The sequence below is a fragment of the Salvelinus fontinalis genome, chromosome 24, assembly GCF_029448725.1.
Source record: "Salvelinus fontinalis isolate EN_2023a chromosome 24, ASM2944872v1, whole genome shotgun sequence".
Classification (NCBI taxonomy): Eukaryota; Metazoa; Chordata; class Actinopteri; order Salmoniformes; family Salmonidae; genus Salvelinus; species Salvelinus fontinalis.
In genome coordinates, this window is record NC_074688.1 from 41,380,699 (window position 1) to 41,452,582 (window position 71,884).

Here is a 71,884-nt window from a genome sequence, read left to right on the forward strand (position 1 = left end):
TACTTTTTTATTTGGGGCTATAGCAGGCAATTGAAAAACAGTCTAAAAGTATTTCTGATTGTCTTCACAACTCACCATCACATCATTTTAATGTGGGGCTATGACAGTCAATTGAAAATGAGTCTGACATAATGTATCTTATCTCACCACCGTTTATGAGATGGGTGTGGCTTGACGCATGTCGCGTCCAAGCTCCTCAAAGTCAGGGGGCATGGTCAACAGTGCGCATCTCATCTCTGCTGTCACATCCAACCTGGATCAATTTTTGTTTTTAATGCAGACGAGTGCACTGAGTCTGGCTTCACACAGGCAACTGGTAGCCTACCATGAGTTTTATGGTGCTTTCAAGACAACTGGGAACTCTGAAAAATACGAGGTCAAATCATGACGTCAGTGATCTTTAGGTCGGAAATCGGAGCTCAAGAAAGAGGCCAGAGTTCCCGAGTTGGAATTTGGAGTTGGATGACTATTCAAAACTATTTCTCCCAGTCGGAGCTCGTTTCTTTACAAGTTCCCAGTTTTCTTGAACACATTGAAGACGGAAGTCGGAGTTGTCAAGAGTTCCCAGTTCCCCGCAGGGTATATTCCCTTTTGAGTCAGGAACCAAAACTCTGACCCAAAGTGCTCTTTCAAGCGTTGGAGGTGAGCAGTCATCACTATTTTTGGACTCTTACAGATGCTGTTCTCTGTTTATTTCTTTTCCTTACACAGAAAGTCAACCAAGTCTGTTTTTTATTTTACATCCATTGTGAATTACAAAATTTGAGAACAGGCCTGAGCGCTGTAGATGTGGTTTGATGTAGTTTACAATTGAAGGTACCTACTGCAGTATATCTCAGAGTTCTGTGCTCAGCTCTTTTGCTGCCAGTTGCTCTCTTCTATATGGCAGAGGGAGATGCATTCATAACAAGAGTGCAGAGGCCTGCCCGCTGTCCCACCATAGATGGAGCCCTATCTGTGCAAAAGCCCATCATTCGATGCCATATGGAATCTGTTGTTCGTCAAAATAGTCCCGCAGCACACTGAACATCCCCTGCGCCGTTTCAAACTCGGGAATCGTGAGACAGAACAATATGTCCTCGTGACTAGAATCACCCCGACAAAAGTTAATGCATGGTCATCTCGGTCCTAACAGCTATCGTCCATTTGGAGAGCATAAGATGGGGAGTTTTTGAGTCGTTCAGTCAGAGCATACATTCTTCGTTTAACAGTGTTATCTGACAAAAGGTATTGTTGTGAGTTTCTGTCCCCCTGCCTCCCCACACATTGTTTTCACCATATCAATTGCGGACAGTAATATCAAAGTCTCTTCAATAGTGTGTGGTTTCATAGCGTAGTGGGCTTAGCCATTCACTGTGGGAATGATTCAAGTGCAACGGTCAAGTGTGGCCTTTTCCCATGATCTAAGGGTGCTCTCTGGTTGAATTTAATCTTTTAGATTTTAATAATTTTCATATAAGTTTTTAAGGTTAACCACATTACAATCATTTTGAGATACAAAGACGATATTATAATACTTTTTTTTTTGGTATATATTTTATTAGGTATTTTGGAAATTCTCCCACAACCCCATTTTCACATAAGGCGACCCCACATGGGCCGCGACCCCTAGATTGGGAACCGCTGCTCTAGCCTATGTGACACTTTTCTACTTCATGTGAGGGAGAAGAACAGCATCAACATTGCCTTGATATGTTAACTTGACCAACTTTTGCACATTTTCAGTAAATTCAAGGCTTTTAATTAAGTCCAGGTTTCCATGTAACTTGACCTCCTCACAAACATGGGTTAGGCCATGAATGTTGTAAACCACATACTGGGGACCATACAACTGACTAAAGTGCTGCACAAATGAGATAATGACATCTCCTTGGATGCATTTATCCCAACCTGAATACCCAGTGCGGGACTTAAGCGTCTTGATGTTCACTCTAGCTGGAGTATCACAGGTAACAGAGGTGACAATTAGAGAGAACTTTTTACCTTTGATGACAAACCCCTTTGCAACTCATTAACTAGATCTCTCTAAGGACCGGCGCTGGGAGAGGAGAAGCAAGTACAGGGAGTGAACATTTAATGGATAATAGACAAGAAACAAGGACAGCGTCTGGACAGGGGAAAACGTAATGACATCAATGCTGACAAGGGGAACAAACTGAGGAACAGACAGATATAGAAGGGGCAATCAACAAAGTGAAGGAGTCCAGGTGAGTCCAATGAGCGCTGAAGCGCATAATGATCGGGACAGGTGTGCGTAATGAAGGGCCGCCTGGCGCCCTCAAGCGCCAGAGAGGGGGAGTAGGTGTGACACTCTCAAATAGTCACCGAGGGAAAGTGGCTTTGAGTTACCACAGAATAGTGCAATGATGACCGGCACCTTTACGTAGCCCTGAAGTATCCCTAGGATTGGGCAGAATTGTACAGAATAACTTTTAAACAAAGGCAAGCCATCGTAGTTCGGATGCAGTCGAAACACGTATCTATCTGGGACTTTAGAACAGGTTTTTAACACATCCTCCCCATCTCTCCCTCCACCAGCTGGCACTGAAACATGAGTGAGTGAGGTATTGCTTCCCACCAGGAGGAGAAGAGTTTCAGATGAATCCTTGGTTGTGGTGGTGTCTGCTGGGGCCAGGGTCTTGCATGGTCTTCAGGAATCTGATGGACAATGGGCCTCCCGAGTGGCGCAGTGGTCTAAGGCTCTGCATCGCAGTGCTAGCTGTGACACTAGAGATTTTTGTTTCGAGTCCAGGCTCTGTCGCAGCCATGCTTTCGACCGGGAGACCCATGGGGCGGCGCACAATTGGCTCATCGTCGTCCGGGTTAGCGACTCCTGTGGCAGGTCGAGCGCAGTGTATGCTGACATGGTCACCAGGTGTACAGTGTTTCCTCTGACACATTGGTGCGGCTGGCTTCCGGGTTAAGTGGGCATTGTGTCAAGAAGCAGTGCGGCTTGGTTGGGTTGTGTTATGGAGGACGCACGGCTCTCGACCTTCGCCTCTCCCGAGTCGGTACGGAGTTGCAGCGATGAGACAAAACTGTACTACCAATTGGATACCATGAAATTGGGGAGAAAAATGTTTTTTTAAAGGAATCTGGTGGACTAGAGGTGGACAAGAGCAAAGCAACTATTGAGGTTGGACTGTCTAAACAATGAACAGGAGCGAGGAAAGGAAAGAATTAATGGCATGCATATAGCCTATTGACTATAATGACATGCATATAGCCTATTGACTATAATGACATGCATATAGCCTATAGCCTCCTAGAGACGTTCATCATCCATATTGTAAATTTAGAGCCAAAAGGTCATGAAGGTCAAAGGTTGTCCCAGCAGTGAGGGTTAAGTATAGGTGAACAGAGGCTGCGGTACAGTTTTGGAGTTTATAAAGAGCGTGGAGTTCCAGGTCCCCATGGAAATGATTTACATAGGAGGACCAAACAAAACATAAAAATTACAAACTTGAAAAAACACGAGGCTTAAACTAGGTTTTTAGGCTAAGCCCACTTGGGCCCTAAAAAGGTATGCTTCCAACATCGAAGGTTTTCCATGTTCTGGTCTGGTCTGCCGTCACAGCCGTTATGTAGCCTGGCCATAGCTCCTCCTACTAGACAAACCAACAAAAGATGTAAAATGACAAATAACGTTCTCCAAACTATAATAGGTTGTAGGCTACTCTAAATGTATCCAAGTTAATGATAATGAAAAGACTTCAACTCAATTAGTGATGGGCTGGACGTTGGCTCTCTGTAGGGTGCTTATCACACCACTGTATAACACCCAGCAGATGGTGCTAAGTCCTTATTCTTGTGGTTCTCAGTTCTGTGTTTTTTGCCAGAAAATGCGGAAGTGAAATAATGGAATTTGATGCCATTCCGGAGGACAGGAATAGGCAACATGCATGATATATTACAATACAATAAAATTAATAGGAAATTAAATAGACAAGCGGAATATATCGCTCAATCAAATCATCACGACAGCCGTGTTGAGATGGAGAGCCGTCGCACAGTAACACGAAGGTCGAGAAAGCAACACACCAGGTGAGAGATGAGCTGCATTTGCTTCGTTGACAACGTTGGTTGGTCTGTGACTGTCGCTGTTATGGATTTGTCATCCATCCCCATTGTCTGTCTTATTATGAGGCCGACAGACCAACAGACCGACATTAATTTGATGAGAAGCGATTGATTGATTGCCTTCTGGTCTATCAAATTGCAACATTGTAGGCATACGCAACCGCAACAAAAAGTTATGACCAATATGCAAAAATTGTCTTATATATAAAAAGTATCAACATTGTATCAGAGTTGCATTTTGTTGCTGAAACCAAAAGCGCAGTAACAATGCATTTAATTTCTTACTCCACCCGACACCACTCCTCCTAATCTCCACTGCCAATTCGTAATTCTATCCATAGTCATGTATATTGCCTTGCAGATTGATCAAACTATATCTACTTCGGAAAGCGCCACACGCCTGTAGCCTAGGTGTGGTGCATCCGATGGTGGGCTCGAGGGCGTTTTGTGTCAACAAACGAAAACTTCCACATCATCGCGCTCGGATTCTTCCACGGAGGCAGAGGGACTGAAAGTGGGACGACCCCATGGCCCACGCCCGCTTCCCGGGGAGGACTGCAAACGTGGCCGCTAACCTGACTTCCCCGGTGCTGGGTCGGCCACTGTGCTCTAACGGGACACCCTGGATCCTCTATCTGTTCGAGCAATGCGTGGATAATGTGTGGGAATACTGGAGTGTAGTCATCGGGCTGATCTCAATGCTCTGTTTCTTGCTGTCTACTCTACCGTAAGTTTCAATGCTCTGTTTCTTGCTGTCTACTCTACCGTAAGTTTCAATGCTCTGTTTCTTGCTGTCTACTCTACCGTAAATTTCAATTATCTGTTTCTTGCTGTCTACTCTACCGTAAATTGTCCACTACTGCAGTAGGAAGGCGTTATATAAGGAAAAAGTAGATTGTCTTTTTAATACTAATTCAAATAATTTATCACAGATGTTGTGATCAACGTTTCTCTGACATTCGTTGTTATGATAATACTCATGACAGATGAATTAGCCCATTATCGATGTATTACCATTGCAATGAGAGAGAGTCTGTGTGGCTCTACAAAACCAGTTTGAGACCTCTAATCCAAGTATCTGTTTACATGCCACATCATTCTCTCCTTTTCGTTCCCCTTCTCTGCCTCCATTTAATCTCTTGTTGTCTCTCCCCCCCCCAGACAAGTCTATGAGGCTTATCGCAATGGTAAAGTGGAGGAGGCCATGTCTTTTGGCTTTTTGCTCTTCCTCTTCAGTGGGGACCTCAGCAGTCTAATAGGCTGCGTCCTGACCAGTCAGCTGCCCATCCAGGTATCTAACAAAAGGCACAATTTGGGCAGAGGCATAAGGGAGTTATTGTTTTGATTGCCATATCACTGTCTGCCCAGACATGCCCTGCTGCATTGTATAGCTGCTGCATTGAAGTTGGTGTCTCTGCATTTACATTCTATCACAAGGGCACGTTTTCCTTTTAACTTTTCCCTGACCATTGCCTATGCTTACCAGCAGAGGGTGCCACTGTCAATCATATTTGATTGTTCGCTCTCTTTCTCTCTTTCTCTCAGATTGTGACAGTAGTGTTCTACATCTTCACTGATCTCCTGCTCATCTCCCAGTTCCTCTACTACAAGATAAAGAACAACTCATGTAAAAGTAAGGCCAGTGGGATCCTGATATGACACTGTCCGCCCAGTATGGAAACACAATACCATGGTTGTGTGAGAATCAGCATTGTAGATAATGTGCTATAGGTTCATACTTCCATTGTAAGTGTAATTCTGAGGGTGCAGTCTGTGTACTCACATTATGTGTTACATGCATACCTTATTGACAATGCTAACAGCTATGCCAAGTTATCCATGCCTTTGTGTGTGTGTGTGTGTGTGTGTGTGTGTGTGTGTGTGTGTGTGTGTGTGTGTGTGTGTGTGTGTGTGTGTGTGTGTGTGTGTGTGTGTGTTTTCAAGTAAAAGAGTTCCCACTAAAAGTTGATGACTGACAAATTCTCACCTTGTAAAGCTCCCTTTGTTAGTCCAGTTTGCAGCCGAGGGCTGGAACACAAAAGGAAGACATATTGGATTACTTACAATCCAGTGTATAGTGTGTGAATACTGTGTATGTTATGTGTGTTTGTACCTGCGTGTGTGACTCTTCACAGTCCTCACTTTTCCATAAGGTGTATTTTTATCGTTTAAAAAAAATATTTTACTGCTTTTTAAAAATGTTTTATTAAACCTTTTTTTACCAGGTAAGTTGACTGAGTACACATTCTCATTTACAGCAATGACCTGGGTAATAGTTACAGGGGAGAGGAGTGTGTGCTGCGTGAGTTACTTGATGTGGAATAGAGTTCCATGTAGTCATGGCTCTATGTAGTACTGTCCGCCTCCCATAGTCCGTTCTGGACTTGGAGACTGTGATGAGACCTCTGGTGGCATGTCTTGTGGGGTATGCATGGGTGTCCGAGTGTGCTAGTAGTTTAAACAGACAGCTCGCTCTATTGAACATGTCAATAAGTAGTGATGAAGTCAATCTCTCCTCCACTTTGAGCCATGAGAGATTGACATGCATGTTATTAATGTTAGCTCTGTGTACATTTAAGGGCCAGCCATGCTGCCTTGTTCTGGGCCAGTTGTAATTTTACCAAGTCCCTCTTTATTGCAACAAAACTATGGCCTGTAGGACCTGACTTGTTGATATTGTTGTTAAGAAGGCAGAGCAGTGCTTTATTATGGACAGATCTCTCCCCATACTTACTTAGCTAATGTTGCATCAATATGTTTTAACCATAACAATTTACAATCCAGGGTTACTCCAAGCAGTTTAGTTACCTCAACTTTCACCATTTCCACATTATTCATTACAAGATTCATTTGAGGCTTAGGGTTTAGTGAGTGATTTGTCCCAAATACAATTATTTTAGTTTTTGAAATATTTAGGACTAACTTATTTCTTGGCACCCATTCTGAACCTGATTGCAACTCTTTGTTAAGTGGTGCAGTGATTTCACTCACTGTAGTATCTGACGTGTATAGTGTTGACTCATCCGCATACATAGATACACAGGCTTTACTCAGAGCCATGTCATTAGTAAAGATTGAAAAAAGTAAGGGGCCTAAACAGCTGCCCTGGGGAATGCCTGATTCTACCTGGATTATGTTGGAAAGGCTACCATTAAAGAAAACCCTCTGTGTTCTGTTAGACAGGTAACTCTCAATTCACAATATAGTAGGGGTTGTAAAGCCATTACATCCTACATTTTTCCAGCAGCATACTATGATTGAAAATGTCAAAAGCTGCACTGAAGACTAACAAAACAGCTCCCAAAATATTTGTAATATCAATCTCAGCCAATCATCCGTCATATGTTTAAGTACCGGGCATGTTGAATACCCTTCATTATAAGCATGCCGAAAGTCTGTTGTTAATTTATTTACTGTAAAATAACATTGTATTCAGTCAAACACCATTTTTTCCAAAAGTTTACTATGGGTTGGTAACGGGCTGATTGGTCGGCTATTTAAGCCAGTAAAGGGTGCTTTACTATTCTTGGGTAGCAGAGTGACTTTTGCTTCCCTCCAGGCCTGAGGGCACACACTTTACTGTAAGCTTAGATTGAAGAGCTGGCAAATAGGAGTAGAGGCAATTTTGAGGCAATTTTGTCCTCTATCATCCTCAGTCATTTTCCATCCAAGTTGTCCGACGCGGGTGGCTTGTCATTGTTGATATACAACAATTTTTTTCACCTTTTCCACATTCACTTTACATAAATCAAAATTACAATGCTTGTCTTTCATAACTTGGTCAGTTATACTTGGATGTGTAGATTCAGCATTCGTTGCTGGCATGTCATGCCTTCATTTGCTAATCTTGCCAATTAAAAAAAAATATTAAAGTAGTTGGCAATATTAGTGGGTTTTACGGTGAATGAGACATCTGAATCAATGAATGATGGAGCTTTTCACCTTTTGCACAACATTTTTATTTATGGTGCTCCAAAGTTTTTTACTATACTTCTTTATATCATTTATTTTTGTTTAATGGTATAGCTTTTTCTTATTTTTGTTCTGTTTAGTCACATGATTTCTACATTTGCAGTAGTTTTGTCAATCGGTTATGCAGTCAGACTTATTTGTCATTCCTTTTTCCTCATCCCCCTCAACCATAACATTTTTCAATTCCTCATCAATCCTTTGGGATTTAACCGTTTTTATAGTGCATGCTTATTTGTAACTGGTGTAAGCAATTTCTTAAATGAATCAAGTGCAGCGTCTGGTTGCTCCTCATTACACACCACAGACCAGCAAATATTATTTACATCATCAACATAGGAATTACTGCAAAACCTCTTGTAGGACCTCTTATATGCAATATTTGGTCCAGCCCTTGGATCTTTGGTTTTCCTAGCTATGGCTACCATATTGTGATCACTACATCAGATGGATTTGGAAACTGCTTTACAGCAGTTTTCTGCAGCATTGGTAAAGATGTAATCAATACATGTGGATTTCATTGCTGTGCTGTTCGTAAACACGCTGGTAGGTTGACTTATAACGAATACTGACTGTTAACACTTGGTGGTCTATAGCAGCTTCCTACAATAATGGGGTTTAGGTGAGGCAGATGAACCTGTAGCCATATTACTTCAACATTACTTGATATGAGATCCTCTCTAAGCTTTACTAGAATGTGGCTCTGAATATAGACTGCAACACCACCCCCGTTGGCATTTCTGTATTTTCTGTAGATGTTATAACCATTTATTGCTACCACTGTATCATCAAAGGTATTATCTAAGTGAGTTTCAGAGATGGTCAGTATATATGAGTGTCAACAGTTACCTGCAAGTTATCGATTTCATGAAACTTGTTCCTTATTGTTACTCCTTAATTATTTGTTATATTTTATTTTTATCTTGAAAAAATTTCTTAAAATTAGATTGTTGGTTAAGAGCTTGTATGTAAGCATTTCACTGTAAGGTCTACACCTGTTGTATTCGGCGCATGTGACAAATTAAATTTGATTTGATTTGTTTCCTGGGCTATATATACTACATGACCAAAGTATGTGGACACCTGTTCATCAAACATCTCATTTGAAAATTATGGGTTTTAATATGGAGTTGGTTCCCCCTTTGCTGCTATAACAGCCTCCACTCCTCTGGGATGGCTTTCCACTAGATGTTGGAACATTGCTGCAGGAACTTGCTTCCATTCAGCCACGCGTATTAGTGAGGTCAGGTACTGATGTTGGGCGATTAGGCCTGGCTCACATTCGGCGTTCCAATTCATCCCAAAGGTGTTTGATGCGGTTGAGGTCAGGGCTTTGTGCAGGCCAGTCAAGCGCTGTTGCCACAAAGTTGGAAGCACAGAATCGTCTAGAATGTCAAACTGAATGTATGCTGTAGCCTTAAGATTTCCCTTCACTGGAGCTAAGGGGCCCGAACCATAAAAAACAACTCCAGACCATTATTCCTCCTCCACCAAACTTTACAGTTGGCACTATACATTCAGGCAGGTAGCGTTGTCCTGGCATCCGCCAAACCCAGATTCGTCCGTCAGTCATCACTCCAGAGAACGCGTTTCCACTGCTCCAGAGTCCAATGGGGGCGGGCTTAACACCACTCTAGACGATGCTTGGCATTGCGCATGGTGATCTAAGGCTTGTGTGTGGCTGCTCGGCCATGGAAACCCATTTCATGAAGCTCCCGATGAACAGTTCTTGTACTTATGTTGCTTCCAGAGGCAGTTTGGAACTCAGTAGTGAGCGTTGCAACCGAAGACAGACAATTTTATGCGCTATGCACATTCTGTGAGCTTGTGTGGCCTACCACTTCACGGCTGAGCCGTTGTTGCTCCTGGATGTTTCCACTTCACAACAACAGAACTTACAGTTGACTGGGGCAGCTCTAGCAGGGCAGACATTTGACAAACTGACTTGTTGGACTAGTGGCATCCTATGACTGTGCCACGTTGAAAGTCACTGAGCTCTTCAGTATGGGCCATTCTACTGCCAATTGCATGGCGGTGTGCTCGATGTTATACACCTGTCAGCAACGGGTGTGGCTGAAATAGCCAAATCCACTCATTTGAAGGGGTGTCCAAATACTTATACGTTAATGTGAGCTATTTTCTAGCACCTTTCTGAGATGATTGATTGTTTTACTGAGCGGCTTATCAGAAGTTGACATGCCAGTGATATTTACAGTATGTTGGAGCTGATAGTACAGGATGAGCTGCACACAGTGGACTTCCTACTAGGACACACCGCCTCAGTGCTAACAGTATAACTCTAGTTCAGAGACATATGATTACTGCATACAATAGCTATAGGATTGACAGAGGCATTCAGTGGACTTGGAGGGAAATAAATTAGGTTACATACACTATGATTTCCAACGCTCCTGGGACATTGTACATTTTGTTCTACAGCACTACGACAACTCAGTGACACAATGATAGTGATTATCTGAGCAGGGCTTGGGTCATTGATAAGTCATTTTCTCAACGCAGCCTTGAAATGCGTGGACAGAGTCCAGGAGCCAAGATTATTTGGATGGACTCTGTTATTCTTGTAGAGCATCTTATCTATCTATATAAGTTATGCCAACAGAGCTACACTAGTCTTTTAGCCAGATGTGTAATGCCAGTAGCCTGCTGAATCTCTCACAGCTGTGACCCAACGATGGTACCGGGCCTGAAATAATTGGCCGCTTTTTGAAAACTTTCAGAGCTAGAATCAGTTATTTTAAAATACATTTTCAGCATTCCCGGTTAGCCCTCCTAATGTCATTTGACCCCACATGGACTACCACAGTGTCAGGCCCCGGCATTTGTTATAGAATGGTGGGCAGCAGTGTTCTAATGTCCTGTGCTCGTGCTCTAGGGTAGCACAAGGATTTTGCCCTGATAACCGAGATGTTTCTTACCATAGAGCTGCTGATGACGACAGCTGGTGCATAGGCTGAGGAGGTGTGGCCGTTCTTTCGCCTCGAGCGGCCTCGCAGACCCCCCGAGGATTGATGGGCGGTTGGTGAGGCCATGATGGACCTACCCAGCTGTAGAATCAATCATGGCTGATGGAGGGCTGGAGTCTCAGACACCCTCACGGTCTGATGAGAGAGAGCTCTGAAGATCTGAAACCGAGTTAGAAACCACAGGAGAGGGAGACGGAACAGAGGGCAAAGGCGCAGGTACCTTCTGATCCGATCTTGAAGCAGAAGCCCCCAGGGATGAAGGCGCCGGAACTTCTGGATCCAGGGCGAAGAAACTATTTGAAGTCTGTGTCCAGTCCGGGCTTCTCATCACCAAGGAGGCCCCCATTGCCAGATGCCGCTGCTTTTGACTTCCACAGCGAGTGACGTATCGCCATGGCTGGTTGATAAGATCAAGAACAGGAACATCCACCAAGTCATCCAGAAGCAGCTTACTGACTCCATTTTCCAGGGAAGAGGCAGACCCCTTCGGTGAGGGATCCCTGCTGAGAAAAGGCCAGTTGGCTGTGGAGAGACATCAGGGCGGAGACACTTCCACCAGGCCAGAGTGGCGTCCGGCTACTGGAGTAGAAGAGAAAGGAAAAAGTAGGCGGCTGTAGGACTCTCCAGTAGCAGGTGTAGGACTCTCCAGTAGCAGGTGTAGGATTCCCCAGTAGCTGGTGTAGGACTCCCCAGTAGTAGGTGTAGGACTCCCCAGTAGCAGGTGTAGGACTCTCCAGTAGCTGGTGTAGGATTCCCCAGTAGCAGGTGTAGGACTCTACAGTAGCAGGTGTAGGATTCCCCAGTAGCAGGTGTGGGACTCCCCAGTAGCAGGTGTAGGACTCCCCAGTAGCAGGTGTAGGACTCCCCAGTAGCAGGTGTAGGATTCCCCAGTAGCTGGTGTAGGACTCCCCAGTAGCTGGTGTAGGACTCCCCAGTAGCTGGTGTAGGACTCCCCAGTAGCAGGTGTAGGACTCCCCAGTAGCAGGTGTAGGACTCCCCAGTAGCAGGTGTAGGACTCCCCAGTAGCAGGTGTAGGATTCCCCAGTAGCAGGTGTAGGACTCCCCAGTAGCAGGTGTAGGACTCCCCAGTAGCAGGTGTAGGACTCCCCAGTAGCAGGTGTAGGACTCCCCAGTAGCTTGTGTAGGACTCCCCAGTAGCAGGTGTAGGATTCCCCAGTAGCAGGTGTAGGACTCCCCAGTAGCTTGTGTAGGACTCCCCAGTAGCTTGTGTAGGACTCCCCAGTGGCGTGTGTAAATTCACTACTTGTTTGCTAAGAATAGCCACTTCGCCCCTGTAGTCCTCTGCAAACAAACAGTTAAAAGTCCGGGCAGTCCACATTGTCCTTGAATAGAGCTAAATACACACAGCTCCAGCAGGGTTGAAAACGTTCAATAGCGCCTTCCATTTGAGACTGTCAGACAGCTGACAGCTGCTGGGCTTCTATGTCTCTGTCATTACAAGGATTTTTCAACTAAGTGAACAAGAGCACACTCCTCCTTTTAAATCCTCTCACAGCGGTGAGCACGCAAGCAGTTTCTCTGCATGTACTGTTGGTAGCAGCATCGGCTAACAACACAGTTCCGGTACAGGTTGCAGGCTAACGTTGGTAGTTATATAACACAGTTCCAGTACAGGTTGCAGGCTAACGTTGGTAGTTATATACCACAGTTCCAGTACAGGTTCCAGGCTAACGTTGGTAGTTATATACCACAGTTCCAGTACAGGTTCCAGGCTAACGTTGGTAGTTATATAACACTGTTCCAGTACAGGTTGCAGGCTAACGTTGGTAGTTATATACCACAGTTCCAGTACAGGTTGCAGGCTAACGTTGGTAGTTATATAACACAGTTCCAGTACAGGTTGCAGGCTAACGTTGGTAGTTATATACCACAGTTCCAGTACAGGTTCCAGGCTAACGTTGGTAGTTATATAACACTGTTCCAGTACAGGTTGCAGGCTAACGTTGGTAGTTATATACCACAGTTCCAGTACAGGTTGCAGGCTAACGTTGGTAGTTATATAACACAGTTCCAGTACAGGTTGCAGGCTAACGTTGGTAGTTATATAACACAGTTCCAGTACAGGTTGCAGGCTAACGTTGGTAGTTATATAACACAGTTCCAGTACAGGTTGCAGGCTAACGTTGGTAGTTATATACCACAGTTCCAGTACAGGTTCCAGGCTAACGTTGGTAGTTATATACCACAGTTCCAGTACAGGTTGCAGGCTAACGTTGGTAGTTATATACCACAGTTCCAGTACAGGTTGCAGGCTAACGTTGGTAGTTATATAACACAGTTCCAGTACAGGTTCCAGGCTAACGTTGGTAGTTATATAACACAGTTCCAGTACAGGTTGCAGGCTAACGTTGGTAGTTATATACCACAGTTCCAGTACAGGTTGCAGGCTAACGTTGGTAGTTATATACCACAGTTCCAGTACAGGTTGCAGGCTAACGTTGGTAGTTATATAACACAGTTCCAGTACAGGTTGCAGGCTAACGTTGGTAGTTATATAACACAGTTCCAGTACAGGTTGCAGGCTAACGTTGGTAGTTATATACCACAGTTCCAGTACAGGTTGCAGGCTAACGTTGGTAGTTATATAACACAGTTCCAGTACAGGTTGCAGGCTAACGTTGGTAGTTATATAACACAGTTCCAGTACAGGTTGCAGGCTAACGTTGGTAGTTATATAACACAGTTCCAGTACAGGTTGCAGGCTAACGTTGGTAGTTATATAACACTGTTCCAGTACAGGTTGCAGGAAAAAAGGTGTGTCTGAAATCGGTCACCTCTACAAAACCAGCAACACTGTGGGTGCGTCTGTGTGTGTCTCTCTCCCAGAGCGCCCCATGTTGAAGTGGTTGTGTTTCCTGTGGTGTGGGGCTTCCACTGTGGCCCTCCTGGTTCTCCTCAAGTTCATCACTGACAACAACACCTCTGCCAACACCGAGGTGACGTGTGTGCGTGTGCGTCTGCGTGCGTGCGTGTGTGTGTGTGTGTGTGTGAGTGAGAAGGCGATATCACCCAATGTGAGTTTTATCTCATCCTCTATATCTCTCTCTCTCTGCCTCTCTCTTCAGAGTGCCTCTAACAGCGTGGAGATCTCTGGTTATGCCTGTGGATACGCGGCCTCCATATTCTACCTCTCCTCTCGTTTTCCACAGCTCTACAAAAATGTAAGTGACAGTCTATGGGTGTGATTATGGAGGTAAGAAGTGACAGGATGGCAGGGTTAGGGGACATGAGGAGTGACGAGAGGGGAAGGAAGGGGTGATAAACGAAGGCTCAATGTATTTGGGGCCAGAAGAGAAAAAGGAATGCTGCTGTTTGATTTTTTGAAATGAGAAACAGGCGTGAGAGACTGGTGTTTTGTACTGAGTGATGTCACAGCATCTGGACTGGTGGCTCCTGCAGAGAACTCACTGTCACTCCCAATGTGATAATAGTTCCTAGGGATGGCCTAAGGGGGAGAGCACAGTACACACACACACATTTTTATGTATTGAGTGTCTTTGTGAGCATGCATGACTTACTTACAAATTATACTAACACATTGTCAAACATTGTGAAAGTATGTTCGGAATTAATATTATTTTGGAACTGAAGAAATAATAGAATGGGGTTAAATTATTAACTACATAACATGTTTTGAAGACTCTAAGCCTAAACTCTTCACTTTTCTCTGTTGGTTTTGAGGTCTAGACGGTAACATCTCCTTGTCTGTCTCCAGTTTAAGCGTCAGTCTACAGAGGGCACGTCGTACATGCTGTTTGCCCTGGCCATGATGGGCAACGGGACCTACGGGCTCAGTGTCATTGTGGTTCTACCGGCTCTGGCCGGCTCCAAACAGACCTTCATTCTCAAACATCTGGCCTGGCTCATCGGCAGCCTGGGAGTCCTCCTCCTAGACTTCTTTGTATCTTTTTTCTTTTTCTCCAAGATCATCATTTCACTAAAAGGATAAAGAAGTAAAAGTGTTATTTTTGTCTCTGGAATATTGTTCACTTGTTGTGGTGTGTTTGTGAATGAGCCTTAACTCTCCCAGGTCACCGCCCAGTTCATCATCTATAGGAAGAACCGCTCCGATAAAACCAGCAAGAAGATGAACGTTCCTGAAGTAGAACCTCTGCTCTGTGAAGAGGAGGAGCTGTCCACGTTCTAGAAAACACATGAATAAAGGTGTATCGTTAGAACACATGCTTAAAGTTCTAGAGTGAGAATACATGATTGAAGTTCTAGAGTGAGAATACATGATTGAAGTTCTAGAGTGAGAATACATGATTGAAGTTCTAGAGTGAGAATACATGATGGAAGTTCTAGAGTGAGAATACATGATGGAAGTTCTAGAGTGAGAACATTACTGAAGTTCTAGAGTGAGAACATTACTGAAGTTCTAGAGTGAGAACATTACTGAAGTTCTAGAGTGAGAATACATGATTGAAGTTCTAGAGTGAGAATACATGATTGAAGTTCTAGAGTGAGAATACATGATTGAAGTTCTAGAGTGAGAATACATGATTGAAGTTCTAGAGTGAGAATACGTGATTGAAGTTTCCCTCAGTGAGAATACATTATTAAAGTTCTAGAGTGAGAATACATGATTGAAGTTCTAGAGTGAGATTACATGATTGAAGTTCTAGAGTGAGAATACATGATTGAAGTTCTAGAGTGAGAATACATGATTGAAGTTCTAGAGTGAGATTACATGATTGAAGTTCTAGAGTGAGAATACATGATTGAAGTTCTAGAGTGAGAATACGTGATTAAAGTTTCCCTTAGTGAGATTACATGATTGAAGTTCTAGAGTGAGATTACATTACTGAAGTTCTAGAGTGAGAATACATTGATTGAAGTTCTAGAGTGAGAATACATTGATTGAAGTTCTAGAGTGAGAATACGTGATTGAAGTTTCCCTTAGTGAGAATACATGATTGAAGTTCTAGAGTGAGAACACATGATTGAAGTTCTAGAGTGAGAACAGTAAGAGATTTCCAGAAATCGTCTCCATAATGCTGAGTGGAGACCTAGAATAATCCAACAAATGTGATAGTACACCAATGTTCCCTCCATTTAAGTCCAGGTGAATTAAAGGGGGCGTTTTGTTTGAGGAATGTAATCTCAGTAGAACCATTCTCTATTTCTTTGTAAGGGCGCTCATATGATCTATTCCCTTTTTCTTATTACACTAAAGGCCTATAGGGTGTGTCTCAGTGTCACATTCCTCTAGTCTATGTTTGTCAATGGTTAGAGCTCTTGTGTTTTCCAGGATAAGATATGCAATACACTCTGAACTATTCACACAACATTGTCATCTAGGTAAACAGTACAGGAAGGAATCATAACAGTGATTGTTCCTGTATGTAGGTTTAAAAAGATCATACATTGCACCAATGGTAATGTATCACATTGACTGTGCCACAAAGTAGTGGGCTGCACCAACAGTCATCTATTTTACACTTGTGGTGAATTTGTTATAGTTTACCTTGGTTTGTTGTAGGAGCAGATTCCATTGTAATTGAATCACTATTTAAGCTCTAGTTGTTAAATTGCTTGGAGTGTTACACAGTGTTTAGATTGTGAATGTGCAGTGGGTTAAGCCTGATATCCTGTGTCTTGTATCTACATCTATTTATGTGTTGCTGCAGTGGAGGTCTGAGGGCTGTTTGACGTCTTCACACGGCTGCTTTTAAAACAGACAGTTCTTTGGCTGAAATCTAACCTTTAGATAAACATCCTCCTTTCCTTACGTTATGGCCCAGGTATGTTACCTTTCAGTGGCCACAAAGAATGGAAGGAGGAGGGAGGCTTTTTGGCAGTATTCAGTCACAGCCTTGAGCATTGAGTTCTCACCCCTTATTGTGGAGTTGTGTCCAGGGGGGTATTCACTAGGAACCAAAACGGGGACGGACCTAACTGAATTTGTCCAATAGAAACTTGTTTTCATTGCTAAATGTTTTCAACTGTATGCAACTAATGAATACACCCTAGTCTTCTATGTCTGCAGTCACATGTTCAGAAAGCAGAGGATCAAGGTTGTGTGGGAACTGTTTTATAAGTTGATGTGCCATAACTTGGTAACATGGAGTCATGATGAGTGAATAGAGCTTTCTAATTACCGATGGTCACAGCACTTTATTAGTCTGTCATGGATGTGATTGGTTGATTGACACCACAGATTTCTCTACCTCGTCTTTCAGTGATGGGGTTTGTTTATCTGACCCGGGTTACCCCGTCTGGTTTGAACCGGGCTGCCTCCCGGGCGTGAGCCAGGTGCCCCGCTCTGGCCGATGGCGAAGTCGTCTCAAAACAAAAGTGACGTAATTAAGCATGTGTGATGAGTAGGATTATGTGTTTTCAAATGCTAAAGTGATTACTTTTGATAAAAATCCTTTATCTGCCTTCCCAATAAAAACTAGTTTGAAAATTCAAACATTTTATTTGATAGAAAATAGATGTATGTTTCTGGACAATGTACCTAGCTGCCTTGTTGACAACATGATTGAGCGTTGCAGATTACTGTTTAATTTGAGAAGTGCGCTCCTCCCTCCCCACTTTCGCCCGATGACGTGACAGGCCATTGCCCGGTTCAACCCAGGCCAGTGTAATAGAACTCCCTCAGTGACATAGGAGTCATGCCTGGTGAAAATGTAAATCAAAGCAAATCAAAAAAATTGTCACATAATCCGAATACAACAGGTTCACCTTACCGTGAAATGCTTACTTACGAGCCTTTAACCAAGAAAATATTTGCTTAATAAACTAAAGTTTAAAAAAGTAACACAATAAAATAACAATAACGAGGCTATATATGGGGGTACCGGCACCAAGTCAGTGTGCAGGGGTACGGGTTAGTCGAGATAAGACCAGTACCCCGGAGTCGCCTCTTCACTGTTGACGTTGAGACTGGTGTTTTAATGAAGCTGCCAGTTGATGACTTGTGAGGCGTCTGTTTCTCAAACTAGACACTCAAATGTACTTGTCTTCTTGCTCAGTTGTGCACTGGGGCCTCCCACTCCTCTTTCTATTCTGGTTAGAGCCAGTTTCTGCTGTTCTGTGAAGGGAGTAGTACACACATCATCAGTTTCTTGGCAATTTCTTGCATTGAATAGCCTTCATTTCTCAGAACAAGAATAGACTGACGAGTTTCAGAAGAAAGTTATTTGTTTCTAGCCATTTTGAGCCTGTAATCGAACCCACAAATGCAGATGCTCCAGATACTCAACTATTTTTTTTACCTTTATTTAACTAGGCAAGTCAGTTTAGAACAAATTCTTATTTTCAATGACGGCCTAGGAACAGTGGGTTAACTGCCTTGTTGAGGGGCAGAACGACAGATTTGTCTAATCTAAAGAAGTATAAAGAAGCAATAAAACTGTCCTTCTTTAATCAGAACAACAGTTTACAGCTGTGCTAACATAATTGCAAAAGGGTTTTCTAATGATCAAATTGCCTTTTAAAATGATAAACATGGATTAGCTAACACAACGTGCCATTTGGAACACAGGAGTGATGGTTGCTGATAATGGGCCTCCTATACGCATATGTAGATAGTCCATAAAACATCTCCCGTTTCCAGCTACAATAGTAATTTACAACACTAACAATGTCTACACTGTATTTCTGATCTATTTGATGTTATTTTAATGGACAAAAAATTAGCTTTTCAAAAACAAGGACATTTCTAAGTGACCCCAAACTTTTGAACAGTAGTGTACATGTAGGTAGGGGTAAAGTAATTATGCATAGATATTTCACCTTTATTTAACCAGGTAGGGGGTCTAAGGGGGTCAATGCAAATAGTTTGGGTAGGCATTTGATTAACTGTTCAGCAGTCTTATGGCTTGGGGGTAGGAGCTGTTAAGAAGCCTTTTGGACCTAGACTTGGCGCTCCGGTACCGCTTGCCGTGCAGTAACAGAGAGAACAGTCTATGACTAGGGTGGCTGGAGTCTGACAATTTTTAGGGCCTTCCTCTGACACCGCCTGGTATGGGGGTTCTGGATGGCAGGAAGCTTGGCCCAAGTGATGGACTGGGCCGTACGCAATACCCTCTGTAGCGCCTAGCGGTCGGATGCCAAGCAGTTGCTATACCAGGCGGTGATGCAACCAGTCACGATGCTCTCAATGGTGCAGCTGTATAACTTTTTGAGGATCTGAGTACCCATGCCAAATCTTTTCAGTCTTCTGAGGGGGAATAAGAGTTGTCGTGCCCTCTTCACAACTGTCTTGGTGTGTTTGGACCATGATAGTTTGTTGCTGATGTGGACACCAAGGAACTTGAAGCTCTCAACCCGCTCCACTACAGCCCTGTCGATGTGAATGACGGCGTGCTCGGCCCTCCTTTTCCTGTAGTCCAAACTAGTTAAGCGTTGGAAGGAAATATAAAGGAGTGCTTGTGTTTTAGGAGTGAAATGTGATTAAACATGATGTGACAAAGTACAGTATTTATTGGTAGAGATAGTATAGCTGGGCTTTAAAACTTTCCATGTAAACTTTCAGCCAACCACAATTTGAAGCAATAAATGGGTGTAAAATAAGGATTATTACTACTTTTATGTGAAGTATTGAAAAAGCTAAACGTTTAGGCTTTGGAAAAATTGGCTTTTGCAATATGGCTGACCAGCAAATGATTGTGGCCATGAAACGGCAGGAAATCCATGAACGAAGAGAAATTATGATGACACCTATTTTCTCTGTGATAAACCTGTAGATAGTTGCAGATTTCGTTTCTTATTTTTATATTATTTTAAAGGTAATTATTGGTTGTATCAGACGTAACTTTTTTTGCCTTTCTCTTGATAAATTAAGTTTGAATTCTGGTTTGCTCAAAGCCTTTCTTCAAAGTGTTTCCTATAGATATCTTCCAAATCAGAAAATGGAATAGTGAGATATTTATTTATTTACAGTCTCAAGAACAAGGAACATTTCTGAAAATGTTTTTACCTGAATAATGACACTGTATTGCTCTTTTAAGATAACATGGTATTTTCTTTTCTTTATGCTTTAGCCTATGTTACTTGCAATATTTGTCTAATTGAAGATATGTCCCAGTATCTCAGCTTTGTAGCTCATTGTACACAAGTTAAGCATTCCAATATGATGTTTATGTAACAAACAAACATCTCAATAAAGTGTAATATATCAAATGTGTGTCGTTTTTTTCTTTAGAGGCAAGATAGCACACACAATTTAGTATTTTGTGTAATATTTGGCAGGCACACAGTTTCAGCAAATATGTATTACAGTATATTTAAATTACTATATCTACAAACTATAAATATATGGTTAAGTCATCCTATACCTTCTATCTTCTATAGTAGCCTTTGATAAATTGGTGGTTAAGTTAAATGGGATGCATAGTCTCTGCAACATATCATGTGCATTTTGTAATTAAAATATTCAACATCATACAGTATGTCCCAATGCTATGAGGTGTTGATGGGTTGAGAGTGGCGTTGTTTGGGTCGAGAAGATGAGGGCAACCACACCTTTGGACCAAGGGAGCGAATTGATTTAATCGGGAGCAGTGTTTTCGCTGGAAGAATGTGTAGCGGTGGGTGCAAAAAGGTTGGGGGGGGGGAGGGGTGAAGGACAGAGAAGCTCAGTTCTGGTGACTTTTCTGACTGACATTCTACTCCAAAATGAATTAAAAATAAAATGATGCTAAAATATAAATTCCACCTCCAGAAAAGAGCCCAATAACATATTGGTAAAATTATTTGTTAAAACTATTTTAACATTGGACCATGCATATATAATGTAGGCCAACTTGTTAGGGTAACTTGAGGTAATCCGCAACCCGTGGGGTAATCCATCTGTACGTCTCACAGAAACCAATTTGTCACAATTCCTCCCTCCCAATACTTTCCCTGGTTGCCACTACTCTTTCTGAACTAAAAAACTCATCTGTCTCATCACAATCTTTTAAGTCACTCCCCAAAAATAATTTTGAGGTAGGGTGGCATTTTACCCCAAATTGACCCAGATTTATCCCCACTCTCCCATGTGAATTTATGATGAATTGCAGAGAAGTAACTAGCTTAACCAAGCCACTGCTACACATCCAGGTTTACAATGGTGCAGTTCGCGTATATTTAGGCGTTGAGAAATAAATAAATTAGGAATGGAAAGCTGGGAGCCCCCTCTTCAATAAAGGCCCTTAATAAAACGGCTGTTTTCAGGATTGCAAGAATTGTTGTGCATTGGCTGGCTTGTCAGAATGCATATTTCGGATTGAAATGGCATTGAAATATGCCTCGAAAATGATTTATATCGCATAGAACACACAACAAGCCGACAAGATAAATATATCAACTATTCTACTATGGGGGTTGTCTGATTTTTCTATTCATTACTCGTTTTGTTTTCAAAGGAAAACTAAATGTGGGCTGTTCTAGCATCAAAGTGCCACTAGGCAGAAATATTTTTCTCATGTTCCTTAATTTCTGTGAATGCCTACTCATTGCCTTACCTCCTCACGCTATTTGCACACACTATAGACTTTCTCTTTTTTTCTATTGTGTTAATGACTGTACGCTTGTTTATTCCATGTGTAACTCTGTGTTGTTGTTTGTGTCGCACTGCTTTGCTTTATCTTGGCCAGGTAGTAGTTGTAAATGAGAACTTGTTCTCAACTAGCTTACCTGGTTAAATAAATGTGAAATAAAAATAAAATTAAAAATGATTGTGCCGTAGCGGGTCTAACGGTCGTCTCGCGCCGAACTGCGCATGTGCAGCCCGTCAACTCAAAGGCAACTCCTATATAAACTCATATTAAAACGTTTCAGTTTGTCACTTTCACGAGGTTGGAGTACCAAAATGTTCAAATACGTAAGAGGTTGGCTCGAATCTAAGTTGTGGCTTTAGATTTCGAGAAAATAAATAGTTAAGTAAGATTTTTTTCACTTATCTTATTGATTTATCAATCCCCAAATCCCGGCCTGGTCTGTTTTGCATGAGTTCCCGGAAGTTTATGGATGTTGCGCCTCTGGGTTTAGAAACTCTGTGCGCAAATCCTCCAACATCCCCCCACACACATTCCAAAAAGTGTTTGACCGAACCCTGACGTGACCAATGAGAAAAGTAAATTCCGTGGAGGGCGGGTAGTTGGGTTTCATTGGGGAATGACTTCCAAAGTAGTTGCTGTTGGGTGGTGTCTTCGCTGCTTAGGTGACACGTAACTAAAGTTAAAGGTGTAAGGCCTCGGAAATATCGGGATTTTGACTTCTGCTACAGGGCTTGGCAAAGTCTGAACGCATTGCACTGTTACATCCTATCTGGGTTTGTTTCGGAATAGAGCATTGTTTCTACATTACCCACATTGACAAAGTCTGCTTCTCATGAAATATCGGAGAGAGTTTGCTTTGTGTAGTGTAGTCAAGCAGAAATCCAAGGAGAAGTAACAACAAACTGGGATTCCTTCGTGGATGTGGCTACACCGTGTTGTGGGCTAAAATGAGTCCAACATCTTCACTAAACTTCCCCCAACTCCAAAGTGTTTCTGCTCCCTCTGTCTAATAATGTTTGGGGACGACTGAGGTGATAAGGGGCTTGAGAGGTAGTAGTAAAAAGTTTAGCTGAACTTTCCACAGAAGTGACCGGGAGATTGCTTGTGCAGTCAGCGAGGAGAGGAGCTATTCAACCATGGGGAACGGAGTGTGTTCTCGGAGGCAGCGGAGAATCTTCCAGTCTCTCCTTCTAATCACCGTAGTTTTCGGGATTATTTACGGGGGGATGATATCGTATGAGATGCATAAACAGCTGAAGAGGACTGAAGCGATGGCTGCCAAGTACCAGCAACATCAAGAGTCGCTCTCGGCGCAGCTTCAAGGTAAACGTTTTCCCCAGCCGACGTTTTAAAAGATAAGGAGAGAACAGTGGCGATTTTAGAATGTTTTATCTTGGTGAAGCAAACAAAACAAAAACTGTGCATGCCAGCAAAACCACTAACAAACAACACTGATGAATAGATTATTTGCACTATAACGGTGACACACGGTGCTCACCAAATGTTAGGGCCTACATAAAGCTGTCCCAACATCTTACCATTGCTATACCATTGCTACACCTGGCTATCAGCGGAGCCTTGTCTGGCAGCGAAATAGTTCTTTCAGCCTCATTTACTGCCTTTAAAAAAAATATGGCTGACTTGCTTAAACAAATGTGGTTTCTAATGACAATTGAGTTGTACAAACTATGGCATATGAGGGGACAAGCAGATAAGGGACAATCTGTAATTTCGATTAAGACATTAATTAGCTGGCTAGGATGGATGTACTCAATGAATCAAATTTCAATCAAGTCAATAACTTTGTTTAGCACTTTTGAAATGTACAGTGACAGAATTCAGAACATGGGACGTTCTTAGTGTTTTCCCTGTACTCCAAGTCAGAACCATAGGATAAATAAAGGGGGCATATAAGCAGACAATGAAAGCTCTTACAATATTCAATGATTACATTTCTCTAAAACCGGTTATAGGCTACATGTGCACCACCAAGTCAGAACAGTAGGTGAAATTAAGAGGGGAAAATAGACAAAATGATTAGGGTGATGCACATGGGCTACTAACAGCTTACTATACAACATACACTTATTCGTTTCTTAGCTACAGTATACATATCTCCCTGGAATATTTTTGTAAACATTTTTAGATTTAACCTTTATTTAACTAGGCAACTCAGTTAAGAACAAATTCTTATTTACAATGACGGCCTACCCTGGCCAAACCGGGACGACGCTGGGCCAATTGTGCACCGCCCTATGGGACTCCCAATCACAGCCAGATGTGATACAGCCTGGATTCGAACCAGGGACGGTAGTGATGCATATTGCACTGAGATGCAGTGCCTTAGACTGCTGTGAGACTCGGGAGCGAAATTACATAATTTATGCAGCAGCATACAAGACATTTTTGGACTCGCCTTGTTATGCTGTGCTCACTTGAACAGGAAGGTGGCGCAGCAGTCCTTCGTGGGCAAATTCTGCAAAGTCTGGCATTCTCTGGATTTATGGTGCTTTCAAGACAACTGAGAACTTGGGGGAAAAAACAAGGTTGAATCATGATGACGTCAGGGATCTTCAGGTCGTAGCTCTAGAAAGACGCCCTACTTCTGGATTTACAATTTTGAGCTGGATGACCGTTCAAAATGTATTTTCCCGGTCGGAGCTAGTTTCCCCCCCCCCCCCCCTGATTTCCCAGTTAACTTGACTTCAGTGAGTTCAAGACTTCGCAGAGTTAAGTTGTTTTGAGCGCGGCACAAATCATGCTTCATTGACAAACGTGGCCAATGTTGATTGTTTATCATTTTTAAACTTGCAAAAGAGACCCTTAATCCCAGATTTTGGACCACACAACCACTCCACTGAATAGCAGGCTAGTGATTGCTTTGCAATGCTTGCAGTTAGCCACTGATTCCTTCCAAACCACTCATTGTTGAATTTACAACTTGCTGCGTGATGTTTATGTGCAATGGCCGATGAGCACCGATACGTTTTATCTATAATTTCTCGTCATTATTTCTCTTCATTGACAAGGATTAAAAAGGATTTGCCAGTATATTGTCGACATGATTCATGATGATGACTGCAAGTGGTCTGTGGTCACCACCTGCAGAACCACTCCTTTATTGGGGGTGTCTTGCTAATTGCCTATAATTTACACCTTTTGTCTATTCCATTTGCACAACAGCATGTGAAATGTATTGTCAATCAGTGTTGCTTCCTAAGTGGACAGTTTGATTTCACAGAAGTGTGATTGACTTGGAGTTACATTGTGTTGTTTAAGTGTTCCCTTTATTTTTTTGAGCAGTGTATGTAACGGATGTGAAATGGCTAGCTAGTTAGCGGGTACGCGCTAGTAGCGTTTCAATCAGTTACGTCACTTGCTCTGAAACCTAGATGTAGTGTTGCCCCTTGCTCTGCAAGGCCTGTGGCCTTTGGAGCGATGTGTAACGATGCTTCGTGGGCGACCATTGTTGTGTGCCGAAGTTCCCTGGTTCGCGCCTGTATCGGGGCGAGGGGACGGTTTAAAGTTATACTGTTACATTGATGCTGTTGACCCGGATCACTGGTTGCTGCGGAAAAGGAGGAGGTCGAAAGGGGGGTGAGTGTAACGGATGTGAAATGGCTAGCTAGTTAGCGGGTGCGCGCTAGTAGCGTTTCAATCAGTTACGTCACTTGCTCTGAAACCTAGATGTAGTGTTGCCCCTTGCTCTGCAAGGCTTTTGTGGAGCGATGGGTAACGACGCTTCGTGGGTGACTGTTGTTGATGTGTGCAGAAGGTCCCTGGTTCGCGCCCGTGTCGGGGCGAGGGGACGGTTTAAAGTTATACTGTTACACACATATATATATATATATATATATATATATATATATATATATATATATATATATATATATATATATATATATATATATATATATATATATGCTCTACTGAGCAGTGTGTATATATATATATATATATATATATATATATATATATATACTTAAACAACACAATGTAACATCAAGTCAATCACACTTCTGTGAAATCAAACTGTCCACTTAGGAAGCAACACTGATTGACAATAAATAGCAATTTTAAAAAATTATATATATATATATCGGCTTTTTTTGGACCTCCAATAATCGGTATTGGTGTTGATAAATCATCAGTCGACCTCTAATTGAGAGGGTGGGTGGACTTGTCTGTTTGGATGCAAGACTCATCAGCAGAGTTTAGCACACATCATTCCCCACGCTAGGCTGTAGCCTAGCATAAATATGTACCGGGGCCTAAGGTGGTTATTTTGAGTTTGGCCGAGAGGAGTTTCTTGATAAAGGATTTATGGCTGTATAGTAGGACACACACTTGGTAGCCTCAGTGTCCCGAGGCATGCTCTGCACCTCTGGAAACCTCACTGTCCACCTCAAAGTCAGACGGGTCACTAGGCAAGCGTTCTAAACACGTAGGTCACTCCCTCTATAGACAGTTTCTCTAAGTAGGTCCTGGCCTTTAGATGACGAAACCACCAATCTGATGTTTGGTTGTACAGTTGTACTTTCTACGATAGTTCAATGTTCAATTTCCACATACTTTGTTATATCATTTAGGTTCGGCTACACACACAGTTCTTGTTCCATGTTTTAAATGTACTGTATTCCTGGTTGGACAGTGAAATAATAATATGTGGACCATTTCAAATGGATTGGATAGCGCTTCACTCACATTGTCAAGGGTAACTCCCTTCCAGCTCACTTTGGTGTGGAGTGGGGATTCTGTTCACTTCACTGTCATTCAATATGTACTCTGCTGTCGATAGCATTAATGTACCATTAATAGCATTAACCTACAGTATATTTACAGACCATTCCACAGCCTGTGGGCGGAAAATGTATTCACAGTTTCCCTGTTTTAACAACAGAGCAGCTATTAACCGCTACTAGGGTTTTTGCTGGCCTCAACTCTGCCAACGGCTCTGGTAGCCCAGTTGTACTCAGTAGACTGCTCTCTATTTAAAGGTTCTCCACTCGGCATTTAGCAGACACACTCATGTGGAACATTTTACAAGAACTGCATTGAAGTGAGAAGCTAAGTTACGATCAAAGGGATTTTTTTTTATCAGTCAGAAATACATTGTTATATTATACATTATTATACTAATCTGAAATTGGATTTTTCTTATGAAACAGCAGAAGGGTGAATGTTGTAGAGACACTAGACAGTGAAACATAAGGACGAGTGTTTTATTTTGATTTCCCACTGAAAGAGAAAGAGGCCACTGAGGATGTCCCTGGAACTGTCCTAAAATTTCAACCCTCACTCGTATCACATACTCACTCCTGTGTGTGTGTGTGTGTGTGTGTGTGGGAGAGAGAAGGATATTATGTCCATGAGGAGAGAGACCTTGCATGCTCAGTCATCTCTTTGCCTTCGCCAGTTGTGTTGGAGGTAGGTAGGTATGTATACCCAGGTGTAGAGTTGTCTCCCGGAGGAGAGAGGGAGGGAGGGCTCAGTTAGGGACACCTGAAGGAGAGAGTAAAAAGACCCCCTGGAGGGCTATAGTACATAGAGATGATGTCATTGTTATTATACATTATGTAGGCATCATGGTAAACTTACCCTGTGAGATGAGAGGAGCCCTGACAAGACCCCTGGGTCCAGATGTCCTAAAGGCCCTTCCTCTCAGACCAACACCTACCTGGTTTCTCCCCTAGCCAGGTGAGTAGTTAGAGTACGGGGAATTGAAGGTAGCCTACCTATAGCCGACTACACAGGTCCCATCTGCACTTGTAGAATGCCGCCCTGTCTGTTTGAGGATTGAGACAGATCTCACCTGTATAGGGTTGCCCAGTTGAGAGAGTATTGGAGAGATGGACCTGAGCCCAGCTCTACCAACCAGAGGTCCAGTCCCTACTGGTCTGTCTCACCTGTATAGGGTTGCTCAGGTGAGTAGAATCACAATGGAGGTGGAACCCAGCCCACCACACACCTCCCCTCGAGGCCCAAGTGTTCTGGGAGAGATCTATGAGAGTGTGTGATCTGACTCTGGGCCCAGTTCACTCCAAAGGTCAACGTCATAGTGTGCCTTCTGTTCTCTCTCTCTCCATACACTTTATCTGCCATAAGGGACTGTATTAACCATTGGGGGACTCACTCTTATGGGACCTCTGTTGCCATGCTCACTGAGCTGTTAGAGTAGCACCGTTAGCAGGTAGGAAAGTAATAGTGTTATTTTGGTTGGTTAAGGTATAGTGTAAATGAAGGGAAATTCCACCTAATGGAATTACTCTGACTCTTTTTTTTTTCACTTTAAAATCTATGCCAAACAAAAAACATTGATTTCAAAGTTTAACAAACCATACAACTCTATGCACAAGGACTACTTTTAACAATTTCCACCAAAAAATGTCCAAAATGAATTTAAAGCTGCACTATGCAGAAATCGCTCCGCCATTTCCTGTTTGCAAAAATTCCAATACTTTGCCTAATTTCAGTTTGTGACAAAACAAGCACTCAGTGTAGAGAACCATTGTACCATCTGAACTACTGTGATGTCTTTTCCAGATCCACAAATATTTTCAGCTGTTTGAAGCCGGTGTACAAAACCCTTAAAAAGATTGGACCCTTTAAAAAAAAAAAAACATTCCGCTAAAATGACATCCCCAAATCTAACTGCCTGTAGCTCAGAACTTGAAGCAAGGATAAGCATATTCTTGGTACCATTTGAAAGGAAACACTTTGAAGTGTGTGGTAATGTGAAATTATTGTAGGAGAATATAACACAGATCTGGTAAAAGATAATACAAAGAAAAAAACATGTGTTTTTATTTATTTTCCCATCGTGAAAGGCAAGAGAAAGGCCATTATCTGACTTTGGACTCTAGGCGCACTTTAGATTTTGGCCACTAGAAGGCAGCAGTGTATGTGCAAAGTTTTAGACTGATCCAATCAACCATTGCATTTCTCTTCAAAATGTTGTATCGAGTCTGTGCCGATCCCGAACTTTGGTGACGGATTCCGGTAAAATCTCTCAGGTTTTTATGCAACCACGTATTTCAAAAACTCTTTATATATCTGCTCCGATTTAATATTAAAATATGTCTGCAGAAAGAATGGAGTGTCAGCTATGATATGACACATTGACTTTTGGAAAAAATCTATTTTTCTTATCAAACTACAGTGAAGTGAATTTACACCCGGTAACGGAACTACACCATGGGTCTCTGATCTGTACTACACAGAAATGAATAATTACAGATGTTTCACACGTTTGGACATCACAGTGCGGCACAGTAGAGTGCAGTACAATACAGCAGAGCATAGGGTAGAGTACAATGTACTGCACTCTACTTTTCTTTACTGTATTGGACTGTACTCTATGCTCTGCTCACTGTACTGAAGGGAGGACAGTAGCAGGTGACCCAACCGGTTTGTGACTTATGATTTCCCATTGTAGCCAATTCAGTTGCAGTAATTCACTTACCAATTTTGTAACTCAATTACAAGTTTTAATCACTTAATTAATAAACACAATTGATATCAGTAAAATCACTAAGACTAATCGGTAGGTCGACCATTACTTGTTACGTCTGTGAAGTGAGGGAGAAAAATGTTAATATCTTCCAGATATGTGGGTTTTTTGGTAATGGGATTTCAAGGCAATATTTCTTAGACTTACAGACGGTAAACAATTTATCCAAAACAAATTAAACAAATTATGTGTTTATTAGTTGGCAGGGGTCTTTAATTCAACATTACTGTGTTTTAATGTATTTCTGAAACCTTTAAGACTTTATCTGGTAGATGTTGTCGAAGACCCCTTTCCCATCTGTTTATCCAGAAATCAAAGCCTTTATTTATGCCTCATTTTTAAGATGGAACGTTTTAGAAACATTTATCTTTGCCTTTAATTTCCCCAAAATATAGACTCTTTGCTTTCATTTGACACCCAATTTGATATCCTCCTATGAACTTCCCATGTTGGTGCTCATGGGTCCTTTTACATGGACATGTCCTGAAGCTGCTGAGATTGAGATCTAGGAAACGGTTGTTTTTTCCTGGAACAACAAGGCTTTCTCTTGGTCTGTTCCTTGTACAACAGGGCTTTCTCTGGGTTTGTTCCTTGTACAACAAGGCTTTCTCTTGGTCTGTTCCTTGTACAACAGGGCTTTCTCTTGGTCTGTTCCTTGTACAACAGGGCTTTCTCTGGGTTTGTTCCTTGTACAACAGGGCTTTCTCTTGGTCTGTTCCTTGTACGACAGGGCTTTCTCTTGGTCTGTTCCTTGTACAACAGGGCTTTCTCTTGATCTGTTCCTTGTACAACAGGGCTTTCTCTTGATCAGTTCCTTGTACAACAGGGCTTTCTCTTGGTCTGTTCCTTGTACAACAGGGCTTTCTCTGTTTGTTCCTTGTACAACAGGGCTTTCTCTGTTTGTTCCTTGTACAACAGGGCTTTCTATGTTTGTTCCTTGTACAACAGGGCTTTCTCTTTATCTGTTCCTTGTACAACAGGGCTTTCTCTTGATCTGTTCCTTGTACAACAGGGCTTTCTCTGGGTTTGAACACTTGACTCACTGTTCTAGACTTGATTCAGTGCCTCTCCACCCTTTCTTGCCCCCTTCCCCTTTGTCAGCCTCTCTTCCCCTTTGTCAGCCTCTCTTCCCCTTTGTCAGCCTCTCTTCCCCTTTGTCAGCCTCTCTTCCCCTTTGTCAGCCTCTCTTCCCCTTTGTCAGCCTCTCTTCCCCTTTGTCAGCCTCTCTTCCCCTTTGTCAGCCTCTCTTCCCCTTTGTCAGCCTCTCTTCCCCTACGTCAGCCTCTCTTCCCCTACGTCAGCCTCTCTTCCCCTACGTCAGCCTCTCTTCCCCTACGTCAGCCTCTCTTCCCCTACGTCAGCCTCTCTTCCCCTACGTCAGCCTCTCTTCCCCTACGTCAGCCTCTCTTCCCCTACGTCAGCCTCTCTTTCTTAATTTCCTCTCCCTTCTCTACCTCTACTCTCCCTACCTCCTTCACCTATCTCTCTCTTCTGTCTCCCAGTAGTGTGAGTTTTTGCTTCACAGTTTGACTCTGTCCTGGCTTCCCCTCACTTAATCTATCGAGCACCGAGTGGCTTGTCAGACAGAGATGCATGGCCTAACCTAAGAGAGATCACTGGGACTGAGAAATGAACACAGTGGAGCTATAAATCTCAGACTGCTCTCTCATGTCTCTGTTTTGGTCCCTGGTAAAGGTATGGTCCCAGTCTATGGGTGTCTCTCAATAGTCTAACCTTTCTTCCTCTCTTCATTTCCTTCACCCACAACTAATCTGAGAAGTGGACAGGTGAAAGTACAGGTAGGGCTTCCTTCTGCCATATTGTGCTTCCGCTCCCCTCGTGTCCAGATCAGTGCCCGTATTGAGATGTAGCCTACCCAGAATGCATGTTGTGGAATTTAACCCTAGCATTAAAGGGAGTTAGAAGCACTGTTGCTCTGTTTAATAAGTACACACTTTAAACCTGGGATGTTGAATGCATGTACACTAGGTCTTTGTTAAGCTGCCTATTGTAATAAAGTGACTGTAAAGGCACTCTGATAACAGTAAAGGCACTCTAAGGAAAGGGGAAGGGGATACCTAGTCAGTTGTACAACTTCATGCATTCAACTGAAATGTGTCGGTATCTGTAAGGAAAAGTTGAATCAGCTGCTCAGATTTTCCAGGTGGTATTACAGGTAGGGTGGGGTATTCCAGGTGGTATTCCAGGTAGGGTGGGGTATTCCAGGTGGTATTACAGGTAGGGTGGGGTATTCCAGGTGGTATTACAGGTAGGGTGGGGTATTACAGGTGGTATTACAGGTAGGGTGGGGTAGTCCAGGTGGTATTACAGGTAGGGTGGGGTATTCCAGGTTGTATTCCAGGTAGGGTGTGGTATTACAGGTAAGGTGGGGTATTCCAGGTGGTATTACAGGTAGGGTGGGGTATTACAGGTAGGGTGGGGTATTCCAGGTGGTATTACAGGTAGGGTGGGGTATTACAGGTGGTATTACAGGTAGGGTGGGGTATTCCAGGTGGTATTCCAGGTAGGGTGGGGTATTCCAGGTAGGGTGGGGTATTCCAGGTGGTATTCCAGGTAGGGTGGGGTATTCCAGGTAGGGTGGGGTATTCCAGGTAGGGTGGGGTATTCCAGGTGGTATTACAGGTAGGGTGGGGTATTCCAGGTGGTATTACAGGTAGGGTGGGGTATTCCAGGTGGTATTACAGGTAGGGTGGGGTATTCCAGGTGGTATTACAGGTAGGGTGGGGTATTCCAGGTGGTATTACAGGTAGGGTGGGGTATTCCAGGTGGTATTCCAGGTAGGGTGGGGTATTCCAGGTGGTATTACAGGTAGGGTGGGGTATTCCAGGTGGTATTCCAGGTAGGGTGGGGTATTCCAGGCAGTATTCCAGGTAGGGTGGGGTATTCCAGGCGGTATTACAGGTAGGGTGGCGTATTCCAGGCGGTATTACAGGTAGGGTGGGGTATTACAGGTAGGGTGGGGTATTCCAGGTGGTATTACAGGTAGGGTGGGGTATTCCAGGTGGTATTACAGGTAGGGTGGGGTGTTCCAGGTGGTATTACAGGTAGGGTGGGGTATTCCAGGTGGTATTACAGGTAGGGTGGGGTATTCCAGGTAGGGTGGGGTATTCCAGGTGGTATTACAGGTAGGGTGGGGTATTCCAGGTGGTATTACAGGTAGGGTGGGGTATTCCAGGTAGGGTGGGGTATTCCAGGTGGTATTACAGGTAGGGTGGGGTATTCCAGGTGGTATTACAGGTAGGGTGGGGTATTACAGGTGGTATTACAGGTAGGGTGGGGTATTCCAGGCGGTATTACAGGTAGGGTGGGGTATTCCAGGTGGTATTCCAGGTAGGGTGGGGTATTCCAGGTGGTATTACAGGTAGGGTGGGGTATTCCAGGCGGTATTCCAGGTAGGGTGGGGTATTCCAGGCGGTATTACAGGTAGGGTGGGGTATTCCAGGCGGTATTACAGGTAGGGTGGGGTATTACAGGTAGGGTGGGGTATTCCAGGTGGTATTACAGGTAGGGTGGGGTATTCCAGGTGGTATTACAGGTAGGGTGGGGTATTCCAGGTAGGGTGGGGTATTCCAGGTGGTATTACAGGTATGGTGGGGTAGTCCAGGTGGTATTACAGGTAGGGTGGGGTATTCCAGGTGGTATTACAGGTAGGGTGGGGTATTACAGGTGGTATTACAGGTAGGGTGGGGTATTCCAGGTGGTATTACAGGTAAGGTGGGGTATTCCAGGTGGTATTACAGGTAGGGTGGGGTATTCCAGGTGGTATTACAGGTAGGGTGGGGTATTCCAGGTGGTATTACAGGTAGGGTGGGGTATTCCAGGTAGGGTGGGGTATTCCAGGTGGTATTACAGGTATGGTGGGGTAGTCCAGGTGGTATTACAGGTAGGGTGGGGTATTCCAGGTGGTATTACAGGTAGGGTGGGGTATTACAGGTGGTATTACAGGTGGGGTGGGGTATTCCAGGTGGTATTACAGGTAAGGTGGGGTATTCCAGGTGGTATTCCAGGTAGGGTGGGGTATTCCAGGTGGTATTACAGGTAGGGTGGGGTATTCCAGGTGGTATTACAGGTAGGGTGGGGTATTCCAGGTAGGGTGGGGTATTCCAGGTGGTATTACAGGTAGGGTGGGGTATTCCAGGTGGTATTACAGGTAGGGTGGGGTATTCCAGGTGGTATTACAGGTAGGGTGGGGTATTCCAGGTGGTATTCCAGGTAGGGTGGGGTATTCCAGGTGGTATTACAGGTAGGGTGGGGTATTCCAGGTGGTATTCCAGGTAGGGTGGGGTATTCCAGGTGGTATTACAGGTAGGGTGGGGTGTTCCAGGTGGTATTACAGGTAGGGTGGGGTATTCCAGGTGGTATTACAGGTAGGGTGGGGTATTCCAGGTGGTATTACAGGTAGGGTGGGGTATTCCAGGTAGGGTGGGGTATTCCAGGTGGTATTACAGGTAGGGTGGGGTATTCCAGTTAGGGTGGGGTATTCCAGGTGGTATTACAGGTAGGGTGGGGTATTCCAGGTGGTATTACAGGTAGGGTGGGGTGTTCCAGGTGGTATTACAGGTAGGGTGTGGTATTACAGGTAGGGTGGGGTATTCCAGGTGGTATTACAGGTAGGGTGGGGTATTCCAGGTAGGGTGGGGTATTCCAGGTGGTATTACAGGTAGGGTAGGGTATTCCAGGTGGTATTACAGGTAGGGTAGGGTATTCCAGGTGGTATTACAGGTAGGGTGGGGTATTCCAGGTGGTATTACAGGTAGGGTGGGGTATTCCAGGTGGTATTACAGGTAGGGTGGGGTATTCCAGGTGGTATTACAGGTAGGGTGGGGTATTCCAGGTGGTATTACAGGTAGGGTGGGGTATTACAGGTAGGGTGGGGTGTTCCAGGTGGTATTACAGGTAGGGTGGGGTGTTCCAGGTGGTATTACAGGTAGGGTGGGGTGTTCCAGGTGGTATTACAGGTAGGGTGGGGTATTCCAGGTGGTATTACAGGTACGGTGGGGTATTCCAGGTAGGGTGGGGTATTCCAGGTGGTATTACAGGTAGGGTGGGGTATTACAGGTAGGGTGGGGTGTTCCAGGTGGTATTACAGGTAGGGTGGGGTATTCCAGGTGGTATTACAGGTAGGGTGGGGTGTTCCAGGTGGTATTACAGGTAGGGTGGGGTGTTCCAGGTGGTATTACAGGTAGGGTGGGGTATTCCAGGTGGTATTACAGGTAGGGTGGGGTGTTCCAGGTGGTATTACAGGTAGGGTGGGGTGTTCCAGGTGGTATTACAGGTAGGGTGGGGTATTCCAGGTGGTATTACAGGTAGGGTGGGGTATTACAGGTAGGGTGGGGTATTTTCCTTGGGTTTTCATGGTGTCACTCTAACCGTTTAAAGTCTGGGGAAACACAAAGGCCTGGTGTTCTGCCACACAGTGTTTACGGCCAAATAGCATTCCAGTTTGCTCAGATTTTTGGTTAATTCTCTCTCTTTATTGCTATATATATATGTATATATATACTCTCTCTCACACACACCACACACACACCACACACACACACACACACACACACACACACACACACACACACACACACACACACACACACACTACCGTTCAAAAGTTTGGGGTCACTTACAAATTTCCTTGTTTTTGAAAGAAAAGCTTTTTTTTGGTCCATTTAAAATAACATCAAATTGATCAGAAATACAGTGTAAACATTGTTAATGTTGTCAATGACTATTGTAGCTGGAAATGGCAGATAAAAAAATGGAATATCTACATAGGCGTACAGAGGCCCATTATCAGCAACCATCACTCCTGTGTTCCAATGGCACGTTGTGCTAGCCTTTTAAAATTATAAACTTGGAATAGTTATTTGATGCCTGGTCCCGTGTGGCTCAGTTGGTAGAGCATGGCGCTTGCAACGCCAGAGTTGTGGGTTCAATTCCCACGGGGGGACCAGGGTTCAATTCCCACGGGGGGACCACGATGAATATGTATGAACTTTCCAATGTGTAAGTCGCTCTGGATAAGAGCGTCTGCTAAATGACTTAACTGTAACTTAACTGATCATTAGAAAACCCCTTTTGCAATTGTGTTAGCACAGCTGAAAACTGTTGTCCTGATTTAAAGAAGCAATTTAACTGGCCTCCTTTAGACTAGTTGAGTATCTGGAGCATCAGCATTTGTGGGTCCGATTACAGCCTCAAAATGACCAGAAACAAAGACTTTCTTCTGAAACTTGTCAGTCTATTCTTGTTCTGATAAATGAAGGCTAATCCATGTGAGAAATTTGCCAAGAATCTGAAGATGTGTGTACTACTCCCTTCACAGAACAGTGCAAACTGGCCCTAACCATAATAGAAAGAGTGGGAGGCCCCGGTGCACAACTGAGCAAGAGGACAAGTGCGTTAGTGTCTAGTTTGAGAAACAGATGCCTCACAAGTCCTCAACTGGCAGCTTCATTAAATAGTACCCGCAAAACACCAATCTCAACGTCAACATTGAAGAGGCAACTCCGGGATGCTGGCCTTCTAGACAGAGTTGGGGGGGAAAAATTAAGATGGGGAAATGAACAGACACTGGACAGAGGAACTCTGCCTTTCCAGCTACAATAGTCATTTACAACAATAACAATGTTTACACTTTATTTTTGATCGATTTGAAGTTATTTTAATGGACAAAAAAATTGCTTTTCTTTAAATAACAAGGACATTTCTAAGTGACCCAAACTTTTGAACGGTAGTTTGTGTGTTTGTTTATATGAACTCATTAAAAAAAAGAAACGTCCTTTCACTGTCAACTGCGTTAATTTTCAGCAAACTTAACATGTGTAAATATTTGTATGAACATAAGATTCAACAACTGAGAAATAAACTGAACAAGTTCCACAGACATGTGACTAACATAAATGGAATAATGTGTCCCTGAACAAAGGGGGGGGGGGTCAAAATCAAAAGTAACAGTCAGTATCTGGTGTGGCCACCAGCTGCACAAAGTACTGCAGCGCATCGCCTCCTCATGGACTGCACCAGATTTGCCAGTTCTTACTGTGAGATGTTACCCCACTCTTCCACCAAGGCATCTGCAAGTTCCCGGACATTTCTGTGGGGAATGGCCCTAGCCCTCACCCTCCGATCCAACAGGTCCCAGACGTGCTCAATGGGATTGAGATCCGGGCTCTTCGCTGGCCATGGCAGAACACTGACATTTCTGTCTTGCAGGAAATCATGCACAGAACAAGCAGTATGGCTGGTAGCATTGTCATGCTGTAGGGTCATGTCAGGATGAGCCTGCAGGAAGGGTACCACATGAGGGAGGAGGATATCTTCCCTATAACGCACTGCGTTGAGATTGCCTGCAATGACAACAAGCTCAGTCCAATGATGCTGTAACACACCGCCCCAGACCATGACGGACCCTCCACCTCCAAATCGATCCCGCTCCAGAGTACAGGCCTCAGTGTAACGCTCATTCCTTCGACGATAAAGGCGAATCCGACCATCACGCCTGGTGAGTCAAAACCGCGACTCGTCAGTGAAGAGCACTTTTTGCCAGTCCTGTCTGGTCCAGCGTCGGTGGGTTTGTGCCAATAGGTGCCGTTGTTGCCGGTGATGTCTGGTGAGGACCTGCCTTACAACAAGCCTACAAGCCCTCAGTCCAGCCTCTCTCAGCCTATTGCGGACAGTCTGAGCACTGATGGAGGGATTGTGCGTTCCTGGTGTAACTCGGCAGTTTTTGTTGCCACCCTGTACCTGTCCTGCAGATGTTGGTACACGTGGTCTGCCACTGTGAGGACGATCAGCTGTCCGTCCTGTCTCCCTGTAGCGCTGTTTAAGGCGTCTCACAGTACGGACATTGCAATTTATTGCCCTGGCCACATCTGCAGTCCTCATGCCCCTTGCAGCATGCCTAAGGCACGTTCACGCAGATGAGCACGGACCCTGGGCATCTTTCTTTTGGTGTTTTTCAGAGTCAGTAGAAAGGCCTCTTTAGTGTCCTAAGTTTTCATAACTGTGACCTTAATTGCCTACCCTATGTAAGCTGTTAGTGTCTTAATGACCATTCCACAGGTGCATGTTCATTAATTGTTTATGGTTCATTGAACAAGCATGGGAAACAGTATGTAAAACCCTTTACAATGAAGATCTGCGAAGTTATTTGGATTTTTACAAATTATCTTTTGAAGACAGGGTCCTGAAAAAGGTCTGTTTCTTTTTTTGCTGAGTTTGTGTGTGTGTGTGTGTGTGTGTGAGCTCTGTGACGACATACTGTGGAGTATCACACCTGACTATCAATTAACGATGGCAATGCCAGAATACACATTCTGAACCAATACAGAACACCCTCACGCATTCAGAGAAGATCAGTTTGCTTGTTCAAATCCATTTATAGGTGTGTATTAAATCTAAATGTTTGTATCATAGACGGCTTTCTGTTTAGCTTCAACTCCAGATGGCTCTGTGAGAACATCCTGGCACATTAAGACTGTTTTCTCTCTCTTTCCCTCTGTCTTTCTCCTCCCTTCTCTCTGTTCCTCAGTCGTGTACGAGCATCGCTCGCGTCTAGAGAAGTCTCTGCAGAAGGAACGTGTGGAACACAAGAAGGCCAAAGAGGGTGAGGGAGACAAACGGCAGCCAATATTATCTACATTACTACATGAAGTACTTTAATCCTCAACTATACACTCTTTACAACCATGGTGATTCCATCATGTCTTCCCCTTTTGTCTCCAACAGATTATCTGGTGTATAAACTTGAAGCCCAACAGTCACTGAACAAGGAGAAGGTAGGCCTTAGTCCCCAACTCTAGTACTCGTGATAGAAAGTGATTCAACATTAATGTGCCCATCTGTTTAGTGGGACTGTTAACTTCTACTTGGTCACAATCCCGGATCTGGGAGCACCCCCATCAGTAAAAAAGCTGACTAGCATAGCCTAGCATAGCGTCACAAGTAAATACTAGCATCTAAATATAATTAAATCACAAGTCCAAGACACCAGATGAAAGATACACATCTTGTGAATCCAGCCATCAATTCTAATTTTTAAAATGTTTTACAGGGAAGACACAATATGTATTTCTATTAGCTAACCACGATAGCAAAAGACACAACTTGTTTTTCTCCACCATTTTTTTCCTGCATAGGTAGCTATCACAATTTCGACCAAATAAAGATAGAAATAGTCACTAACCAAGAAACAACTTCATCAGATGACAGTCATAACATATTTATTGTATAGCATATGTTTTGTTAGAAAAATTTGCATATTTCAGGTATAAATCATAGTTTTACATTGCAGCCGCCATCACAACTCTCACCAAAGCAACTAGAATAACTACAGAGACCAACGTGAATTACCTAAATACTCATCATAAAACATTTATGAAAAATACACAGCGTACAGCAAATGAAAGACAAAGATCTTGTGAATCCAGCCAATATTTCAGTTTTTTTAAGTGTTTTACAGCGAAAACACAATATAGCATTATATTAGCTTACTACAATAGCCAACCACACAACAGCATTGATTCAAGCCAACAATAGCGATAACGAATAAACCAGCAAAATATATACATTTTTTCACTAACCTTCTCAAACTTCTTCAGATGACAGTCCTATAACATCATATTACACAATACATGTAGAGTTTGTTCAAAAATGTGCATATTTAGCGGCACAAATCGTGGTTATACAATGAGAATAGTAGCCAAGCTGCCAACAAAATGTCGGGAGAAATCTTGGGAGAGGCACCTAATCTAATCATTAACTAATCATAAACTTGACAAAAAAATACAGGTTGGACAGCAAATGAAAGATACATTAGTTCTTAATGCAACCGCTGTGTTAGATTTTTAAAATTAACGTTACTACGACATACAGCGTGCGTTAAAGCGAGACCGCACCGAAATTAATGGCGGAATAGGAGTTTTACATTTTTCAACAGAACAACGAATTAACATCATAAATAGTTCTTACTTTTTGATGAGCTTTCATCAGAATCTTGGCCAAGTTGTCCTTTGTCCAGAAGAATCGTTGCTCGGTTGTTGATTGTCGCCTTCGACTTTGGAATTAGCAGTAAACATTAGCCATGTGGCGAAGACGTGCCCAACTCACTATAACGCAGCACAAAAAAAATTCCGAAAATCGCAATATACTGATGTAAAATGATATAACTCGGTTTAAAATAACTACATTATGACGTTCTTAACACCTATATCGAATAAAATCAGAGCCGGATATATCTAAGGCCTATAACGGGAGCTTTCCAGAACGCCATCCTGAGGTCTGTCTTGCGTCATGGCGAATGTTGAAAAGAGTGCACCCCCGGTTCCAAGAGCCCTTATATGGCCTCAGATCTGCCTAGCAACTCCATTCTAATTCTCACTATTTGCTGACATCTAGGGGAAGGCGTATGCAGTGCAGGTCGACCAATAGAAGACATGCAAATTAATAAACTGACCCTAGAACAGCCTGCCTGATTTCAGATTTCTCATTTCCTCACAGGAAGTTTGCTCCAACTTTAGTTATGTTTTACTCACAGATATAATTAAAACGGTTTTAGAAACTAGAGAGTGTTTTCTATCCAATAGTAATAATAATATGCATATTGTACGAGCAAGAATTGAGTATGAGGCAGTTTAATTTGGGAACAAAATTTTTACAAAGTGAAAACAGCACCCCCTATTGAGAAAAGGTTTTAAATGATTCTGTCTGACTGCCAACATCTCTCCAGACTGAGGAGCAGTTGTGTTTTAATGGTTTTATTAGGTCAGCGGCACTGATGTCACTTCCTGCTGTGGGCTGAAATGCCTCTGATTTGGTTGGGGGATTGTAAATGTTGTTGATGTTAAAGGAGGAGTGGAGACTGGGATTGTAAATGTTGTTGATGTTAAAGGAGGAGTGGAGACTGGGATTGTAAATGTTTTTGATATTATTAAAGGAGGAGTGGACACGGGGATTCTAAATGTTTTTGATATTATTAAAGGAGGAGTGGACACTGGGATTGTAAATGTTTTTGATATTAAAGGAGGAGTGGACACTGGGATTGTAAATGTTTTTGATATTAAAGGAGGAGTGGACACGGTGATTGTAAGTGTTTGTCGTTTGTTAAACAGCAGGACTCCAGCAGCAGATTGAACTCTTTACATGGGCAGCACCAGATGCTGAAGGTCAGAAGGAACACACACACACACACACACACACACACACACACACACACACACACACACACACACACACACACACACACACACACACACACACACACACACACACACACACACACACACTGACCCACGCTCTGGCCTTGTTGTTTTAGAAGCAGCATGAGGACCTGAAGAAGCAGCACTATGACCTGCAGGAGCAGCATCAGATTCAGGGAGACGAACACGGCAAGGCCTTGGACGAACACAAGGACCGCTTCGACAAACTACAGCAGACCAAAGAGATGGAAGCCTCCAAACTCAAAGGTGCAGACACACACGAGGACTACAGTAAATACTAGCATGCCTTTGTCTCCCTCTCCTGACTTTGAGCGGTGTTGCAGTTTGGAGTGGACGCACGATACAATGGCATAATAACATTGTAATAAGTATGGTACATGGTGTGTTTGTGTAATTACTGTAGAGAATGTGTATAATCTGCGAGAGGAGAATAGGCAGCTGAGGAAAGCTCACCGGGACATCCATGTCCAGCTGCAGGATGCACGGGTGAGTCCTGGGAATTAGTGCTGAGCGATTAACCGACATGTCATTTTTGGGTGGGGTTGACCAACATCGGTTCAATTACTTGAATTACATTTTTATGTAACTATTTTTTTGTCAAATGTGCCGTTCCTCTAGAGAGAAATCAAATCATTCACGAGATAATTCAACTTTATAACTATGACATGCTGGGCTGAAGGGAGTTGTAGGTTTCATTAAACAAATATTCATCCTAGTTCAGCGCAGAAAAGTCTTAATTAACAACAACAACCTTAATCGATAGCGCCATTTTTTTTCCCTGCTCGCGACACGGGTCAGAGAGGAAGAGGCGACGCGAGAGGTTTCACTCTCGACAGTTTGTCCAAAATAATCCCAATGCGTTTCTTATTTTGGACCTAAACTTGTTTCCTGCTTTCCCACCTTTGGGACAACGACTCTCATTGTTAAGGCGGGGAGAAATGAGCATTTTTTTTTATTTATTTTTTATTTAAAAAAAAAATGTACTCCCTTTTTCGCCCCAATTTCGTGGTATTCAATTGTTAGTAATTACTATCTTGTCTTATCGTTACAACTCCCGTACGGGCTCGGGAGAGACGAAGGTCTATTATCTATTTTGAAGAACTAGTAAAATGATTTTGTCAGACAGCTCTGCAGCATTCTTAGGCAGGCTAGCTAAATAGGATGACTAAAGTATGGCGAGAAGATGGCTGGCTGCTACTGCCTGAGATGAAAAAAGTAATAAACACAACTGCTACACAACTATTGATGTTGTCGTGACTTGACATTAATCTGAAGACTGTTTTTTTATCTAATTACCTAAATATGTTTAATTGTTACCCGATTCCAATGAATCATGTAACAACCACTAGAGCGGTTCTTTAAAGAGTTAGCATCTCCCAAATTAAACTCTTAAAGGTATGTACCTATCACATCTAATAACAGTGCTTATTAATTATTACCTCATATCATCATTCTGAACCGTTGTAACCTCTTTGCATCTGCAAAAACCTGAGCCTTAGGATTCAGTACTACACAAATTGGTTTAATTATTTATTTACTAGCTAACTAAATGGTGACGCAGGATAAACACACACACTTAACACATTAAAACAGATCTCTAGCGGACTGACGACAATATGGCTGCTTGTTACAGAAGAGATGGAGAGAGAGAGGGACAGAGACACTTAACGTTGGTACATGTTGAAACTACTCTCACTTATAGTACTCATATACTTTACACACGAACCGCCTCCTTCTTTCAGTAAGAAATCACAAATGTATTTACGTGAAATGCCTTGGTTTCTCTCGGTGGACAGGGCCGCCTTGGAAAAGGGTTTGGGCCTTTTCACAGCAAGCTTGTAAAGGCTCTGATTCTCCAAAAATGGTTACAACAAGTCTTCTATTGTTGTCCTTCTTTGTAGTTGTCCGGTATCCGGTGACTTGTTGTGTAGTCCTGAACAGAACTACAGAGTTTGTTTTCCTTCCATTCGCTCCTGAAGATGCTTCTTTGAAGATAGGCTAGCCAGCCGTGTCGATGGTTCTCAGTGGGGTGATGAGAAGTAGCGTAATACGACGGTTTGAGCAGGGTAGTAGAGTGGTACCACTTAAATTCGCTTTTCTAGATACTTTACTTAGGACCGCTAATCAACCGTACCAGTGATTGTCCGCGAGGTGAGTTTATCGTCTCTACCTCGTGTTGAGATTCACAGTTCAAACCACTTTTAACGTGTAGCAGCAGTTTTACGTCTCTCTGGTCTGATATGTTGATTCTAACCCGTCGTTTTATACAATTTGTTCAAAAGGGCGGTTCCGTCAGGCGACACGCTCTCTGACCTCACTCAGGGGCGTGACTTGTCACTGTGCAAAGTTTATGTTAAAACAATTCTCTCTTATGGCTCCTAAAATCACATCTCTCTTAACAAAAACACTTTCATAATTGTTCATATTATATGCACAACGCATAGGATGGACACTTCATACATGTAGTGCATATACTTTCCAAGTTACAGTATTTCCTGTATAACATTTTTAATGACATCACAAAATGACATTAGTGTTCTATAGATTGGCTCTGACCATTCCCCACGTTCTATGTTACAAATATTGTTCCGGTATTCGCTTTAGAACGTGTTAGAGTTTCAGTGTGAAAACAATACATTCCTCTGGTGAACATTGGAGAAGGGGAGCTGAATGTTCTGCCCTTGATTTACAACAGGCCGTGAGTTGTTAATCCCCCCCCCCCCCCCCTAGTTCTGGGGGTCTGGGTGAAGTTATTCATTGCAAACCTGATCTGACCAATTTGAATCCTCTCAGGACAGTCATGACAATGTCTACCAAATGTGGACCTGACAGAGACAATGGAATATTTTGGTAATTGAATGTTCACTATTTTTGGCTTTGGAATTTCTGTTAAAAATCTAAAATTATTGTTATTTCATTTATTTAAATATGCATTTAATGTTTAAAAAAATAATCAAAAATCATTTTTTAAATCAAACCTAAACCAAACCGACCTCAAAGAACTTGTCATTCAGCCCTACTGGTAATAGTAGAGCTCGGTCAACCTCGAATTGTTTATGTAAAAAACATAGATATAAAATATGGAAGAAGCTCTCTTAAGGCCATTGGATAGCTAGGAGGATGCATCACCATGTTATTTTATATCTTAACATATTATTACTGTTACAGATAGTACATAAGGACTTGAAGGCTGCCCATGATCAACTTGCACTGACGCTAGAGGACCACAAGAGTGCGCTGGCCGCAGCTCAGGTAGGGGGACACTGTACTGTGCGGGGATATGATGGTTCTTTCTAACATCTAGAGAATATCCTGGTTCCTAACATATCTAGAGAATATCCTGGTTCCTAACATATCTAGAGACTATCCTGGTTTCTAACATATCTAGAGACTATCCTGGTTTCTAACATATCTAGAGACTATCCTGGTTTCTAACATATATCTAGAGACTATCCTGGTTTCTAACATATATCTAGAGACTATCCTGGTTTCTAACATATATCTAGAGACTATCCTGGTTTCTAACATATATCTAGAGACTATCCTGGTTTCTAACATATATCTAGAGACTATCCTGGTTTCTAACATATATCTAGAGACTATCCTGGTTTCTAACATATATCTAGAGACTATCCTGGTTTCTAACATATATCTAGAGACTATCCTGGTTTCTAACATATATCTAGAGACTATCCTGGTTTCTAACATATATCTAGAGACTATCCTGGTTTCTAACATATATCTAGAGACTATCCTGGTTTCTAACATATATCTAGAGACTATCCTGGTTTCTAACATATATCTAGAGACTATCCTGGTTTCTAACATATATCTAGAGACTATCCTGGTTTCTAACATATATCTAGAGACTATCCTGGTTTCTAACATATATCTAGAGACTATCCTGGTTTCTAACATATATCTAGAGACTATCCTGGTTTCTAACATATATCTAGAGACTATCCTGGTTTCTAACATATATCTAGAGACTATCCTGGTTTCTAACATATATCTAGAGACTATCCTGGTTTCTAACATATATCTAGAGACTATCCTGGTTTCTAACATATATCTAGAGACTATAGAGGATCCTGGTTGGGTTCTAACGTGTCTAGAGAGGATCCTGGTTGGTTTCTAACGTGTCTAGAGAGGATCCTGGTTGGTTTCTAACGTGTCTAGAGAGGATCCTGGTTGGTTTCTAACGTGTCTAGGGACGATCCTGGTTGGTTTCTAACGTGTCTAGGGACGATCCTGGTTGGTTTCTAACATATATCTAGAGAGGATCCTGGTTGGTTTCTAACGTGTCTAGAGTGGATCCTGGTTGGTTTCTAACGTGTCTAGGGACGATCCTGGTTGGGTTCTAACGTGTCTAGGGACGATCCTGGTTGGTTTCTAACGTGTCTAGGGAGGATCCTGGTTGGTTTCTAACGTGTCTAGAGAGGATCCTGGTTGGGTTCTAACGTGTCTAGGGACGATCCTGGTTGGGTTCTAACGTGTCTAGGGACGATCCTGGTTGGGTTCTAACGTGTCTAGGGACGATCCTGGTTGGGTTCTAACGTGTCTAGGGACTATCTTGGTGAAGGACAGGAAGGCATGACTCTGAGGGGCCGTGTCGGTCTGTGTGGGTTTGGGCAGCAGGAGGACGGGCTTCGCATCGAGTGGGTTGGTTCACTAAGGGGTGTCTGAGCTTGAGGGGCACATTAAAAGCATGCTTAAGCTAATCAAGAGGGAAAATATAATGGGTTGATTTGGTGCGAGAGAGAGAGGGAAAGAATTTGGAAAGAATTTAAGAATTCTACAGCTTTGTCTGTCAGAAAAGCAATGTTTGATAAATGGGTTATTTAACTGGTCCAGTCCATTTGCTGGACAAGGGGGAGAAAAAGGACTGTACCATTTAAATCTGGAAAGAGGGGGGGGGGGGGGTGATGTGGTCCTGGCTAATGGTCCTTCACTCAGATGTCTTGCCATCTGTAGGTGGGCTGTCCCTCTGCATGTCTGCTGCCTGTCCCCCTTGCAAGAGGACCTCTCATTTCTCACCTCTGACCCCTGATATTCTGGCTTCCTTGATGCTGTCTTCCTGGTTCTGAGGAGGCTGCCTCCTAACGCTCTTCTAACCTTCAGCTAACCTTTGCTCATGCAAGTGCCCTTCAATAAATCTGACTTAATGTTGTTTGCATGTCCTGACCTCACTGTTTCCTTATGGTTATTTAATAGTTGACTGAAGGTTGTCTGGTCTCTCCTCAGGTCCAGGTAGATGAGTTTAAACATCTCAAAGAGACCCTGATCAGAATGCCCAACCCCGCCCACCAACAGGCCCAGCCTGCTGCTCTATTGGCCAAGGCCCATGAACAGGGCCCACCCATACCACAGCCAGCTGCCTTATTGGCTGAGCCCCACATAGAAGCACACACCCATGAGGAAGACTATGGGGACACACAGTCTAGGGTAGAGGAGGCTGCTCTTTTTTGGCACATCCTTGAATCTGTCATGTTATTTTGTCACACACACACACACACACACACACACACACACACACACTCACACACTCTCTCTCTCTCTCTAACCCACTCTGTTATTTTACTGACTAGTTGCATCTACAGGAGGAGGTGGTGGGCAAGCCAAAGTTCCAGTCTCAGCCTGCCGGGTCCCACCATGCAGAGAAGGAGAAAGAGGGATATGGAGAGACAGAGGGGGAGGCAGAGAGGAGTAGAGAGCTGGCGGAGGGGGAGGCAGAGAGGAGGAGAGAGCTGGCGGAAGAAGAGATGGAGCAGGCGGGGCAGCCTCAGAAGCTGGAGGAGGAATCTGAACAACCACAGGAGGACGAGGGGTTGGAGGCGGAACACAACCAGCCAGACAACAATGCTCTGAACCGTCAGAGACGCCAACCACAACAGGTAGGAACTAGTTAGAGACACTTAGAACTGGAAAAAGTACCCACTTGTCATACTTTAGTAAAAGTAAAGATACCTTAATAGAAAATGACTCAAGTGAAAGTCACCCAGTAAAATACAACTTGTCTAAAAGTATTTGGTTTTAAATATACTTAAGTATCAAAAGTAAATGTATTACTGAAATGTACTTAAGTATCAAAAATAAAAAGTAAAAAGTATGAATAATTTCTAATTACTTTTATTAAGCAGACCAGTAAACACAATTTTTGTGTTTTTAATATTTTTTAATGTACGAATAGCTAGGGGCACACTCCAACTCTCAGACATCATTTACAGATAGCCAGGGTCACACTCCAACTCTCAGACATCATTTACAGATAGCCAGGGTCACACTCCAACACTCAGACATCATTTACAGATAGCCAGGGGCACACTCCAACACTCAGACATCATTACAGATAGCCAGGGTCACACTCCAACACTCAGACATCATTTACAGATAGCCAGGGTCACACTCCAACACTCAGACATCATTTACAGATAGCCAGGGGTATACTCCAACTCTCACATCATTTACAGATAGCCAGGGTCACACTCCAACACTCAGACATCATTTACAGATAGCCAGGGTCACACTCCAACACTCAGACATCATTTACAGATAGCCAGGGTCACACTCCAACACTCAGACATCATTTACAGATAGCCAGGGTCACACTCCAACTCTCACATCATTTACAGATAGCCAGGGTCACACTCCAACACTCAGACATCATTTACAGATAGCCAGGGTCACACTCCAACACTCAGACATCATTTACAGATAGCCAGGGTCACACTCCAACACTCAGACATCATTTACAGATAGCCAGGGTCACACTCCAACACTCAGACATCATTTACAGATAGCCAGGGTCACACTCCAACACTCAGACATCATTTACAGATAGCCAAGGTCACACTCCAACTCTCACATCATTTACAGATAGCCAGGGTCACACTCCAACACTCAGACATCATTTACAGATAGCCAGGGTCACACTCCAACACTCAGACATCATTTACAGATAGCCAGGGTCACACTCCAACTCTCACATCATTTACAGATAGCCAGGGTCACACTCCAACACTCAGACATCATTTACAGATAGCCAGGGTCACACTCCAACACTCAGACATCATTTACAGATAGCCAGGGGCACACTCCAAAACTCAGACATAATTTACAAATGAAGTATTTGTGTTTAGTGAGTCCACCAGATCAGAGGCAGTAGAGATGACCAGGGATGTTCTCTTGATATGTGTGTGAATTGGACCATGTTCTGCCCTGCTAAGCATTCAAAATGTAACGAGTACTTTTGGGTGTCAGGGAAAATGTATGGAGTAAAAAGTACATAATTTTCTTTAGGAATGTAGTGAAGTAAAAGATGTCAAAAGTATTAATAGTAAAGTACAGACACCCCAAAAAACGACTTAAGTTGTACTTTAAAGTATTTTTACTTAAGTACTTTACACCAATGGTACTCCTTAATACAATATCTTTAGAACAGCATGTTGTCTGTCTGGTTTCCCCAGGATCCAGAAAGTGCCATCCACCTCGTCCCCGAGACCCACCTCCAGCAGGAGGCCCACGTGGCCCAGGCCCAGGTGGAGCGTGTGAAGTCTGCCTACGAGCAGCAGCAGATGCAGCAGCGACTGGAGGCTGAGCAGGTCCAGAGGACGAGGGAGCTCCAGCTGCGCCAGGAGGCCCTGCAGGCCCAGAGGACGAGGGAGCTCCAGCTGCGCCAGGAGGCCCTGCAGGCCCAGAGGACGCGTCAGCTCCAGCTGCGCCAGGAGGCCCTGCTGGCCCAGAGAATGACCGTGCAGAGGGAGAGAGAGCTGCGTCTGCGAGCTCAGCACGAGAGAGAGGCACAGCAGCATCGAGAGGAGGACCGTCGGGAACAGCTACTGAAGGAGGAGCAGCTCAGGTCAGAGGGCAAGGGGCAGGGGTCACAGGTTATCTAGAGGTCACGAAGAGGTCTTTAGTTAAATTCAATACAATTAATCAATGACTTATTGAAAAGAATTTGTACCCCTTTGGAATGGTGTTACAATATGTTCTGCTGTTCAGGAAGAAGAGTGACTATGAGAACACAAACAATGACATCGTCCAGGGTGATGAAGAACCTCATATTGATGATGACAAAGGTGAGATAATCAAGTCACAAAATGTTCTGTCTGGATTCTGGAACCATTTTTAAAGAGGGAGACTGATATTGACATTTAGACAACATTAGTTTTTTTTCTCTGCATTTTTGACTGAATAAGACATGTGATTGTATAGACTTACTTACCTGGCTGTTATCGGACTCACTGTTGGTTTACTGTGTGTACAGAGAGGGACACCCACTTGGAGGAGGAGGAGAAGCAAGAGGAAGAGGACCACCGAGTACCACAGCTACAGGTCAGACAGATATTTAAATGTACCAGTCTCTATCAACCACTGATTTCAAAGACTGTCACATGGTTTGAGGTGAATCTGACCCCAGTTTGTACTGTAGTTTTCACTCTGTTATTTATTATTTGACATGTTTTTATTATATTTATGAATCATATTCAAACTTGATATTATCATGTTCAGACATGTTCTATGCCTTTAAAGTTAATGTAAAATGATTGAATTGACATTAGTTGACTCTGACTCAGTACATGTCTTTCTAAGAAGTCCTAAAGCCGTAGTTAGTGATGTAGTGAATTATGGAGGATCTGTTGGCACTGGAGGGCTCTCTCTCCCTGCCTGCCTGACACAAACATCAGCCTCAACCCCTACTCTCTCTCCCTGCCTGACAAACATCAGCCTCAACCCCTACTCTCTCTCTCTCCCTGCCTGACAAACATCAGCCTCAACCCCTACTCTCTCTCTCTCTCTCTGCCTGACACAAACATCAGCCTCAACCCCTACTCTCTCTCTCCCTGCCTGACACAAACATCAGCCTCAACCCCTACTCTCTCTCTCTCCCTGCCTGACACAAACATCAGCCTCAACCCCTACTCTCTCTCTCCCTGCCTGACACAAACATCAGCCTCAACCCCTACTCTCTCTCTCTCCCTGCCTGACACAAACATCAGCCTCAACCCCTACTCTCTCTCTTTCCCTGCCTGACACAAACATCAGCCTCAACCCCTTCTCTCTCTCTCTCTGCCTGACACAAACATCAGCCTCAACCCCTTCTCTCTCTCTCTCTCTCTGCCTGACACAAACATCAGCCTCAACCCCTACTCTCTCTCTCTCTCCCTGCCTGACACAAACATCAGCCTCAACCCCTACTCTCTCTCTCTCTGCCTGACACAAACATCAGCCTCAACCCCTTCTCTCTCTCTCTCTCTGCCTGACACAAACATCAGCCTCAACCCCTTCTCTCTCTCTCTCTCTCTGCCTGACACAAACATCAGCCTCAACCCCTACTCTCTCTCTCCCTCTCTCTCTGCCTGACACAAACATCAGCCTCACCCCTAGCCACAGCCCCTTGGGTATTGGTCTAGTGTTCTTTCTGTGTGTGTGTGTGTGTGTGTGCTTTCATAGATAGTAGAGCAGAGAAACCCACCCCAATATGGGTTTCACACACACACTGACATTCTGTCGCTCTCCATCCCTCCCGTCCTGCAGGGGGCAGTAGAGGGGGAGGTGGACCCAGAGGATGACCCTAATAACCAGGGGGAGGATGAGTTTGATGTGGCAGAGGAGCAGCATCTTCAGCACAGGGAGGAAGAGGAGGCAGACATACATCTCAACCCCAATCACCCAGCCATAGATGAGGAACTGGTGGTGAGAGAAGGAGGGAGGGAATGAGGGATGGAGGAGAGAAAATAGTGAAAGGAAGTAAGGAGACAACAGAAGTAGTCAGAGATATACCAGGATGACAAACTTAGGCTCTGATACAAGCAACAGGTAAAAGTTGTTCCGGTGACTTTGCCATGGTAACAGTTGTCATGGTTTCTGTGTTTGCAGATGGCGGTAAACCCCGACCAGCAGGAAGACAACCTGGATGACCAGTATCCGGAGGAGGACGAGGTACACGCACGCACACGCACACGCACACGCACACACACAGAGGTTCAAAGAGGAGGAGGGAGAAGACGTGGTCTGATGGTGGTTAACCTTGTTAGGTGCAGGAGGATTTGGCCGGGGGGCAGAAGACGGAGGAGGAGCCATACAACGAGGAGAAAGAAGAACACGTGAGTCTAGGAACACTATGGAATATTGTACGTGGAACCTTGAGTGAGAAGACGACCGTGGGTTTGTCCCAGAGCAGGGACCAGTATAAACACCTTCAGACTCTCAGCATAGACCCAGAGCAGGGACCAGTATACACACCTTCAGACTCTCAGCATAGACCCAGAACAGGGACCAGTATAAACACCTTCACTCTCTCAGCATAGACCCAGAGCAGGGACCAGTATACACACCTTCACTCTCTCAGCATAGACCCAGAGCAGGGACCAGTATAAACACCTTCAGACTCTCAGCATAGACCCAGAGCAGGGACCAGTGCAAACACCTTCAGACTCTCAGCATAGACCCAGAGCAGGGACCAGTATAAACACCTTCACTCTCTCAGCATAGACCCAGAGCAGGGACCAGTGTAAACACCTTCACTCTCTCAGCATAGACCCAGAGCAGGGACCAGTGTAAACACCTTCACTCTCTCAGCATAGACCCAGAGCAGGGACCAGTATAAACACCTTCAGACTCTCAGCATAGACCCAGAGCAGGGACCAGTATAAACACCTTCACTCTCTCAGCATAGACCCAGAGCAGGGACCAGTATAAACACCTTCACTCTCTCAGCATAGACCCAGAGCAGGGACCAGTATAAACACCTTCAGACTCTCAGCATAGACCCAGAGCAGGGACCAGTATAAACACCTTCAGACTCTCAGCATAGACCCAGAGCAGGGACCAGTATAAACACCTTCACTCTCTCAGCATAGACCCAGAACAGGGACCAGTATAAACACCTTCACTCTCTCAGCATAGACCCAGAGCAGGGACCAGTGTAAACACCTTCACTCTCTCAGCATAGACCCAGAGCAGGGACCAGTGTAAACACCTTCACTCTCTCAGCATAGACCCAGAGCAGGGACCAGTGTAAACACCTTCAGACTCTCAGCATAGACCCAGAGCAGGGACCAGTATACACACCTTCACTCTCTCAGCATAGACCCAGAGCAGGGACCAGTGTAAACACCTTCAGACTCTCAGCATAGACCCAGAGCAGGGACCAGTATAAACACCTTCACTCTCTCAGCATAGACCCAGAGCAGGGACCAGTATAAACACCTTCAGACTCTCAGCATAGACCCAGAGCAGGGACCAGTATAAACACCTTCACTCTCTCAGCATAGACCCAGAACAGGGACCAGTGTAAACACCTTCACTCTCTCAGCATAGACCCAGAGCAGGGACCAGTGTAAACACCTTCAGACTCTCAGCATAGACCCAGAGCAGGGACCAGTATACACACCTTCACTCTCTCAGCATAGACCCAGAGCAGAGACCAGTGTAAACACCTTCAGACTCTCAGCATAGACCCAGAGCAGGGACCAGTATAAACACCTTCACTCTCTCAGCATAGACCCAGAGCAGGGACCAGTATAAACACCTTCACTCTCCCAGCATAGACCCAGAGCAGGGACCAGTATACACACCTTCACTCTCCCAGCATAGACCCAGAGCAGGGACCAGTATAAACACCTTCAGACTCTCAGCATAGACCCAGAGCAGGGACCAGTATAAACACCTTCACTCTCTCAGCATAGACCCAGAGCAGGGACCAGTATAAACACCTTCAGACTCTCAGCATAGACCCAGAGCAGGGACCAGTATAAACACCTTCAGACTCTCAGCATAGACCCAGAACAGGGACCAGTATAAACACCTTCAGACTCTCAGCATAGACCCAGAGCAGGGACCAGTAAACACACCTTCACTCTCTCAGCATAGACCCAGAGCAGGGATCAGTAAACACACCTTCACTCTCTCAGCATAGACCCAGAGCAGGGACCAGTATAAACACCTTCACTCTCCCAGCATAGACCCAGAGCAGGGACCAGTATAAACAACTTCACTCTCTCAGCATAGACCCAGAACAGGGACCAGTATAAACACCTTCAGACTCTCAGCATAGACCCAGAACAGGGACCAGTATACACACCTTCAGACTCTCAGCATAGACCCAGAGCAGGGACCAGTAAACACACCTTCACTCTCTCAGCATAGACCCAGAGCAGGGACCAGTATAAACAACTTCACTCTCTCAGCATAGACCCAGAGCAGGGACCAGTGTAAACACCTTCAGACTCTCAGCATAGACCCAGAGCAGGGACCAGTATAAACACCTTCACTCTCTCAGCATAGACCCAGAGCAGGGACCAGTATACACACCTTCAGACTCTCAGCATAGACCCAGAGCAGGGACCAGTATAAACACCTTCAGACTCTCAGCATAGACCCAGAGCAGGGACCAGTATAAACACCTTCAGACTCTCTCAGCATAGACCCAGAACAGGGACCAGTATAAACACCTTCAGGCTCTGTGTGTGTACTCTCCATTCACCCATCTAAACACTAGTGAATTCTCCTGACACCGCTCCAACATTGTCAGTCTGTCACCGTTCCACCACAATGGCCTCAATGTTCTAGAATGATCCGCCTGTATTCCTGGTTCTCACCTTGCTGCTGTAGACTGTTCCTAGAGTGGCAGTTCCTAGAGTTATGTATACGTATTGGGCTGCTCTAGTCTAGAACATTTCTCCACTCCACATCCTGTCTATGGTCTTACCCACCTGGTGAATGTGTTTGTTCTGCTGCAGGAGGAAGTGAAAGACCAGGAGCTCCCAGCAGGAAAAGAGGGAGAACACAGAAAGGAAGGAGAGCTCAACGAGGAAGAGAACTACGAAGAGGAGGAGGAGGAGGAGGTGGGGGTTGGACAGGACAAGCGGCCCAATCGAAGGGAGATGTGAGATGAACAGAGACATTGACCAATGAGAGTGCCTTTCCCCATCACTGGGAGCCAATCAGATCTCTCTATTGATTCCTCTTTTCTCTCAAGGAGTAAAAAACGTCACCCACTTGGCATTCCCTTCTGTGTGGGACTGGAACTGATGAACTTCTGAACATAATTATTGTACTGGAACTGGGAATACAATCTATAAATTGTCTGTCCATCCAGTGACCTCAGACAGACATGAGAAGGTAATGTTACTGTATGCTATTTGTTTGTGCCCAGAAAGAGATTGAAGGTTTGTCTATTTGAGTGTCTGGCTTTTACATTTTGTTTTTTATCAAAGTTGTATTTACTGTTTTTTACAGCAAATTCCTCTCAATTACAGCAAATTCCTCTCAATTACAGCAAATTCCTCTCAATTACAGCAAATTCCTCTCAATTACAGCAAATTCCTCTCAATTACAGCAAATTCCTCTCAATTACAGCAAATTCCTCTCAATTACAGCAAATTCCTCTCAATTACAGCAAATTCCTCTCAATTACAGCAAATTCCTCTCAATTACAGCAAATTCCTCTCAATTACAGCAAATTCCTCTCAATTACAGCAAATTCCTCTCAATGTATGTTTAGTAGGACGTGCTTTCCACTCTTCTGTTTATTTATTATAGATATGACGATCGTTATGGGTGGAGTTAAATGTTTTTCTGATGTTCTCAAAGCTCTAGGAAAGAAATTGTCATTACTGCAGGAGAAACCTACACTATCATTGATGCCAATAATAGTAAAAACAAAACAAAAAAACATTTTTCATTCTTCTGTTTGCTTGTCCTCTTGTTACTGGCTAAGCATTGCCAGTAAATCACAAAGTCCTTTCATAGTTTCTCTGATCATCATTGTTTGAACCCCGGACTGTTGACATGGATCTAAATCACAAAGTCCACTCGACCTTTCACCCCTCTCCGTAAACACTAATTGTACACTGTATAGAAATACATCCACCGGCCTGTAATGTTTTATTTGGTAACAAGAAAAAGAGAGAGAATGTGGTTGAATTGAACGTGTATAAAGGCATCTCCCAGAGCAGGTTTTCTCAAACTGGGGTACGCACAACGCCGTCGGGGGATACGCCAAATACATTTAGATATTTTTAATTTCTTCACATTTTCAAACGGTCCATTTTATATTTTCCAATGGAGTTGTACATTTGGGTGATTTTTATTTTATTTATTTTTATTTATTTTTTTACCACCAGAGAAATATCAACACAATGTCAAATACAGGTAGCCTAGTCAAATAATTAATATCCAATCACATTAACCGTTACTCTCTTGCGGGAATTCCACTAGCGGTCCGTATGTAGCCAAACAGTAGCTGCTGCTCATTCCGTTTGCTCCAAAATGGTTAAAATAGGTAAGGCCCGCGTCCATAGAGACACATACTGCTACTACCAGCGGTACTACACCTGCAGCTGTCGACGACACGAGTTGTTCTGCTTCCACGAGCACATCCAATGTATCAGTAATTCTATATGTGTTAGCCCAGCTAGCATGGACACTGACAGTTGTGAATCTGATGCAGCAAATATGATGAACTACATTGATTTGGGGTTCAACTGATATTGGGAGTAGTGCCTTTCCTCAGCCACAGTGTGTTATATGTGCAAAAGTACTATCTCACAACTCGATGAAACCTTCACTCTTGAGCAGACATTTAGAAACAAAACATGCCAATTTGAAAAATAAGCCACGGGAGTTTTTTAAGCGAGAATTAATATGACTTGTACAAAAGCAACTGATACCATTAATAAGAAGGGGCTAGATACGTCTTATATGGTGATCTACCGAGTGGCTAGGACAGGCAAGCCCCATACTATTGTGGAGGACTTAATTCTTCCTGCTGCCGCAGATATGACTGGGTCGATGCTGGTGGAAAAGGCCCAAAAAACTATACAATGCCTTTATCAAACAACACTGTTTCATGACGCAGCAGTGACATGGCAGGAGATGTTTTGAAATAATTACTGCTTTGCATACAAGCCAGTGAATTCTATGCGTTACAGCTGGATGAGTCAACAGACGTGGCGGGCCTGGCACAGCTCCTGGTATATATCCGTTACGTTTATGGGGTGGTCAATTAAGATCGACATCCTCTTCTGCAAACCACTGGAAACCAGGACAACCGGAGAGGATATTTTTAAAGTACTGGACAGCTTTGTGACATCAAATGGACTTTGGTGGTCAAGATGTGTTGGTGTCTGTACTGATGGGGCAAAATACATGACAGGGAGACATAGTGGAGTGGTAATGCGTGTGCAAGCAGTTACTCCCAACGCCACTTGGGTACACTGCAGCATCCACCGAGAGGCTCTTGTTCAAGAGAATGCGTGACAGCTTGAACGACATTTTGGACAATACAGTGAAAATGGTTAACTTTGTTAAAGCAAGGCCCCTGAACTCTCGTGTATTTCCTGCATTATGCAATGATATGGGCAGCGATCATGTAACGCTTTTACAACATACAGAAAGAAGTGTGCTGGTTATCAAGGGGCAAAGTATTGACACATTTTTTTTTATTTATTGAGAGACGAGCTTAAAGTTTTCTTTACTGACCATAATTTTCACTTGTCTGACCTCTTGCATGATGACGAGTTTCTCACACGACTGGCCTATCTGGGTGATGTGATCTCGCCTGAATGATCTGAATCTAGGATTACAGGGACTCTCCGCAACTATATTCAATGTTCGGGACAAAATTGAGGCTATGATTAAGAAGTTGGAGCTCTTCTCTGTTTGCATTAACAAGGACAACATACAGGTCTTTCCATCATTGATTTTTTGTGTGCAAATGAACTCAAGCTTACGGACAATGTTACATGTGATATAGTGAAGCACCTGAGTGAGTTGAGTGCGCAATTACGCAGGTACTTTCCCGAAACGGATGACACAAACAACTGGATTCGTTAACCCTTTCATGCCCTGCCTCCAGTCCACTTACCGATATCTGAACAAGAGAGCCTCATCGAAATTGCAACAAGCTGTTCTGTAAAAATGTTATTTAATCAGAAGCCACTGCCAGATTTCTGGATTGGGCTGCGCTCAGAGTATCCTGCCTTGGCAAATCGCGCTGTTAAGACACTGATGCCCTTTGCAACCACGTACCCACGTGAGAGTGGATTCTCAGCCATCACTAGCATGAAAACTAAATACAGGCACAGACTATTTGGAAATGTATTTAAGACTGAGACTCTCTCCAATACAACCCAACATTGCAGAGTTATGTGCATCCTTTCAAGCACACCCTTCTCATTAACCTGTGGTGAGTTATTCACTATTTTTGATGAACAAATAAGGTTTTATATGTAAGATGGTTACATAAAGAGCAAAATGATTGATTATTATGATTTGTGCCCTGGTCCTTTAAGAGCTCTTCCCACGAGCCGGGTCGTGACGACAACTCACACTCCTTCTTTAATAAATGTATCATATAGTGTTTGGCAGGCTTACAATGATGGGAAAAAACAACATTTGAAAGTGGGCTGACCCTGGTATGCAGCTGAAGGTTGAATGTTTGAAGGGGTACGGGACTATAAAAAGTTTGTGAACCACTGTCCTGGAGGATGGTGTGTGAGGAATAAACATGGTGAATCCTGCAGGGGAGCTACAGAGAGGTGAAATGATACGGTCCATCTCACCCTTCCCTTAGGAAATCAAACTGCTCTGAAGAGAAAGGCATGAACATTAAGTAAGAGAAGTGAGAGCGAGAGAGAAAAGCAAGGAGAAAATACTTGAAACACACATTTCACCTATCTCCCACCTTTACCCCAAGGCCCAAGCTAATCTCATCATCCATGGCTCCTCTTCCTCTGTGTTGTCACACTCCTGTGTTCCCCAGGGGGGTTCTGGGATGTTAGAGTGGGAACATTTTCAGAGGTGACTCATTACTGTGCTAATAGCAGGCTGGCGACACACGCACACAAACAAACACACCCTACAGTCATGCAGGAGTGTTCAGTGATGCTAAGGTCTGTCATCTGGAGGCATGGGCTGTTCTCTCTCCTATTGGATGTCTTCAATTATTTCATGGTTGAATAACTAGGCATGAATAATTTAAATTTCTCTCCTATTGCCAGAGGCCAAATCCTAACTTGAGAGGCGAATACATATCCAATCCCTCTCCCCCCTCAATTTAAAAAAAATAATAATAAAAAAAACTGTTTATTCAGTTTTACACACACAGGACAACACAAAATAATATACTCAACTAGAAAAAATAAAAGTAAAAAAGAATAGCTTTAAAGATGGTGTTCAACATACCGGGCAGAAGGCTACAAAGGTTAAAGGGCAATCTGTAGTACAGGGACAGAGAGGACACCTCACCATTGAAGGGTGGAGAAATGCAACCACACTCATAGACAGTCATGGCCACAGACCGACCATCCACTGGACCAAAAATTAAGTTAACAAAGTTATTTTTTTTTTTTATGTAAGTGCAAACAAAATTTTAAAAAACAGGGCAAAACAACCTCACATTTTAGTCTCTGACAGGGCAAGGTGAACAGTTTACATTCAATAAGAATCAATAGGCACATCATCAACCTTAATGTCCCCCCCCCCCCAAAAAAAGAAATGCTCATCCCTAAGTCACAGGGGAGTCAAATAAAGACGTATTATTGTTTTAAAATGAATGACATCAGAGGATGGACTGTTTTAAAGTGAGACCAGAATGGAGCCCAAGCCTCATAAAACAGTTTGGGGTTCCCACGTGTATTGGATTTTTAAAAATTCTAATTTCAGAGAGCACAACACATCTCCCACCCAATAAAGATGGGGGAACTGCCATCTTCCAGTTCTGTAGTATTAGCCGTCTAGCTAAAAGAGTTGTATAAGCAACAGTGTCCAACTGGATTCTTGACATGGGGGGGGTACCTTTGGGCAGTACTCCAAAAAAGGGCTGTAAGGGGTGACGGAGCAATAACAGTGTCATATATATCAGAGAAACATTTAAATATGAATTCCCAGAAACCTGACAGTTTGTGACAGTCCCAAAACATGTGATACAGTGTGGCTGGTTCCGTTTTACATCGGACACAGGTACGATCAAAATCAGAGAATATTCTTCCCAGTTTGGCCCCGGACCAGTGGATACAATAAACCACTTTGAATTGAATGAGGCTGTGTCTAGTGCTAAAAGAGGACGAATGCACCCTGTGCAGCACAGATTCCCAGGTGTCTTCCCCAAGTTCCTCCCCCAAATCCTTTTCCCATCGAGTCTTTAAAGGCAGCAAAGAAGAGTTCTGTAAGTCATTAATGATTGAATATACTTCTGCAATTGCGCTCCTAGGAATCTTGTTTAGCTCAAAGATGCTCTCTATAGATGCTCTCTATAGCTGTATAGCTCTATAGCTCGCCTATGGGGAAATTCAGGTGTGTTAGCTCTGACAAAGTTCCTAGTCTGTAGATAGTGGGATTGGGGAAGCTTGAACTTTTCCTGTAGCTGAGCAAAAGAGGCAAATGTATCATCAAAGAATAATTGGGCAAGTGAAGAGAGGCCCAGTGAGGAGAGGCCCAGTGAGGAGAGGCCCAGTGAGTAGAGGCCCAGTGAAGAGAGGCCCAGTGAAGAGAGGCCCAGTGAAGAGAGGCCCAGTGAGTAGAGGCCCAGTGAGGAGAGGCCCAGTGAGGAGAGGCCCAGTGAGGAGAGGCCTAGTGAGGAGAGGCCCAGTGAGGAGAGGCCTAGTGAGGAGAGGCCCAGTGAGTAGAGGCCCAGTGAGTAGAGGCCTAGTGAGGAGAGGCCCAGTGAGGAGAGGCCTAGTGAAGAGAGGCCTAGTGAGTACCAGATGCCAAAAGCCCCATCATTTAAAGATGGAGGAAATAAAATGTTCTGATTTGATTGGGCCTGATAGAGAAAAGCCTCAGAGGTTAAAGGCTAAACGAAACTGATTCCACATTTTAAGAGACTACTTTCCAACACACCTTTTTCCTAGAGTGGTCTAGGGCCAATAGGATCAGTCTGTCGCCAGTATAAAAGGGCTCTGAAATTTGCAGCCCAATAGTATGTCTGAAAATTAGGACAAAATGTTAGTCTGTACCGAAGCCATGGGAGAAAAATAACAAATCTTTATCCATGCAATGAATTTGGGGCCAAAGCCAAATCTATAAAGGGCAGCTGTTAGGTAATCCCACTCAACGAGGTCAAAAGCTTTTTCCGCATCAAGTGAGACCCCCACCTCCGGGTTCGCCGACGCTGGGGAGTACAGTATATTCATAAGGCGTCTAATATTGAAAAACAAATGCCTCTTTCTCACAAAGCCAGTCTGGTCAGAGTGTATTACTTGGTGCAGCGAGCCGTCCATACGGATGGCTAAGAACTTGGCTAGGATTTTGTAATCACAGTTTAAAAGCGAGATTGGGCGATAGGATCCACATTCCAGAGGGTCTTTGTTTTTCTTTAATAGTAATGAAATTGAAGCCTGATAAAGACTAAGCGGTAGCTTTGAGGTATTAAGGCACTCTGCAAATAGTCGAGACAAGAATGGACAAAGCAGACCAGAAAACGTCCTGTCAAATTCGGTTGGAAAACCATCTGGACCCCACTTTTCATTGCGGACACTGCTGTTACAATCTCCTCAGGTGTAAATTCTTCTTCTAGACAGTCATGGGTGTCTGTATCAATTGAAGGCATATTCAGGCCATTAAAGAAGGAATTAATCAGCAAAGGGTCTTGAGGGGATTCAGAGGTGAATCGCGCAGAGGTGTATAGCGCAGAGTAAAATTGTTTGAATTGATCATTGATCTCTTTATGTATAACTGTGGTGGCACCAGACGTGATCCTTATTTGTGGGATTAAACGTGAGGCCTCAGAATTACGAATCTGATGTGCAAGGAGTTTACTGGCCTTGTCGCCTTGTTCGTACACTCTGTACCGAGCTCGCAAGAGTAACTGTTCAGCTTGCCTGGTAGAAAGCTCATCAAATTCAGATTGGAGTAGTTGGCGCTCTTTATGTAGATCAGAGGAAGGATCCGTAGCATACTTCTCATCCAGTGTGGCTATGGATTCGCTCAGGTCCCGAAGCCGCTGAGAGCGAACTTTGTTTTGGTTGGCTGTATAAGAAATATTTTGGCCATGTAGGTATGCTTTGAGAGACTCCCATATGGTAGAGCAGGACATATCTGGCGTTGAATTAATTTCTAGGAATAAGGTGATTTCAGAAGAAATGAAATTGACAAACTCCTTATCTGAGAGTAAAATGGGATTAAGACGCCATTGATAACACATAGGAGGTTGCTGGGGAAACTCTAACTCAAGCACTACTGGTGAATGGTCAGAAATAACAATAGTCTCATAAGTACACCTCTGAAGGTTAGGCAGAAGTTTTTTGTCCAAAAATAAGTCATCAATGCGGGAGTATATTTGATGAACATGAGAATTAAAAGGAATACTGTCTATCTGTAGGATGTAGGAAACGCCAGGCCTTACACATAGCATATTTCTGAAGAAATTATTGAATAAGTAGGGCACACAAGAACTGGGGACATTTTACAGTTGAAATCCCCCCCTAAAATCAACAAATGGGAATCTAAATTGGGTATAGCAAGATAAAAAGGTAGAAATTAAACGTGTGTCATCCCAATTGGGAGCATAAACACAAACCAAAACAAGAGGGGTAGAAAACAGTTTACCCGTTACTATGACGTTTTGCCCCTTAGGTTATTGAGGTTATTGATGATCCTAACTACAAAGGGAGTAGATGTATCATCCAAAATGGCAGCACCTCTTGATTTACTATGAAAGTTAGAGTGGAACAGTTGACCAACTCAGTCCCTATACATCCTAAAGTGCTCACCGGTCCTCAAGTGAGTCTGTTGTAGAAATGCTAAATTTGCATTCAAACCCTTTAAGTGTGTCAGCACCCTCTTACGCTTCACAGGGTTATTAACCCCTTTGATGTTCCACAAAATGAACTTGATCGTATTATTTTGGCCACCCTGAACACTCCCGTTATACAACCCTGTCATTAGAGCATAGAGTGGGAAAGCAATGAATACCGAAAATAATACCCCAGAAGAACTTTTCTCAGAGTAATAATGTACGGTGTAAGATACTTGGAAAAAGTGCAGATAAAATCAAATAAAAAGAACACAGAATGACAACATTAGAACTGAACAATTCAACCCCCCCATCCCAGACAATACCTCCCCAAATGAGGTACAAGCCTAAATAGAACATGCTCTCTTTGCACAGTATGTCTGTGAGAGTGAGGTGTTAAACCCAAGCCCACAGTCCCACTCTTTAAAGTCACGTTTTGTGTTAGTGGATCAAGCAGCAAAAAGAGAGAAAAAAATAAACAGTGAATCCCATCTGCAATCAAAATTACAAAAGCACCACTTGCAGATGTATATAATTATCTTCCCAGTCTTATAACAGGAATTGAGAGAGAAAATAAATAAAACGTATCAAGGCTCTCAACCAAAAACCTAATTGGAAGTAAGCAAATCGTAGTAAGATGATAAAAAATATATATATATAAATAATAATTGTCTAGTTGGACAATAAGACAACTTATAGCTGTCACGAACCGGCTCGAAGTAACAAAAAGGGAGACGACGTGGAGATAAGGAATAACAAAATATATTTATTAACTAAAGTAAACTATATACAATTAACACTGGTGTGTGTAGTCAGTAATCAGTAGTGTAAGTGAGTGGTTGTGTGTATAGATGTGATAATGAGGGGTGTTGAAAGGTGCCAACGCAAACAAAACAGCCACAAAAATGCCACAACCAAAATCTATCAGTGTGTCTGCATGAAGAGAGTCTCCTCAAGGAATGGGGAAGAGGTGTATTTATCCCGGGACACACCCGGGCCCAGGTGTGTCCCATGTCGCTGACGACCCTCCCAGCTCCGCCCGCCGAACATCCTAATAAGGAAAACAAGAGCAAAGAGACAGAATACGGCAGACAGAGTGGGAGGGTCTTCACAATAGCCAAGACCAAAAAATGATGTATGTGCAACGTTGAAAGTTTGCTGGGCATAAATGATGTTCAAAACCTTTTAACATTGAATTGAAGAACGCCAAAAACGCGTAGCCTCGTTTACTGTTTACTGAGTCGGTACAAGCGGATGCAGTAAACAAATACCCCAAAATATTTGAGACACTATGTAAACAAACTGAATAGGTGAACGAGACAGCCTGGAAACACAGGAGTTAAGTAAACCCTTAATACAATGACATTAAAATGACTGAATGCTTGTAAGGCCAAGCACACTAGATGATCAAAACATTAGATCACATCAAATAAGCCTGAGTGGGTTCGCCAACTGCCCAACTAAACAAGACTAGTACGTTAAAACTAAACCTAGTTGTACCACAGGTGGGGAACTTACTTACGATCCACAGTTCCACAGCGAGCAACAGTTGCTGATCTATGATCACAACTCTCCTGTACATTTTTCAGATCCGCAGCGAGGCGTTTCACGTCAGCCTCCAGGGAGGTAGTTAAGTCGGAGACGCTGCTAGCAGAGGTCTCCAGCGCTACAATCGTCTTAGTGTGCAACTCTGATGTTGTTTTGAGTGATGTGATTTCTAGCACCGTCTCGTTACGCAGGATGGTTAGATCTGCTTTTAAAGTATCAGATATATCCTGTATTCAGGCCTCAATCGTAGCAACTACCTCCGTTTTCATTTCAACTATCTCAGTGCGTAGTAGTTTGATGGCCTCGAGAATGTTCATTTCAGCGCTGCCAGGCCAAGCCGCACCCCCGGGTAAAGTGTGAGTCTCTAGGCCCTCAGACCCAGGAGAGGGCGGTGATAAGAGTGGGTCTTGTAGGCCGGGTTTTCTCTAAGTCATGTTTTTGGCCTTATGTTTCATCGACATGCTGACATTCGAAAGCAAAGTGTTCTTGGTTTTTACGCAAAGGGATCACCAAACTAATATTAGAAAATAAATACGGTTTTGCTGCAAAATTCACAAACTTTAAGAATATTGTGGGAGCAAACGGAAAACACGTCAGTTGCACATTGTGCCCCTAGCGGCCCCCAAGTTTGTTTTTTTTTGACAAAGATGCATGATTTATATGAAGGTTTGACTTAAGCATACACCTCAATTTAGTATTCAGACCCAAAGGAATGTTCCAACTATTTAGTATTACTAATAGTATTACAAGTACCATCATGCAGCCTTGGTGTTGTCCAGAGAGACCAAGGTAATGGACACTCAGTGCTCTAGTGTGTTGTTGTCCAGAGAGACCAAGGTAATGGACACTCAGTGCTCTAGAGGGTTGTTGTCCAGAGAGACCAAGGTAATGGACACTCAGTGCTCTAGTGTGTTGTTGTCCAGAGAGACCAAGGTAATGGACACTCAGTGCTCTAGAGGGTTGTTGTCCAGAGAGACCAAGGTAATGGACACTCAGTGCTCTAGAGGGTTGTTGTCCAGAGAGACCAAGGTAATGGACACTCAGTGCTCTAGTGTGTTGTTGTCCAGAGAGACCAAGGTAATGGACACTCAGTGCTCTAGAGTGTTGTTGTCCAGAGAGACCAAGGTAATGGACACTCAGTGCTCTAGAGAGTTGTTGTCCAGAGAGACCAAGGTAATGGACACTCAGTGCTAAAGAGAGTTGTTGTCCAGAGAGACCAAGGTAATGGACACTCAGTGCTCTAGAGGGTTGTTGTCCAGAGAGACCAAGGTAATGGACACTCAGTGCTCTAGAGTTGTCTAGAGAGACCAAGGTAATGGACACTCAGTGCTCTAGAGGGTTGTTGTCCAGAGGGACCAAGGTAATGGACACTCAGTGCTCTAGTGTGTTGTTATCCAGAGAGACCAAGGTAATGGACACTCAGTCCTCTAGAGAGTTGTTGTCCAGAGAGACCAAGGTAACGGACACTCAGTGCTCTAGAGTTGTCCAGAGGGACCAAGGTAATGGACACTCAGTGCTCTAGTGTGTTGTTATCCAGAGAGACTAAGGTAATGGACACTCAGTCCTCTAGAGAGTTGTTGTCCAGAGAGACCAAGGTAATGGACACTCAGTGCTCTAGAGAGTTGTTGTCCAGAGAGACCAAGGTAATGGACACTAAGTGCTCTAGTGTGTTGTTGTCCAGAGAGACCAAGGTAATGGACACTCAGTGCTCTAGAGGGTTGTTGTCCAGAGAGACCAAGGTAATGGACACTCAGTGCTCTAGAGGGTTGTTGTCCAGAGAGACCAAGGTAATGGACACTCAGTGCTCTAGTGTGTTGTTATCCAGAGAGACCAAGGTAATGGACACTCAGTGCTCTAGAGGGTTGTTGTCCAGAGAGACCAAGGTAATGGACACTCAGTGCTCTAGTGTGTTGTTATCCAGAGAGACCAAGGTAATGGACACTCAGTGCTCTAGAGTTGTTGTCTAGAGAGACCAAGGTAATGGACACTCAGTGCTCTAGAGTTGTCTAGAGTGACCAAGGTAATGTACACTCAGTGCTCTAGAGTTGTCTAGAGAGACCAAGGTAATGGACACTCAGTGCTCTAGAGTTGTCTAGAGAGACCAAGGTAATGGACACTCAGTGCTCTAGAGAGTTGTTGTCCAGAGAGACCAAGGTAATGGACACTCAGTGCTCTAGAGAGTTGTTGTCCAGAGAGACCAAGGTAATGGACACTCAGTGCTCTAGAGGACCTATTGGGTAATTAACTGGATCTCAGGGGGAAAAACACTCGCCTACCTAATGAGGTGTGTGTGTGTGTGTGCGCGCACGCAAGAGAGAGAATGGGGAGGGGGGTATGGTAGTGTCAGGTAGAGACACTACCATAGACACTACCACTACCATGTAAATATTCTGTAGGTTTCTGATTGTCTATGGTCTTACCCACCTGGTGAATGTGTTTGTTCTGCTGCAGGAGAAAGTGAAAGACCAGGAGCTCCCAGCAGGTAAAGAGGGAGAACACAGAAAGGAAGGAGAGCTCAACGAGGAAGAGAACTACGAAGAGGAGGAGGAGGAAGGGGGATAGGCCAAGCGTCCAGAACCACGGGGAAGTGATATCAACACCATTATTAAAAAAGAATACAGACGCTACTGGATATGAATGAATGAACTGCTGTTGACAGACAGGATGGGACATTCTGAATGTGACCCGTTATCGTGCGTGTCCTGTCTCTCGAGTCACAGAGGTCATTAAACAGTCATCATAAGAGGAGTACTGTCGGAAAGAGAAAAAGAGAAGCCGAGAAGGATGGAGGTAGGAAGGAGATGGAAGGAGGGTGATGGAGGGAGGGAAGGAAAGAGGGAGATGGAGGGTCAGAGGGATGTCTGTGATGCCTGTGTTGTACATCCAGTTGGATGTGTTGTGAGGCTCGAGGAGGCTGACTGCTGACCCCACTGTTTTCTGTGTCAGTAGGACAGTGTCATGTAGCTGCCTGATAGAATCTATCTATCTCCCTCTCTCTCTCTCCCCCCTCCCTCTCTCTCGCACTCTCTTTCTCTCATCGCTCTCTCTCCCTCCGTCCCTCTCTCTCTCTCCCTCCCACCCTCGCTCTCTCCCTCCCTCTCCCTCTCGCTCCCTCCCTCCCATCCTCTCTCTCTCCCTCCCTCCTTCCCTCTCTCTCTTTATCTCTCTCCCTCCTTCCTTTCTTCCCTCCCTCTCTCTCTCTCTCCCTCCCTCCCACTCCCCCCCCTCTCTCTCTCCCTCCCTCCCTCTATCTCTCTCTCTACCTCCCTACTTCCCTCCCTCCCTCAAAGCCAAGTTCCAACATGAGCCTCAGTGTCTTCCTAGATCAGCCAAATGCCTAACACAGCCCAGTCACATAACCCAGTACGAGTAAAAACAACTCTTAACAGTATAATGTATAAAAACATCTTATATATTCAGTCATAAAATATACACAATATACAGTATTAGTAGGCCTACTAAAAATGTTGTCAGTGCATTATTTATGGAATTACTTTTATTATTATTTATGGAATTTCCAAAGCCCCTTAGTTTGATGTCACAGAACGTTACACATTCTGGTGGCTGCTGGGAGTTGGAGTCCAGGAGGCATGGAATCTTCTGGCAGCTTGGGGATTCCATCCAGAACTCTTAGTTTTGGCAAACAAGAGAACACACTGCAGAGAGGAGAGGGCAACTAAGGGTTAAGACAAAAAAATATAAATTATTCTTGACATCCTTTAATTTTCCTCTCTCTCCCTCTATCCCCCACCTCCTCTCCCTCCCTCTATCCCCTCACCTCCTCTCCCTCCCTCTATCCTCCTCACCTCCTCTCCCTCCCTCTTCCCCCTCACCTCCTCTCCCTCCCTCCCTCTATCCCCTCACCTCCTCTCCCTCCCTCTATCCCCTCACCTCCTCTCCCTCCCTTTCCCCCTCACCTCCTTTCCCTCACTCTATCCCCTCACCCCCTCTCCCTCCCTCTATCCCCCTCTTCTCCTCTCCCTCCCTCTATCCCCTCACCTCCTCTCTCTCCCTCTATCTCCCCAGCTCCATCTCCTCACCTACTCTCTCTCCCTCTCTATCCCCCTCAGCTCCTCTCCCTCCCTCCCTCTATCCTCTCACCTCCTCTCCCTCCCTCTATCCCCTCACCTCCTCTCCCTCCCTCTATCCCCCTCACCTTCTCTCCCTCCCTCTATCCCCCTCACCTCACCTCCCTCCCTCCCTCTATCTCTCCCACCCTCCCTCTATCCTCCTCACCTCAACTCCCTCCCTCCCTCTATCCCTCCCTCCCTCCCTCTATCCTCCTCACCTCCCTCCCTCCCTCCCTCCCTCACCTCCCTCTATTCCCCCTCACCGTGCACGGTAGTCCTGTATGTAGTTGACAGGGTTAGATCTGAGTGTGAGGGAGTGGAGTGTGCTGGTTCCCAGAGCCCCCAGTCCCCTCAGTGTTGAGATGCCGTTCTCAGAGAGACACAGGTGCTCCACGGCCGGGAGCTTTGGCAGCTGACGTATACATGTCAGGTGGTTACAATGCAGATTCAGGCTTCGGCACCTACACAGTAAAAAAGGGGGTGTAAAAATTACAGTGTTGACTTATTTTAACCCAGGATGAGTATTTTCAACATTATGAGGTCATGAGTCAATGAGCTCTTGGTGTCGGAATTAAATCAGAGTGTAAAATGATGCAGTCATTGCAGTGTAAATTCAACTCAATTCAGTGATTAAATAACACTGGAGAGTGTAACTAAACCAGTGTTAAATATTATTACACATTTATGTGTGAATTTTAACACCATTTTGAGTCAAATTAACTCTGAAAGTGTGACACTACCTGTAGAGTAACTTTAACACTATGTGGACTGGGACCAAATGTTATCTGAAACAGTGTTGAATTCAACTCTATAGGAGTTAAATTCACACTTTTATTTTTACTGTGTAGAGGAAAGAGGACAGAAGTACGGTTGTCACTAAATGAAGTGAAGAGTTGTATTGTGGCTAGTATTGTAACTTGCAGGCGTATATTGATGCTTTGGATGTAGTGTAGTATAATGGCAGGCGTATAGATGGGCATTGTGGGTAGTGTAGTACCTTGGCAGGCATATAGAACTCAGGTCTGTGAGGGAGTTATTGATCAGCTGGAGTCTCTCCACTCGGATCAGCCTCCTCAGGATCCGACGGAAGTTTTCCTGCTGGAACGGATCTCCCAAGTCCTGATAGGACAGATTCAGCTCCTGGGAATACCAGGAACACAGGGAGAGGTTACTCAGTTGTGTGTCAACACGCACGCACGCACGCACGCACGCACGCACGCACGCACGCACGCACACACACACACACACACACACACACACACACACACACACACACACACACAGGCACTTATACACATGCATATACACACACATAGTACAGTATGTCTCTGAGTTGTAACTCACCACACAATTCTCCCAGTTCTCTTGAAGCCTCTCCTCCCACCTCTGCCCTTCCTCCTCTCTCCTCTTCCTCCTCCCCCATTCCAAGGGGATGTCGTCCTTTCTCAGAAAGAGGTCCTCCACTGACGGCCCTGGATGATACAATGATGGCAGCAGTTACTTATGAGAACTGAGATGAGAGCAAAATAAAATGATTAAAAGGTCAAAGGTTGCCAAGGTGGTGACCTCTCTGACCTTCTCTGACCCTGGGACAGGAGAGCTGGTCTCCTTTGACATCACTCTCCTCAAGCCGCTGCCACGACACGAACCTGAACCGGCTGGACGGCAGCTGAGAAACGAGAGAGGAGAAGGAGAGATGAGGAAGAGGAGAAGGAGAGATGAATAAGATGAGAAAGAGGAAGAGGAGAAGGAGGATGAAGAGCAAGGGGTTTTAAGGATTGTTTTTCAGACTGGGATCTGAATATGAGAGCCTTGATTGGGGGTGCTCTGTGACCCTCATCCCTGTCTCTGCCTCCTTACCTGGGCTTTGACTGTGACTATAACCCCCCCCCCCCCCCCCCCCCCCCCCACCCCACCCACCTAGCCACGTGGGGGACTAGACCCACATCAGAACCAGCCTTGGAGCCTGTGCTCCCATGTCACAAACAGAGTGACTCATCTATAGCATTCTAGACAAGCCCTGACCCCTCTGTGTTGGCAGGTAGGAACTGGATGGGTGTGAGCAATACAGTGATGGCAGCGCCTAGGTTTCAAATGGAAGGGCTAGGGGGGTGAGGCTGTTTTCAGACCAGACAGTATTGGACCATTCTGTTGCAGGATGAGAGGGGTATGTTGTGGGGGGAGGAGTTTTGTAATGGGGTATCAGAAGATAGGAGGGTACAAGAGCGAGGACGGAGGACTGGAGGGTGAGAATGTGATGTAACGCGTGACACTCACAGGGGTTTTGACGATTCCGGAATCTGGACTCTGGTCCACGGAGAGGGGTGTGTGTGTGATGCTGATTTCAGAATACTGGGAGGAGTGGGATTTGGGAAAACTGCCACTGCTTGTGTTCACACCTGAGGAACTGGGAGAGAGGGACAACAACACACCTGATGAACTGGGAGAGAAGGACAACAACACACCTGATGAACTGGGAGAGGGGGACAACAACACACCTGAGGAACTGGGAGAGAAGGACAACAACACACCTGAGGAACTGGGAGAGAAGGACAACAACACACCTGATGAACTGGGAGAGGGGGACAACAACACACCTGAGGAACTGGGAGAGAAGGACAACAACACACCTGAGGAACTGGGAGAGGGGGACAACAACACACCTGAGGAACTGGGAGAGAGGGACAACAACACACCTGAGGAACTGGGAGAGGGGGACAACAACACACCTGAGGAACTGGGAGAGAAGGACAACAACACACCTGAGGAACTGGGAGAGGGGGACAACAACACACCTGAGGAACTGGGAGAGGGGGACAACAACACACCTGAGGAACTGGGAGAGAAGGACAACAACACACCTGAGGAACTGGGAGAGAAGGACAACAACACACCTGAGGAACTGGGAGAGAAGGACAACAACACACCTGAGGAACTGGGAGAGAAGGACAACAACACACCTGAGGAACTGGGAGAGGGGGACAACAACACACCTGAGGAACTGGGAGAGAGGGACAACAACACACCTGAGGAACTGGGAGAGGGGGACAACAACACACCTGAGGAACTGGGAGAGAAGGACAACAACACACCTGAGGAACTGGGAGAGGGGGACAACAACACACCTGAGGAACTGGGAGAGAAGGACAACAACACACCTGAGGAACTGGGAGAGGGGGACAACAACACACCTGAGGAACTGGGAGAGGGGGACAACAACACACCTGAGGAACTGGGAGAGGGGGACAACAACACACCTGAGGAACTGGGAGAGAGGGACAACAACACACCTGAGGAACTGGGAGAGGGGGACAACAACACACCTGAGGAACTGGGAGAGAAGGACAGCAACACACTTGATGAACTGGGAGAGAAGGACAGCAACACACCTGAGGAACTGGGAGAGAAGGACAGCAACACACCTGATGAACTGGGAGAGAAGAACAGCAACACACCTGATGAACTGGGAGAGAAGGACAGCAACACACCTGATGAACTGGGAGAGAAGGACAGCAACACACCTGAGGAACTGGGAGAGGGGGACAACAACACACCTGATGAACTGGGAGAGAAGGACAGCAACACACCTGATGAACTGGGAGAGAAGGACAGCAACACACCTGAGGAACTGGGAGAGAAGGACAGCAACACACCTGATGAACTGGGAGAGAAGGACAGCAACACACCTGATGAACTGGGAGAGAAGGACAGCAACACACCTGATGAACTGGGAGAGAAGGACAGCAACACACCTGATGAACTGGGAGAGAAGGACAGCAACACACCTGAGGAACTGGGAGAGAAGGACAGCAACACACCTGATGAACTGGGAGAGAAGAACAGCAACACACCTGATGAACTGGGAGAGAAGGACAGCAACACACCTGATGAACTGGGAGAGAAGGACAGCAACACACCTGAGGAACTGGGAAAGGGGGACAACAACACACCTGAGGAACTGGGAGAGGGGGACAACAACACACCTGAGGAACTGAGAGAGAAGGACAGCAACACACCTGAGGAACTGAGAGAGAGGGACAACAACACACCTGAGGAACTGGGAGAGGGGGACAACAACACACCTGAGGAACTGGGAGAGGGGGACAACAACACACCTGAGGAACTGGGAGAGAAGGACAACAACACACCTGATGAACTGGGAGAGAGGGACAACAACACACCTGAGGAACTGGGAGAGGGGGACAACAACACACCTGAGGAACTGAGAGAGAAGGACAACAACACACCTGATGAACTGGGAGAGAGGGACAACAACACACCTGAGGAACTGGGAGAGGGGGACAACAACACACCTGAGGAACTGGGAGAGAAGGACAACAACACACCTGAGGAACTGGGAGAGGGGGACAACAACACACCTGAGGAACTGAGAGAGAAGGACAACAACACACCTGAGGAACTGGGAGAGAAGGACAACAACACACCTGAGGAACTGGGAGAGGGGGACAACAACACACCTGAGGAACTGAGAGAGAAGGACAACAACACACCTGAGGAACTGGGAGAGGGGGACAACAACACACCTGAGGAACTGGGAGAGGGGGACAACAACACACCTGAGGAACTGGGAGAGAAGGACAACAACACACCTGAGGAACTGGGAGAGGGGGACAACAACACACCTGAGGAACTGGGAGAGGGGGACAACAACACACCTGAGGAACTGGGAGAGGGGGACAACAACACACCTGAGGAACTGGGAGAGAGGGACAACAACACACCTGAGGAACTGGGAGAGAAGGACAACAGCACACCTGAGGAACTGGGAGAGAAGGACAACAGCACACCTGAGGAACTGGGAGAGAGGGACAACAACACACCTGAGGAACTGGGAGAGAAGGACAACAACACACCTGAGGAACTGGGAGAGGGGGACAACAACACACCTGAGGAACTGGGAGAGAAGGACAACAACACACCTGAGGAACTGGGAGAGAGGAACAACAACACACCTGAGGAACTGGGAGAGAGGGACAACAACACACCTGATGATCTGGGAGAGAAGGACAACAACACACCTGAGGAACTGGGAGAGGGGGACAACAACACACCTGAGGAACTGGGAGAGGGGGACAACAACACACCTGAGGAACTGGGAGAGGGGGACAACAACACACCTGAGGAACTGGGAGAGAGGGACAACAACACACCTGAGGAACTGGGAGAGAGGGACAACAACACACCTGAGGAACTGGGAGAGGGGGACAACAACACACC

At 44.4% G+C, this 71,884-nt stretch overlaps 3 protein-coding genes across 8 annotated transcripts in view; 2 read left to right on the forward strand and 1 right to left on the reverse strand.

Annotated features, from left to right (window-relative positions):
• The first annotated feature begins 3,828 nt into the window (after window positions 1-3,828).
• On the forward strand, window positions 3,829-20,183 carry LOC129822448 (lysosomal amino acid transporter 1 homolog). The gene is made up of 8 exons (XM_055880733.1): window positions 3,829-4,044; window positions 4,442-4,807; window positions 5,242-5,371; window positions 5,626-5,713; window positions 13,881-13,990; window positions 14,120-14,215; window positions 14,770-14,955; window positions 15,085-20,183. Exons 2-8 carry the CDS (start codon window positions 4,608-4,610, stop codon window positions 15,199-15,201), a joined length of 927 nt encoding a protein of 308 aa, XP_055736708.1. The 5' UTR covers window positions 3,829-4,044; window positions 4,442-4,607; the 3' UTR covers window positions 15,202-20,183.
• A 1,987-nt stretch (window positions 20,184-22,170) lies between these two features.
• Window positions 22,171-53,968, forward strand: LOC129822449 (Golgi integral membrane protein 4-like). Of its 6 annotated transcripts, none has more exons than XM_055880734.1 (16): window positions 22,171-22,867; window positions 37,603-37,677; window positions 37,800-37,849; window positions 40,181-40,234; window positions 40,384-40,534; window positions 40,692-40,774; window positions 43,457-43,540; window positions 45,533-45,733; window positions 45,877-46,182; window positions 47,755-48,146; window positions 48,290-48,366; window positions 48,555-48,622; window positions 49,826-49,984; window positions 50,168-50,230; window positions 50,326-50,394; window positions 53,032-53,968. In XM_055880734.1, the coding sequence occupies exons 1-16, from the start codon at window positions 22,681-22,683 to the stop codon at window positions 53,179-53,181; spliced, it is 2,169 nt and encodes a 722-aa protein (XP_055736709.1). In that variant the 5' UTR covers window positions 22,171-22,680; the 3' UTR covers window positions 53,182-53,968. The 6 variants fall into 6 exon arrangements, with proteins under 6 accessions (XP_055736709.1, XP_055736711.1, XP_055736710.1 ...); XM_055880736.1 differs by having other exon boundaries at window positions 45,889-46,182; XM_055880735.1 differs by having other exon boundaries at window positions 40,184-40,234.
• Window positions 53,969-65,865: 11,897 nt separating this feature from the next.
• The window catches only part of LOC129822451 (uncharacterized), a 10,390-nt gene continuing 4,371 nt past the window's right edge, over window positions 65,866-71,884 (reverse strand). The window contains exons 2-7 of the mRNA XM_055880740.1: window positions 68,924-69,053; window positions 68,222-68,315; window positions 67,991-68,118; window positions 67,644-67,786; window positions 66,910-67,107; window positions 65,866-66,232 (exon numbers count right to left, since the gene is read on the reverse strand). Of these exons, the coding sequence (XP_055736715.1) occupies window positions 66,115-66,232; window positions 66,910-67,107; window positions 67,644-67,786; window positions 67,991-68,118; window positions 68,222-68,315; window positions 68,924-69,053 (811 nt within the window). The 3' untranslated portion in view covers window positions 65,866-66,114. The remainder of the gene's footprint in view (window positions 66,233-66,909; window positions 67,108-67,643; window positions 67,787-67,990; window positions 68,119-68,221; window positions 68,316-68,923; window positions 69,054-71,884) is intronic.

What these genes read in the sequence shown, in the direction of transcription:
- LOC129822448 (XM_055880733.1), top strand. Translation starts at nt 4,608, where the DNA reads ATGGCCCACGCCCGCTTCCCGGGGAGGACTGCAAACGTGGCCGCTAAC. An exon ending in AAAGAACAACTCATGTAAAA is followed by an intron (nt 5,714 to 13,880) that starts GTAAGGCCAGTG and finishes TCTCTCTCCCAG; the next exon opens with AGCGCCCCATGTTGAAGTGG. An exon ending in ACACCTCTGCCAACACCGAG is followed by an intron (nt 13,991 to 14,119) that starts GTGACGTGTGTG and finishes CTCTCTCTTCAG; the next exon opens with AGTGCCTCTAACAGCGTGGA.
- LOC129822449 (XM_055880734.1), top strand. Translation starts at nt 22,681, where the DNA reads ATGGGGAACGGAGTGTGTTCTCGGAGGCAGCGGAGAATCTTCCAGTCT. An exon ending in ACACAAGAAGGCCAAAGAGG is followed by an intron (nt 37,678 to 37,799) that starts GTGAGGGAGACA and finishes TGTCTCCAACAG; the next exon opens with ATTATCTGGTGTATAAACTT. An exon ending in TCCAGCTGCAGGATGCACGG is followed by an intron (nt 40,775 to 43,456) that starts GTGAGTCCTGGG and finishes TTACTGTTACAG; the next exon opens with ATAGTACATAAGGACTTGAA.